Raw genomic sequence first — 72,089 nt, 5'->3', positions numbered from 1 at the left:
AAACAACAAACCAACCAACGTTTCTAGCCTTCCAACTGCACGCAACTGCTAATTTTAAGATAAACGTTGCATAACGTGTACGAGGTTTGGCCGTCAACAAAGTCGATTTCAAAGTTAAAACCTTCAACGGTTTACTCAGTGTTTGAATTGAATCGGCCCGAAGTGAACTTCGAATGTGTGACGAATTTCTTTCTCCAAGGATTTTTTGCATGCAATGATCACCATAAATTTGCATATGTGATTATTATTCATGATTCTTAAAAATCCATAGCAATTTTAGTTTGATGTGATGTAAATGGTGCAATGGATTTATTTTCCTCTGGTATATATGTATACTATTAGTACCAAGGTGATGTGACCTTGACCTTCACTAAAGACGGTTGTTACGTGAAGGTCGGAGCTAGCGACCCTGGCATCATCAAACCTACATCAGATCGTCAGTTACAATACTGGGACCATGTTTCTTTTCTCGAGATAAGAACATGAATTCCTCTCAGACAAGGACATTCCGAATGCGACCGTTAAGGCACAAACGCCACCTATGGCCAGTACTGCAATCAGTGTCACGTGATGATAAATTCTGTGTTTAAGTAGTTCTCTCCCAAAATTCATCTTCATCTTGTATCCCAAGAACACTCCAATAGACATTTCGCTTCTTCGGCATTAATAAAGTACTGATGCCAAATACAGATATGAACATCCAATATAAACGATGAGTGAGTTGGGTTTAAAGCCGCTTTTAACAGTATTCCAGTTATATCGAGGCGTGTCAGCGTAATGTGGGAGGAAAGCCCGAAGTGATGCAGGTCTGAGACGTTTACCACCCCGATGAAAACCACGAGAAAGGGTATGGTGCTGACAAACCTAGAAACATAATCAGGGCGAACCGGGATTCGAACCCGAAATCATAGGTTTCTGGCGTACCCAAGGGACACAACTCTGCACAGCGAATCGCGGCGCCTTAGACGACTAGGCCACCCGTGCCCCCATGCCCCCCAATATAAACGGAACTATGTGAAATTAAGTCTTTGATAGGCATTTAGAAGTTTGAAGAACATAAACAAATTGCACTTTTTATGGGTAACAACTTTACAATTTCCATGGGCTTCCAGAGCCCGACATTTGCAGATTTGTTTCAAAGAATAAAGAGGGGGTAAAAGGGTCATGTATCTATATGAGTGAGTGAGTGAGTGAGTATGGTTTTACGCCGCTTTTAGCAACATTCCAGCAATATCACGGCGGGGGACACCAGAAATGGGCTTCACACATTGTACCCATGTCGGTAATCGAACCCGGGTCTTCGGCGTGACGAGCGAACGCTTTAACCACTAGGCTACCCGACCGCCCCGTATTTATATGAAATTGAAGAACACGTGTACCAGATGTCTTCCAGTTACTAAAAGTTGCTGACATGAGCCAATGCAAAAACAGCATTTGTCAATTCGATCAGTTTTTGATACCCTTCCAACGCTCATTTTCGGTGTCAACAATATGTTTACTAGTACATGCATGTGACGTTAACAGGAATCTCCCGCCTCTGAATCGGAAATGTAAATGTCAAGGAGATGATGTATTCAAATCAGCCACACTTCATCACTGAGCAGGAGGAAGCCATGTGTTACCCCATTACCATCAGCTAAAATTGGGACGTCGACAACGGTGTTCACGTCAACAACATTTCTGTCGCTTCGTCAGGCTGGAATAGGCCACTCTTGCCACCGAAGCACTGGGGCAACCGGTAGCTGATGAACCAATCAGAAAATCGATACAGATCAATACTGGGGCACTAGGTCGACTGCTGCAATCATGTCCCTTCTGTACTGGAATCTCCGCCATCACACCTGTGGCCCCATCGCCCGCGGTCACTAATTAATGGCTGTTTCTCGTTAAGCCAGGCATCCATTACTACTCGCGTCATTTCTGGACCAAGTGGGTGACTAGGTGTCTTAGCGCAGGCATTGGTTGTAAAAGAGATAGTTAAGTCCATTCGTTTCGCGATATAACTGAAATACGGATCTGAGTGAGTGAGTGAATGAGTTGGGTTTAACGCCGCTTTTAACAGTATTCCAGTTATATCGCGGCGTGTCAGCTTAATATGGGAGGAAAGCCCGAAGTGACGCAGGTCTTAGACGTTTACCACTTCGGTGAAATCCACGAGCACGGATATGGTGCTGACAAACCTAGAAACATAATCGGGGCGAACCGGGATTCGAACCCACAATCATAGGTTTCTGGCGTGCCCAAGGGACGCAACTCTGCACAGCGAATCGCGGCGCCATAGACGACTGGGCCACCCGTGCCCCCAATACGGATCTGAAAGGCATTTTACATTTTCCCTTTTCAGAAATTCTGGGATATGACTTGAGTATTATTTGGACCAAACGCCAAACCATTGCCGCCAAGACCAGAGTGAGTGAGTGAGTGAGTGAGTTTGGTTTTACGCCGCTTTTAGCAATATTCCAGCAATATCAAGGCGGGGGACACCAGAAAGCCAAGACCAGAACAATATGTATAAATTAGGCGACAAAATCATTTCCATATCCTATAGAAACATCAGCACAAAACAGAGTCAATTGTACGATTCCGACTATATCATGAGCATGTGTTTATGAATCACTTTCAAATAGTGACGATACCAAGTGTTCGTGAAAATGTGAGCGTATCCTGCCCCACCTGTGGCACCCGTCACAAACACATGCAAAGTCAAGTCAATTGTTCACTTGAAAAAGCACGGGAACATATGGTAAAAGTGAAAATAGGGAATTGCATCGGAACACTCAAATGCTAGGAGTGCATGTCATAAGGTGGCAGATGAAGTGTAATAGCTTCAGGAAAGTCGGACATTTTGGGTCAGGTCTACAAATACATTGTAATATTAACAGGGGTCCCATGGGGGTGTATGCACACTAGAGAGTATCTCCCTGCTGTAGACGCAAGGCCCGGGGTTCTGGTAGCCTCTCAGGGTTTTCACAAACAAATTAATGTCCCTGCTTTGAGTGTGTTTGTTTGTTTGTTTGTTGTTTAACGCCACACTCGGCAATATTCCAGCTATATGACGGCGGTCTGTAAATAATCGAGTCTGGACAAAACAATCCAGTGATTGATATCATGAATATCGGTCCACGCAATTGGGATTGATGACATTCATCAACCAAGTCAGCGAGCCTGACCACCCGATCCCGTTAGTAGCCCCTTACGACATGCATAGTCGCCTTTTACGGCTAGCATGAGATGCTGAAGATCTATTCTACCCCGGATCTTCAAGGGTTCAGTGTTTAGTAATGCGGTGTCATTTAATGTCTTCTAAACTTCCTAACTTGAGCAAGGGTTGGCTTCCATGAATATCAGACGTCGATGCCTTCTCACTAAATAAAGTCTGCAGGGTGACAACAGAGGAGAATGATCTGTGTAATAACTCTGTATACTGTTTTCCAACGACTGTCAGACGACCACGGTTTGAAAACTAGCGGACAAATCGATAGTCAAACACAGGGATATGAAGCCGATTTACTCACAGACAGATATATCTTGGGTTGCATCCAAACGACCGACAACCGAATGTCTTTACAAGATACACAGAAGTCGAGGGTTTAATCTGACAACGCTGCCTTAGAGATGTGATTAGTGAGTGAGTGAGTGAGTGAGTGAGTGAGTGAGTGGAGAAGTCGAAGGTTTAATCTGACAAGGCTGCCTTAGAGATGTGATTACAGAGTGAGTGAGTGAGTGAGTGAGTGAGATAACCGGAATCCCCTAACCCTGGGTTGTCGCAGTAAGGGACGGACCATTTGATATTCTGGGAAGGGGGTAGGGGTCTGAGATTTTGTATTGAGACCAGATATCTTTCAGCTACAGCGTGTGGTTACGATGTGTGACCTGGCTGACTGTATCATTGAGCCACGACATCGACACACACCAGAATGCTTTTCTAAAAGTTAGACATAATCCTTACCGTCAATATTAACGCGAGAAAGAATAGTTTACACTGTGATCAGTCATGATAGTCATATTGTGACGTGCCACACTGTACCAATGAGGCTAGTCCCCCCCCCCCCCCCCCCCCCCCCCCCGCCCCCAGGACATCGAGCTTATTAAGCGAATTTTTTAATACATTTTAAACTGAGGCAGGCCATTTTTTCAAGTATTTTCTGGAAAAATGTTGTTTTCCAAAACAAATCCAAGCTTCCCCGTGAATCAAAATACAGTAAACTACGGTTATAACGAACTAAACTAAAAGGGACCATTAATTCTAGTTCGTTATAACCGTAGTTCGTCATAGGCACATATACAGCCTATATACAGGAAATGGACGGGACTCAAACAGTTCGTTATATCCGTCAGTTCGGTATAAGCGTGTTCGTTATAAACGTAGTTTACTGTATGTGAATCCCAATTGTATTGAGTCAAAGATGACAGTTACTAGATTTCATATTAAGCGTCAAATTCCGATATGAACAGTTTTACCCACAAGTCAAAATATATGACCGAACACATTGTCTAACATTGATATCTCGGTGACCCTGAACAGGGAATTTAGTATGCTTCACTGTGTGAAGGTGAGGCATTATTACTCGCAAAAAAACATACAATGTGGTGTAAAAAACTTGACAGCACGACATGGAGCAGCCTCTGTAACATTGAAGCACGCTACAGCCTCATCACTTTCCCCACTTGGGAGAATGCTGCGCAGATGAAACCCGTGGTATCAGCTTGTGTGTTTGGAATGTCGAATTTTTTACTTCTGAGGGCGAAACTAGCATCAGTATCAAACAAACAGAATGGGAAAGTTAACGAATGTCTATCGATCACAGCATGAAACACGGGGATGTTGGTCGGGACTAAAATGTGAGGTGATGGTTGAGTTAATAACCCGTATCGAGTGTACTGTAAAAGTCCATTATCACGAGACATTCTAGACATAGAGTTCAGAGAGTATAGGTAGCCGAGTGGTTAAAGTGTTCGCTCGTCACGCCGATGGCCTGGTCCATCCCCACATGGGTACACTGTGTGAAGCCCAATATCCAATATCGTTTCGGAAAACACTCAGTCGAACAGTACCATCCCAGGTTTGTGTTCCTGAAATTCCAGTTTTACACATTGTCCCAAGATCTCAAAATAGTCAGAATACAACACTGTCATCCATATTTCAGAATGTGTCAGCACCACGGAGGTTGGTGATAAGACTGGAGGATTAACGCCCTTTAATCTTCCTAATCCCATAGTCCTGTTGTAATCAAAATGCGCTGGATTTTCATCGAAGGTGACAATACCGCCGGCTACAACGTACTGCTAAGACCTACCCGCCAGCTTTTGCTGCTCGTTCGGTTCTAAATTCAGTTACGCAACGTCCAATCTACTGGCAACAAAGGTCTGCATTGAGAACACAGCAGGTTTATTTGATAATTTGGCTCGCCGGTGGTATAACAAATTTGATTAACAAAGACTCCGTACAAGATGTCCAATATTAAAACCGGTCCTTATGAATCTCCTGAAGTGTATCATTTACTCTCCACGGCCAGGTAGTGAATTCATTTGTTAGAAAAACTCCGAATTAATGATAATTTGTAGGATAAATAATGATTTATTATAATTAGACCTCGAACTTCTTGCCAAAGGAGAATCCACTCTAAAAAACAGATTCTCCTTGCCGGGTCCTTTTCTAATGGTCTTGGCATTGAGAGGATCAGTCAGTTTACTTGGAGGTGGTGTTATTGAGTATCTCGTGGAAGGTCAGGCCTTCACGTACTTAGGGATGCAGGTTGGGGACAAACTCCAGAATTCCCATATCAAGGGAAAACTTCGGGCTAAGTACAAATGCAGGCTTAAGAAAATCTGGAGTTCAGAGCTGAACTTTTGCAATAAAGTCAAAGCCACACATACTTATGTTGTACCCGCCCTTTCGCATTTTCAGAGTATTGGCAACATCACAAGTAGAATCATGTCATAAAATAGATCCCACCAACCTCGCTCTTCCCACAGTCGCTTATATTTACCAATTACAATGGAAGGGCGTGCTTTGATTAACGTGGAGGCTCTTAATGATAAAATTGTATTGTGCACCTTTGCACACATTTATTTGTCTGATGATCCCCTTGTGAAGTTGTCTAAACGAGCCAAGAATGTGGGACATAATCTCAATGTCAATGTTGATTTTGTTGATGGTTCTGTACTGCTGGACGGTACAGAAATGAGCGTCAACCAAGCGAAGTGCCATCAAATCAGTCCAGACTCAGTATTTCAAGGAGAGGCTATCTGAACAACCACTGCATCGAGTTTATGTGCAGTGTGTTGAGAACATCAGCAACCCTGCAGAGTCCTCGCTTGGAGGAGGTCGGCTGTACCAAGTACCAAGTACCAAGTTGTCCGACTCCTCATTGTAATAGATATGGTACCTCCCTATCTATTGCCTGACATAGTGAGAGTACACAGTTTCTGTCTGGATTATTCGGCATTCCCTTACACAATGACGAACTTGATACTTCCTGTTTATTTCTGTGCCGTTCAGTTTGCCGGGATAATGTTGTTCTTTTCAGACGATCGTAGTTGATGTTAAAAATGGGTAAAAATATAAAAAGAATTGGCTTTAGCACAAATCCCAGCTCACTGTTAGTGCTTTCACTATGAAGAACGAGATAGGGAATTTTTTAAATGCTTTAGAACTATCTGAGTGCGAAAATTTCTCATTCACATGTATTTTCAGTTTGTTTGGGAGACGTTTATATTAATCTCACCTTCCATTAAAATACTAGCTTCTTATTGGTTAAGGGGCCGACAATTATTTTCTTTGTACCCCGCTGACAAATCAATCGGAACACACCTTATGTAATTTGTTTATCTAGCATTAGTATCGTTGAGCTGAAATGAACCGATGTTTATTCGAATGCATTCGGTAAAGGGAAGTCACTCAGTTCGATTGCGTCATCTGGAGCTTTAAAATGGCTTGGTGAAACTTCGGACATATATTCTGGGTCTGTATGAATGAATGTCGGTGAGATAAGTTCGGTGATGGTTCGGGGTACATAGCCTCACACACAGGGTACATCACACCTGACGGCTCGGGGTACATAGGCTCACACACAAGGTACATCACATCTGACGGCTCGGGGTACATAGGCTCACACACAAGGTACATCACACCTGACGGCTCGGGCTACATAGGCTCACACACAGGGTACATCACACCTGACGGCTCGGGCTACATAGGCTCACACACAGGGTACATCACATCTGACGGCTCGGGGTACATAGGCTCACACACAGGGTACATCACACCTGACGGCTCGGGGTACATAGGCTCACACACAGGGTACATCACACCTGACGGCTCGGGGTACATAGGCTCACACACAAGGTACATCACATCTGACGGCTCGGGGTACATAGGCTCACACACAAGGTACATCACACCTGACGGCTCGGGGTACATAGGCTCACACACAAGGTACATCACACCTGACGGCTCGGGATACATAGGCTCACACACAGGGTACATCACACCTGACGGCTCGGGGTACATAGGCTCACACACAAGGTACATCACACCTGACGGCTCGGGATACATAGGCTCACACACAAGGTACATCACACCTGACGGCTCGGGGTACATAGGCTCACACACAAGGTACATCACATCTGACGGCTCGGGGTACATAGGCTCACACACAGGGTACATCACACCTGACGGCTCGGGGTACATAGGCTCACACACAGGGTACATCACACCTGACGGCTCGGGGTACATAGGCTCACACACAGGGTACATCACACCTGACGGCTCGGGGTACATAGGCTCACACACAAGGTACATCACACCTGACGGCTCGGGGTACATAGGGTCACACACAGGGTACGCCACATCATATACCCCTCGAGATCGGTTGACAACTTATAATGTTCTTGTCATCTTAAAATGAGTGGACGAGATGGGGTTTGTGCCACTTTGAGCACATCCTCGATTCTCCAGCCTGTCTCTGTTCTAATATTATACATCTCATGACTCATTCGCTACCATAGCCTCGTTTTGTGTGCGATGTCATGACACGAAAACAGTCGTCCAATCAAATTACACGTATGTGCGCGATTCTGTCTGCGGGAAGATCACCCTGATGGTCGGTCTCGGAGAGTAATTGAATGGGTGACCACGTTAAGCAGCTTGACTCCTGAGAGTTTCTAGGGCTTCGGTCCTGCCCCACACTGAAGCACATGTACCACATGTGGTGTCTCCTTAGGCAAGTGACTTTGTTCGAAATGTGCCTCTGTTCACCCAGCAGTGAGTGGGTACCCGGTAGGATGTGATGGTAATGTGGCTGTTAGCTTTCTAGCGCCTAACAGGTTGTTTGGGTTGTATACTCCTCAGGGAGATGAGAATGAAAATCGAGTGCTCACTGATCCATTGACTTGGGTAATAATGGTGTAGCGCTATGAGCATCCACTTGGTGAATGGAATCTGGCGCATTATAAATGCATTCATTATTATTTTTAAATCACATCCGGGATACCATAAATGAGCTTCGTACATTATACCCAGTATGGAATAGAACCCGTGCCGTTGACGAGACGAGTGAACGATTTAACCACAATGCTAGCTCTCCGCACAGCTAGGTTTGGAAGACCTTGCAGACCATGCTGTCAAACAACATTGACAATGAATTACACACTGCAGTCGGCCAAGTACGCCCACAGTATTCGAATCTAGAACAAATGAGGCGAGTCTTGTCGCCGAGCGTCTTGCAGAACGTGTTTACTTTCTGTTCAAAGAAAATGGGTTGTGGTCCCCCCATGTCGTCGTGTCGTGGTGACGGATTATCGCTTAGTATCGCCTGGTCATCAAAGAGGTCATTTGTGATATCGCCCACTATGAAGGTCGCACGTGACGGCAGACATTGTTTGATGACGGATGTGCGTACAGTTCTTAATGATGTTGTAAAGTTTGGAAGAAGAATTATAATCCTCGCTTGAAAGACAATAACGACATATGGCTATGATTAATTGAGGAAGATATTCCTGGATGCCTGCTAAGACTTATAAAGTGACAACAAGCCATACCGCCGATAAGGAATATGACTAAATTGCAAAGTGTGCTTTTCAAGAAATATCCATTTTCTTATTGATAAACATCCTTACTGAGGAATGGCAGTCGGGTGACTGCGAGCGACTATATTTAGTAGCGTCCGCAGGGTACGAACATTACAAGCACGAAATGAAAGAAAAGTACGTGCAGATGTAGTCTTTAAAGTTATTGACAAAGGTCACTGCCAAATATAACCGCTCGCAGTCACATGACTGTTGATTCTTACTGGATTGTAACTGCCAGAGCATATTGTTGGAACAAGTTGGCACTTACAACTATTACATTAAAACAATATCTCAGTACCTTTATATACTACTCAACTATTGATAGGGTATACTGAGTGTCAAGGTGAGGGGTACAGAGGCGGGTTGTTTGTCCTCAATCTCTCTCTCTCTCTCTCTCACTATCGCGGCACTATCGCGGCACTATCGCGGCACTATCACGGCACTGTCGCAGCACTATCGCGGCACTATCGCGGCACTATCACGGCACTATCACGGCACTATCGCGGCACTATCGCAGCACTATCACATCACTATCGCAGCACTATCACGGCACTCTCACGGCACTATCGCGGCACTATCGCGGCACTATCGCAGCACTATCGCAGCACTATCACGGCACTATCGCGGCACTATCGCAGCACTATCCCTGCACTATCACGGCACTATCACTGCACTATCACAGCACTATCGCGTTAAGTTCCGCTTAAGATGAGTCACTTTCGCGACTCAGGGGAAGGAATTGTTTTAATTTAGTGCAGGTGTCCATGCAGAGAGCTTTTAACTGTTGCTATACATGAATCTGGAGATTGGTTGTAACTCGGCCAAACCCACCTGCTTCTCACACCCACGTGGATTCAACATGAACGCCGCAGAAAGTCGATCAATACAAGTGTCTACGAGAAAGTTAATTCAATCGTCTTTCAGGCCACAAAGCACACGGCATAAAATCGTTCCCATGTCGATCGGGAGTTTAAATGCTGATAGGAAACCACAAACTGCAACTTCGCATATTTTTAAAGTGTAAAATCATATTGCAGTATTTATTGCATTGGGAAAAAATCCCCTTTGGGTGTTCATAACAACATTTTTAAGCGCTCGGAATTGACATTCCTAAAATATTATTTACGTGGAAAAGTCGTGGAATTTTGGCACCTTGCCAAGACAAAGGGAAACGAAAGAATACTGGGTATACAAGAAGCAACACAATTCGAGGTTATTAAAGTGTTTGAACAAATTCTGCTTGATCAACTGAAACCATAAATGGTACACTGAGACAAAACACCAAAAAATAAAAAAGACCAATTTGCTTTAAACTTTAAGTCTACAAGGGCTATTGAGAAATAAGGACGTGTTGAATGAGTGTCCACGGACGCCTGTATATATTTGGGTCTGTGCCAGGCAGACCACATCGCCTAGAATGGCCCACAAACGGTACATATATGGGGAATCGAACCCTGGTTTTCCTATCGAGCGAAAATGTTAACCTCCAGGCTACCCCATTACACCATCGTGAATTTAACGGGTGAGTGAGTGGGTGAGTCTCGGTTTGACATGAGGTGAGGTGAGGTGAGGTGAGGTGAGGTGAGGTGAGGTGAAATTGGCTTTAACGGCGCGTTCAGGATTATTGCCTAAAATAGCGATGAGCATGCATGTGTGTGTGTGTGTGTGTGCGTGTTTGTGTGCGTGATTGTGTGTGTGTGTGTTTGTGCGTGTGAGTGCGTGTGTGTGTGCGTGTGTATGTATGTGTGCGTGTGTGTATGTGTGCGTGCGTGTGTGTGTGTGTGCGCGCGCGTGTGTGTGTGTGTGCGTGTGTGTGCGTGTGTGTGTGTGTGGGGCTGCTTGTACTAGCCCAAACGTATGCCGATTTTCTAGTGCAAGCCGCAGATTAACATGAATCCCCCACTGACTCAGAGGCGACCAGGCTTTGAGATGGCCCTTCGTGATCATGAGGCACATTCGACCCACGTCCATGTTGGCCACTGCATTTCTCTTGTCTTGCTGGACCTCACAAGGATTGAGTTTCTATGTTTTACAATTATGTCATATCTTCATCGGACACCTGTAGTCCCCCAGTACGCTATGCTTGTTCTGAGTGTGTGAGTGAGTATGGTTTTACGCCGCTTTTAGCAATATTCCAGCAATATCACGGCGGGGGACACCAGGATTGGGTTTCACACATTGTACCCATGTCGGGAATCGAACCCGGGTCTTCGGCGTGACGAGCGAACGCTTGAACCAGTAGGCTACCCGACCGGCCCGACTACTGAGGTGGTTACAATCTATGTCATCGTGACCGGGACGGGTGAATCAATGCTCCTTCTATCAACCACTGGTTTGCCTGCCCTAGTTCTCGATTATTTAAATTGCGGTATGATATGGCTTCACTATTGCTGTCTGCCAAGTAAAACTACATTTATTCACTTTCACTTCCATCTGAGAATATTTAGCAGAAAAAATATCAACCAAATGAGTTTCTCGTGAAATTATGCGATTGTCTTTATCATGATGCAATGTAATTTTATTATTTGATCTATATCTTTGAAAAAAGGTATTTTCCCTTTGACTATTCAAAACCTGTCAGAATAAATCCCCTATATTTTACACCGCTTCCTTCTGTCAGTATGCCAATATCACAGCCTTGTGGAAAACGTGATCATTTTACGAGCGCTATGTTTAATGACACCACAATAAAATAGATACATTTCAATCGCGTTCCTACTTCATGGTGACCAACAAACACTTTAATAACTATATTACACCACAGTTTATTTTTTAATGACATATGTTTTCCATCTTCGTGTTGGAGTCCTTCCGGTATTGCTTTGGCGACCGGAAGTCAAACTCACCTCAGTGAGAGACCCGTGAAGATCCGGAGTAGAATAGGTCTTCAGCAACCCATGCTTGCCGTAAAAGGCAACTAACGGGATCGGGTGGTCAGGCTCGTTGGCTTGATTGATGCATGTCATCGATCCCAATTGTGTGGATCGATGCTCATGATGTCAATCACTGGAAAGTCTGGTCCAGACTCGATTATTTACAGACCGCCGCCTTACAGCTGGAATATTGCTGACTGCGGCGTTGAACAACAAACAAACAAACACACACCAAAGGAGCCGCAGCCGCTTTAGTGACCATATACAGTCTGATTTTAGGTCAGTAACAAAAATCTTGGATTTTTCCCGACGGGCTCATATTGGGTTAGTAGTTTTGCGCTCTGATTTGTCAATCTCACTTTGAGGCATAACATATCTCTATATTGTAGCAATTGTCTAAAATGTAGTGGCAGGTATATGGTGGGCACACAAGCACACTGACACTCTGAGATTATTGAGAACAGTTGTTGCAGTGGCTCATTTATTGACAACTTTGAAAACATATAATTGTATTACATTTTCCATTATGTGCCGTACCTTACTCCCACTTTAGGGGGCGGCTGTCAGACCTCATCACTTCAATGATGATCTTGAAAAAAGGACGATGTTACCGAAAATGCTGGGAAAATATCCTCAATGTTTTACATAGAAATAAATCCCCACTGGACATACTGGGTGTGCTGTGGGTCCACATTGTTTAATTCTTAAGTTTTTCTAAGACTGACTGAATAATATTTCCAGAATTCAATTCATTTTTGTTGAAAGGAACTTTTGAGTCTAGACTCAACTGGTAATTTCGAATGTATTAGGATTTACTTTCTACTTCCTATCTACATATCTGACCTTATAAATAGAAAATTGGGAAACAAAATATATTCAACTTTGATGTTTCTGACATCTGACATTAAAAATAGTTTTGATAATAATACAATCTAAACTAACAGATGCTTGGCATCGACTGAAATGCTAAATATCATGAGTGCGTTTATCAATATTTGAAAACATAAAAAACGGAAATATAAAGTTTCTTCAGAAAGGTTATTAGAAAGGACCAGAAACAGTGAGACAAGGTGCAGTTACTAGGGGATATCAACTATCATATGAGTGAGTGAGTATGGTTTTACGCCTTTTCTAGCAATATTCCAGCAGGACACCTGATATGGGCTTCACACATTGTACCTATGTCGGGAATAGAACCCGGGTCTTCAGCGTGACGAGCGACCGCTTTAACCACAAGGCTACCCGACCGCCCCTAACTATCATATGCGCTTTGCATATCTAGTTTGTCCTGCTTTCATGCGACATTGAAATTAATGTTTTAAGTTTCGAGCTTATTTTCCGTAATCACTCGTACTGAGTGGGTTATTCTATTTATAACCCATATTCATATTAAAGACATGTTTCAAGAAAAAAACAATCAACTGCCGCCGATCAAGAATCAGCTGTTTTGTATCAATCCGCGTGTAAAAAAACCACCGTCCACGCACTCCAACCGCATTACTCAATCAACGTCTTGCTACGCGTAAAAATATAGTTCTGTTAACAAAACTTTAAAGATCACATTATTTCAGTTATATTTCTGTCTGAGTTACACAGCGTACACTATCTAGCATTGATAAAAGAAGACAATTTTCAAAAAAGGTTCAACAGGCTTTTTAATCAAGGCTTGTTTTGACAAAACCTCTCATTGACAAGACAACAGCCGTCGTGCATCAGCATGGACATGAATTTCACATTGAGAAGAGGAAACACGGAAAACCTGTCAATTTTTTCATGTGTCATTCGATAAAAATGCCAAAAACTGTATCAACAACATAGAAGGAATGTACAGAAGTCATGTTTGATTGAGAAAAGTTACGAAAAGTAGGTAAACTTTGAAAAATACGATTACTGTCAGTGTCGGAAAGAATGACCCGACTTGACCCAGATTTGAGACAGCTGAAACCAAGTTCCAAGTTTATTCCGGACAAGAAGTTCTGTAGACTACTCAGAGTCAGAATCAATGAGTATTCTTCTCTTCGGGGCCGGTAGATGACTGTCGACAGTGGAGTGACCCGAGTCGTTGGAAGAAATGGTGAAATTAAAAAACCCTCCATATATGGGCCCCGAGAACAGGGTGTGCACCGTGTGCAGGGAATGGACGTCGTGTGTGATTTGTGACAAGTGTGACTGATGGGAAACTAGTGCATCTGGGATTCTGGGTGGATTTGACAAACACGCTTGTGGAGTGGATATAGAAGATGACAGGATTGTTGATATCTTGATGTTGTGATTCATTAATTGTCGAATAACTGTTGATGGACTGGACGTTCTTGTGGCCAGAAACTTGCATAATTTGATGCGCTGGGACACCATTGTCGGATAAAGTTTGGATCATTCGCTAGCGCTGTGGTTCGTCAACCTTTTGTCTGAGGACAGTCCAGCCCTGGATGCCATGGTCTTCATGAGAGAGCCTAACTTGTTTCTACCAACAGGTTGGCGTTTGAACCAGGTGTTTTCGGATTTTACACCGAACTGTGTGTTTGTTGCAAGATAAAATGGACTCGCATCATTGCTAAAGTCTCGCGGGCGAACATCCCGATACAACTTGTATACTGCTACCGGACAACATTCACCACCAGGTTGAGCCCACGCTTTGGGTGCCAAGTCACGGGATTGATCACCCTGTCGTGTTTTTGACTGGCGTTCCAAATACTGTAAATGTTCCTTATTATCGGAATCAGTTTTGAGTGTTACGTCGCCCCACTGCATGCGTCTGTGGGGCGTGGCCGACCTCAGTCCAAAGTAGACTGTATTGTTCCACCACAATGTGTTTAACACAGCATCTGGAGACTTAGTGCCAAGCTGTCCGGATTCACGGAGTTTATTCAGTTCCATGTCGGACACAGGATCAGCTCGCTGGGGTAAGTTTCCTTTTCCTTGCTTTTTTAATGATTTTTGTTTTGATTTCTCAGTTTAGCAAAGTGCATAGATTCCGCCAGCAGATGTTTGTAATCGTGTCGCTTGAGGTAACGCTCAATGCTAGCCTTGATTCCCTTCAGAGTAGACGGTTCGTATTCCGAATCATCTGATTTGCGTGCCGAAATGAAAAATTTACAAAGAATAATGTTAAGTTCACTGGGGCTAATTTCTTCCACCTTTCTTGTGTCATTTAAACTTTCCTGTATAAATTTGTGCACAAAATTCATATCAAGTTTAGTCTTTTTCATAGTGTTTTCGTTTTCATTGGCAGTTAAGAACTTTTCGATGTCATCATCGTTCACAAAGGCAAACCTGTCTGCATTCAGTCCGGTGTTTGGATTCGGGGGGTCGAGAAAGTCGTCAAACAGCAAGTCCTCTAGCACAGACGCTGGCAGACGCAAAACTCGCAATCTGAATCTTGGAACTTCTATCAGGCCATATGCAGTTTTGACAACAAATACATTAAATGTGTTCAGAGGTTGAATTATGCGAATAACTCTTCCTGTCAGATCTCCGTCCACTTTAACGAGGTCATTTACTTTGACAGGTGTCAAATGGTCAGCCATGTTTGTTTACAAACAACGCAGACGTAGTTTTCTTTTTTGTAATTACGCTTATTGCAAACTAAAACTCGTGCGAAATAATTGCTTTATTCATTATAATGTGAAATCATGTGGTTTATATAAAACTATGTTCTAGCCTTATAAATCTCGATAAAGTGAGATTGTAGCACGTAAAACATGTGAATGAATGCCCTGGATTTGTGAATGAACTCATTGAGAGAAAAATATTCCCGTCGACCAATGAAAATTGACATTTGTTTAACTGACCAATCAGCTTCGAGAACCACTAATTGCACACTGTGCAAATATCAAAAAGTTATTACACTGCATATTTGAGCCCATATGGGTAATAAATATTAATACTCACCTGTGTTTTACAAGTTGACCTTTATTCTAATTGAGGACAGTTGCAGTTTTGGCCTTTGTTTCGGCATTGCTTCTGAGCGCGAAGGCCGTATTATAGGCATTCGAAAAAGGATTTATTGTGCCAGGACAACCTGGAGATTATTGCTGAGGCTCAGATTCCCGTCATAGGGTTGTGTAATTAGGGTAAGTGGGAAGCGAGCGTTAGTTCAACCTGGTCTCTGTTACACAGAGTGACCGTAGCGCTACAACGATCCCTACTTGAACATTGCCTTCCACGGTCGTTGCTCTACAACGATCCATACTTGAACATTGACTTCCACGGTCGTAGCGCTACAACGATCCATACTTGAACATTGACTTCCACGGTCGTAATGCTACAACGATCCATACTTGACCATTGACTTCCACGGTCATAGCGCTACAACGAACCATACTTGAACATTGACTTCCACGGCCGTAGCGCTACAACGATCCATACTTGAACATTGACTTCCACGGCCGTAGCGCTACAACGAACCATACTTGAACATTGACTTCCACGGCCGTAGCGTCACAACGATCCATACTTGAAACATTGACTTCCACGGCCGTAGCGCTACAACGATCCATACTTGAACATTGACTTCCACGGCCGTAGCGCTACAACGATCCATACTTGAACATTGACTTCCACGGCCGTAGCGTCACAACGATCCAAACTTGAACATTGACTTCCACGGCCGTAGCGCTACAACGATCCATACTTGAACATTGACTTCCACGGTCGTAGTGCTACAACGATCCCTACTTGAACATTGACTTCCACGGCCGTAGCGCTACAACGATCCATACTTGAACATTGACTTCCACGGTCGTAGCGCTACAACGATCCCTACTTGAACATTGACTTCCACAGTCGTAGTGCTACAACGATCCATACTTGAACACTGACTTCCACGGTCGTAGTGCTACAACGATCCCTACTTGAACATTGACTTCCACGGTCGTAGCGCTACAACGATCCCTACTTGAACACTGACTTCCACGGTCGTAGCGCTACAACGATCCATACTTGACCATTGACTTCCACGGTCGTAGCGCTACAACGATCCATACTTGAACATTGACTTCCACGGCCGTAGCGCCACAACGATCCCTACTTGAACATTGACTTCCATGTAGTGCTGCGATCACTTTGTGGAACGAGGCCCTGCTACAATTTCAGGGGGATTCAACAGAAGTGGGATAAGATCTGAGGGGTCTGTGAAAATAAGTGGAGCCTGAACTGACAAACCAGTGGATGACAGCATGAACAAACACACGAACGAACAATTAGGAGCTTCAGTCGTCGAACCCAAGGTTTCTGGACTTTGTTTAAAGCCGCACTCAGCAATATTCCAGCTATATGAGGGCGTAAATAATCGAATCTGGACTAGACAATCCAGTGATTGACATCATTAGCATCAGTCTACGCAATTTGAATACGGTGACATGCATCATCCAAGTCAGCTATTTTGCCTTTTACACCCAATCAAATCTGTTTGGGCGGATAACCACTGGTTATTCTCTGGCGTTGACGTCTGATATGTACCTCACATGCGAGTATATAATCGATAAACTGTTCGAGGTGGCGTTGAACCCTAACTCTATACCTAGCAGCCATTCTGATCAGCCAGCAGTCCGCCTCTTCAACAAGAAGCATGGGGTCTGTCCTGTTCCAGGTGTGTGGTTGAATTGGTTGCAGTGAACAGTTTCAACGGACAGAGTCAAACAAATAAACAGCAAAAGGTATAAGGCTTTGAACATATTTTATTAAAATACAAAGTTTCTTCTCTAGTAGATAAAATGTTACTATAAACAGTCCTGAAGATCCATAGTTCCACGTGGACTATGCTCGAAGATGATGTAAAAAATAAAGTTGAACAATTTCACGTTTCTTGCATGATCCTCGCCACTGAATGTCCGTTCATAATTCTCAAACGTGTCTAGACTGCCAAAAACGGTCAACATGGACAATACGGTATAAGAATCATTCCTATAGCTTCTACATGTTTTATAAGATTCTTACCCCAAGTTTGTCACGTTTTGTTGAACCAAGTGACCACTCCCTCGATCCTACAAATCTAAATATATATGTAACTTGTACGAAAATATTATACAGTTGTAATAATTTAAATACAATTTTATATGAATAGGCAATAATGTATTTTACACCAATCTTTTATACATGTGAATCTGATATACATGTGTGACGTTGCTTATTGTAAGAGGCGACTAACAGGATCGAGTGGTCAGGCTCGCTGACTTGGTTGATGCATGTCATCGATCCCAATTGCGGGGATCGATGCTCATGACATCAATCACTGGATTCTCTGGTCCAGACTCGATTATTTACAGACCGCCGTCATACAGCTGTAATATTGCTGGGTGCGGTGTAAAACAACCAACCAACCAAACCAACAAGAACACAAACTCCTTCCCAGAAACCTTGTGAATGGATCCAGGGCTTGTAGAGTAGCTTTAGCAAATACGTGCCGGAGATAAAGACGATGCCAAGAGCGGTAAGTTTGGAATGCTATATTAATCCCTGAAAAACATCATTATCATCCCTTCCTTTGGTCTGACAAAATGTCATCATCTATTTGTAGCTGTCAAACAAATGAGGAACGCATAGGAGTTACCTCCCTTTCCTATGTTCTAGGCAAGCTCCACACAGCAATGGCCGATTGCAGAGCTACCGTGATGTTAACGGGGATGTAATGTCAGTGTCACATCCTGGGAAGGAGCTAGTGTTCTGGTGTCTGTCGCTGAAGTTCTCGCTGCCGCAAAACAAAGATCTGAGGACATCCCATTGCTGGTCATGTCAGAAAGACCTTTCGCGAACTTTGACTTACCACTGAAATGACTAGCCTAACAAGAAGTCGACATCAATCAATTAGAAAGCAGCTTTCTCGAGCTTTACGGCACTCGTTTCAACCGGGCGACTTCCATTTCAGACTACGCTTGAAAAATATGTTGACCCAGTCCTCGATTTAAATTTTGAAAACTGAACAAACGAACATTCCTGTATGTCTAATATATGTTTGAGATTGTATGGCAGTGTTTCCCATATACTGTGCAACGCCTCCTCCGTTGGAACGTTTACCCCACGGAAGACTATAATTTTGACGGAATCAGTCGTACGGGCGTTCGGAATACCCGTTATCAACGTTTTCGGGGTTTCATGATTAGAAAACACATTCCGACTGTCACTTTCATGATCTGGTAAGCGACGCTTTGATTGGTCGGAAGAAAGGTAGTTCTGACGTGACCCGTAATGGGATGTCCACAGATCTTTGTTTAGCGATGGCGAGAACTAAGATCTGATTTTAATGAGATTGCCATTAGCACTGTAAAAACTCATTGTCTTATCCAAGGAAAGGTGGAAGGAGAGTAGCAGCTCATATCTGAACAATTTGATTGGCATTTTTACAAGTTGAAAAGTAACAGAAAAGGCAAGATCTTTTATGGATTCCTTATTCTATTATGATGCAATGTTTCAGTAAAGATCCTTATGCTGTTGTCAAGTAGGCCTCTGTCCTCTGTGGTCTGGTGGTAGAGCGTCTCTCCGGAGAGCAGAAGGTACGGGGTTGATCCCCGGGCCTTGTCATACCAAAAGACGTCAAAAGATGGTACTTGTTGTTACCCTGTCTAGTGCTTGGCATTAAGGGGCTAAAACAAGGACTGGTCGGCTCTGAGTCAGTAAACAGTATACTGAGTGGGGTATTCATGTTAAACTGCGGCATGGTATCTCAGTGGGCTCACTATAAAATTGCAATTAGTCCGGAGTGGTACAAGCAGCCACACACACAAACATCGTTATAAATGTGCAGTAATCTTGGACATGATGTTAAACCCCATTTCACCTTGCCTCACCTCTTGCTTGACAACAGCATAAAGATCTTTTCCGAAAGGTATCATCATAGAATAAAGAAGTTGTCATCCATATAAAATCTTGCTTTTACCAAACATATCTGAGTCCCAAGGACAAGTAGCACCAACATGCATAAGTTTCATTTCAAAGACATCTGGTTTATAGACATACCATGTATACCAGAACAGGTCATTCTTTTCAATTTAAAAACCTCAAACAACATAAATGAAATAAAAACAAAAGAAATATGTACAGTAAATATACAAAAATATAAGGATCTGGAATGAAAATATGTGACAATCCTGAACTTTCATGGTCATTGCTACAAAAGAAAAACATGTTAAAAATAATATCTTTCAGGGTTAGGGTTCACTGTGCAAAGGTACTTTTTCCTTCGCAATGAGGTACATAGATCATGCAAATAAACCAGACTGATGCTGGCACGACAAGAACTGTAACTCTGCACAGAAAGTTGCAAGACAACTCAAACAAGATCAACTGGAGGACAAACTAACATTCTCAAATGTTTTTCATTGAGACTTAACTTAATAAATATACATGCACTAATCTAAATTCCAATTAATCAAGGATTTTAAAATGCAGATGGGTGATGTCAGTGGCAACACTAGTTGCCTCCCCGTGTCTGCCACTGACCACCCTCCCCCTGTGTCTGCCGCTGACCACCCTCCCCCTGTGTCTGCCACTGACCACCCTCCCCCTGTGTCTGCCACTGATCAACCTCCCCCTGTGTCTGCCACTGACCACCCTCCCCCCGTGTCTGCCAATGATCACCCTCCCCCCCGTGTCTGCCAATGATCACCCGCCCCCTGTGTCTGCCACTGACCACCCTCCCCCTGTGTCTGCCACTGACCACCCTCCCCCTGTGTCTGCCACTGACCACCCTCCCCCTGTGTCTGCCACTGATCACCCTCCCCTTGTGTCTGCCACTGATCACCCTCCCCCTGTGTCTGCCACTTACCACCCTCCCCCCGTGTCTGCCACTGACCACCCTCCCCCTGTGTCTGCCACTAACCACCCTCCCCGTGTCTGCCACTGATCACCCTCCCCCTGTGTCTGCCACTTACCACCCTCCCCCCGTGTCTGCCACTGACCACCCTCCCCCTGTGTCTGCCACTGACCACCCTCCCCCTGTGTCTGCCACTGACCACCCTCCCCCTGTGTCTGCCACTGACCACCCTCCCCCTGTGTCTGCCACTGATCACCCTCCCCCTGTGTCTGCCACTGATCACCCTCCCCCTGTGTCTGCCACTGACCACCCTCCCCCTGTGTCTGCCACTAACCACCATCACCCTCCCCCTGTGTCTGCCACTGATCACCCTCCCCCTGTGTCTGCCACTGATCACCCTCCCCCTGTGTCTGCCACTGACCACCCTACCCCTGTGTCTGCCACTGACCACCCTCCCCCTGTGTCTGCCACTGACCACCCTCCCCCTGTGTCTGCCGCTGACCACCCTCCCCCTGTGTCTGCCACTGATCACCCTCCCCCTGTGTCTGCCAATGATCACCCTCCCCCTGTGTCTGCCACTGACCACCCTCCCCCTGTGTCTGCCACTGACCACCCTCCCCCTGTGTCTGCCACTAACCACCATCACCCTCCCCCTGTGTCTGCCACTGATCACCCCCCCCCCTGTGTCTGCCACTGATCACCCTCCCCCTGTGTCTGCCACTAACCACCATCACCCTCCCCCTGTGTCTGCCACTGACCACCCTCCCCCTGTGTCTGCCACTGATCACCCTCCCCCTGTGTCTGCCACTGACCACCCTCCCTGTGTCTGCCACTGACCACCCTCCCAATGTCGACCATTGACCACCATCACCCTCCCCGTGTCTGCCACTGACCACCATCACATAATAAAAAGATTCTTTTGAGTAAGAATTGGAGATCTAGAAAGATCTAGGAATGAAGAAACAAGCACACAATCAACCTGTGCTACGCGCTAAATACCGTATTTGTCATTAAACGCTCTGCTCAAATACACACCCACTGACCTATTTCTAAACCAGTCTGTTAGTCATTTGAATACTATTACATTACATGACAGTATGTATTTTCATGCGTACATTACAGATCTCCTGTCACAGTGAGTATAAACCCTGCAACAGCCACAACAAATATAGTTTCAGATTTTCATACAAGTTCTGAGAATTACAGTCTTCAGCATTGTTGGGACAAATTGTTCACCACATTTGTCCACAGATCTGATTTCCGTGTCGCATGCATGCTTTATATGTATACGTAGTCCCATCTTCCCAAGGCAAGGGAATTAACTGACTACAAAAGTCCAGTTTCCACCCTTGCCGAACTAGGCTTGTATTATGGAATTACATTTTGGCTGGACTGACGAATTTGTGCATAGTCCAATCAAAATTGCGTAACAAAATCAAAATCTGGTTTGTAAACTGTCATGCAGAGTTCGGTCCATTGCAGGATTTGCAAAGCATGTGACCGCAAACTCGTCAACAGTTATTTCTGAATCTTTTCATGTTTTTAATCAAGATGCACATGTGATTTGATGCACTTCGCGATGTAAGACTTGTTTTATCACAATATAGATTTTGATTGTCACTCAGATCGTCTTGACATGGCGGAGCCATTTTGTTTGAAGCAAATGCAAGTGATACGAGTGGTGGAATTTGATTGGTCCATGGGAGAGGCATAGAAGGGACATAACTCGTGAGACCAGGAATTCCAGCCTAGTTCGGCAAGGGTGGAAACTCGACTTTTAAAGTCAGTTAATTCCCTTGACTCAGGAAGATGATGTAGTCCAGGCAAACTAGGAACAAACTGCAAACAGAATTAAGTTAATAGAGTTAAATGATTCAACAGTCCAAACGCATTCAGGAAATTTGTCGGCCATTTTGAATTTTTGTAGATTTGTCAATAGTCAAAAAGGTTCAATCGTTGTGAAAATCATTTTAGAAACACAATATGGCTATTTTGCAATACAACACATCCTTTTTTTTTATCAAAACATTGAACCTCATCTGAAACATCGAAGATATATTGATAATTGGTGGCCATATTGGATTATGCAAATTAGACATATTTCCCAAACTGGGCTTGCTTGGGACTTTAGTATGTTGTTTTGGGGACCTTTCAGAAAAGCACTGTGGTGAAATAAACAATTTGTTCCAAGTAAAAATCTATTTTGCCTGGACTTATGGGTATTATCAAACATGGAAAGAAGTGAAAATACCATTTTCTTCATCAGTAAATATGTAAACATTGGGACAGGTCATGAAGTGGGAAGAGACAAAAATTTAGTATTCAACTTATCCTGGCCTTAGCCTGATTCTGAGGTTCATGGTCCACCCTGTAAATCCCCATTCCTGTGTACACAGCCATTGTACAGCCACCAGCAGCAGACCCTGAGATAAGAATTACGTCTGTCTGACGCACAAGTACAGAAACCATCACCAGTCCAGCAAGCTGCTTCACCTCTCACAGCAGACAAATGAATAAAACTATTTCTGAATAAAATAATTAAAAAAATTATTTACATTTTAATAATAATAGCCATTGGCCTCACGCCAACTTCAACAGTTTTCCAGAATATCATGGTGTGTAGAAGACTGAAGGGTGGGTGTCACTTCGGTGCAGCCCAGCAGGTGGCACTGGCATGTGGATGGTGCGAACAAACCTAGAACCATAGTAGGGCCGATCTGGATTCGGACCCACCATCATAGGTTTCTGGTAGGCCTAGTGATGCGACTCTGCACAGCAATTGCAGCTAGACACACCAGAGACCCCAGCCTAGAACTGAAAACTGCTGATGGCATTACGACTAAGTTTGAGCTGTGTTCAATAGTGCCTGAACAGATTGTCAAGTATTGTACTACTATTAGGGTAATGCTATTTTTCAGGGCATTATCATTACAGAAACCTGAGGTCTTCCATTATCTGCCCGACTATTAAACGTGACGTCCCCTTCTCCATCCCTATGACGTCACCTCACAATCGGCGTGATAATGGCCTGTTGTCAAGCAATATGAGGGAATTATCAAGTTACAGTGGCCTGCTTATTTCTGATAACATGCGGTTTAATGATGATTCTATCCATTTTAGCTATAATATCTTGGAGTGTCATCTGGAAGCTGAAGTGTCAATGAAATTAAGGTTGACTTCTGAATTTCAACTTGTTTTTGTACAGATGCTAATACCTTCATCACGCAAGTGCCTGCATCTGTACCGAAACATTGCATATAAAAGACAAAAGAAGTCAACCCTCTGCCCTCCAGGCCTATCAATGCCCTCAGTCTCCCTCAACACCTGTAACCCTCTGCCCTCCCGGCCTATCAATGCCCTTTGAGTGGACAGGACTCAATGCTGTTGACAGCCAGGTTAAAGTTTGTCCACACTTTGGAGTTCTGGAAGCACACTGTCCCTCCTGCCCGCTTCTCCTGGCTGAGCTGAAAACAGAATCACGGGCTCAGCTGTAGATCCCAGATAGGCTTCTAGTCAAGGGTGTTACAATTCATTCTGCCTCGCACTGATGGTCATGTGGATATTTAACACGTTTGTTTACAACTTCGATCAAAGCCATGATGAGACAAAGGACAGTGATCATGAACAAGCAGAACCCTTATCCAACCTCAAACACACTGTTGCCATGTCAGCCATTTTGAAAATTTCTAAAGGTGAGGTGAAATTGGGTTTAACGTCGCATCCAAGATTATTGCACTTATATAGAAACGTGCATGCACGTGTCTGTGTGTGGCTGCTTGTATTAGTTTGGTCTAATGCCGATTTTATAGTGCTAGTCCACTGACTGCCGCAGTTTAACAAGAATACCCCACTCAGACACTGAATACTGACTCTGAACCGATCTTTGTTTTAGCCCCTTAATGCCAATTGCCAGGCAGGGTAACAACAAGTCCCATCCATGAACGTCTTTTGGTATGACACGGCCGGGGACTGAATGAACCACAAGATCACAGGCTGAATATTTCTAAACATCTGATCATTTTGACCAGGCCATCTTCCCGAGGCAAGGGCGTTTACTGACTATAAAAGTCCAGTTTCCACCTCTGCTGAACTAGGCTGGTAACACGGAGTTACATTTTGGCTGGACTAACGAGTCTATGCATTGTCCAATGAAAATAATGTGAACAAATTGGATTTCAATGTGCAGATTTCAGTCGACTGTTTGCAAAGCAAAAATACCGCAAACTGATATTTTGTCTTTCATGTTTTTAATCAAGGTGCTCCCATGATTTGATGCACTTCGCGGGGTAAGACCCATTTTATTACAGTATAGATCTTGATTATCGAGCAGATTGTCTTGACTAGGTGCCACCATTTTGTTTGATGCAAATGCAAGTGATACAAGAGATTGGTCAAAAGGAGGAACTTAGAACGGATATAATTCTTAACAGTCACTGGTGGCGCTACAATCGAGCCTGGGAATTCCAGTCTGGTTTGGCAAGGGTGGAAACTGGACTTTAATAGTCAGTTATCTCCCTTGCCTCTGGAAGCAACATATCAGCGTGTTGCCATGGTTACTTACATCTCTGTTGATGTCCCCAATACAGACCCAGTTGGTCCCGTTCTGACTGATGGCCCACTTGGAGTGGTCCTTGGTCTCCTTGAACACGATCCCCTCCGGCAGCACGATGGACTTCACGTTATACACCTGCAACGTAACATCAGATCACATGTACACAGACAGAAAACATCACATCGTCTCCTTGAACACGATTCCCCCCCGGCAACATGTCGGACTTCGCGTTATACACCTGCAACGTAACATCAGATCACATGTACACACACAGAAAACATCACATCGTCTCCTTGAACACAATCCCCCCCGGCAACACGATGGACTTCGCGTTATGCACCTGCAACGTAACATCAGATCACATGTACACACACAGAAAACATCACATCGTCTCCTTGAACACGATTCCCCCCCGGCAACATGTCGGACTTCACGTTATACACCGGAAACGTAACATCAGATAACATGTACACAGACAGAAAACATCACATTGTCTCCTTGAACACGATTCCCCCCGGCAACATGTCGGACTTCGCGTTATACACCTGCAACGTAACATCAGATCACATGTACACAGACAGAAAACATCACATTGTCTTCTACAACACACTCAGTGACAGTATACTGACTCCGAGCTGAGCAGTCCTTGTTCAGCCCATTAATGGTGAGTGTCAGGCAGGGTAACAAGTAGTACCATCTTTTAACGTCTTTTGGTATGCTGCGGCCAGGGATTGAACCCCGACCTTCCGCTCTCCAGGCAGACACTCCACCACTAGACCATTGAGGGGCTCTACAGCAGTAGTTTTTTCTAAGTCTTGCAAAACCTCTTTGGACCTAATCCTAGAGTTGAGGCCCAGACTACCTGGTACTCTACCTTAAACTTGCCGGCACAGCTGGAGTTCATCCTGCTGCCACTGTTCTGCCATGTCTCCGTCATCAAGTCACTCTGCAGGCTGGGAGCCACAAGGTCTTCATACAGATCTGACAACACAAACACACGTACATGTCTCTGTCACAAGGTCTTCATACAGATCTGACAACACACACACACGTACATGTCTCTGTCACAAGGTCTTCATACAGATCTGACAATACACACACACGTACATGTCTCTGTCACAAGGTCTTCATACAGATCTGACAACACACACACACGTACATGTCTCTGTCACAAGGTCTTCATACAGATCTGACAATACACACACACACGTACATGTCTCTGTCACAAGGTCTTCATACAGATCTGACAACACACACACAGCCACACGTACATGTCTCCGTCATCAAGTCACTCTGCAGGCTGGGAGCCACAAGGTCTTCATACAGATCTGACAACACACACACAGCCACACGTACATGTCTCTGTCACAAGGTCTTCATACAGATCTGACAACACACACACACGTACATGTCTCCATCATCAAGTCACTCTGCAGGCTGGGAGCCACAAGGTCTTCATACAGATCTGACAACACACACACAGCCACACGTACATGTCTCTGTCACAAGGTCTTCATACAGATCTGACAACACACACACACGTACATGTCTCCATCATCAAGTCACTCTGCAGGCTGGGAGCCACAAGGTCAGAGCCCAGTCAAGATAATCCAATCAATAATCAAAATCTATATTGTGATAAAACGGTTCTAACTTCGTGAAGTGCATCAAATCATGTGAGACATGAAAAGATTAGTAAAATATCTGCTGACGCCTAGTTGGCGGTACACATGCTTTGCAAATCCTGCAATCAACCAAATTCTGCACCGCAGTTTACAAACTGGTTGTCAATTTCGTTATGTGATTTTGATTGGACTATGCATAGGCTCATTAGTCCAGCCAAAATACAACTCCATAATACCAGCCTAGTTCAGCATGGGTGGAAACTGGACTTTCATAGTCAGTTATCTCCCTTGCCTCAGGAAGATGCCAATTATGGTAATGCATAGAAATATGCTGTATATTATTATCAATATACAACAGGATTTCGGATTGGGTCAGGTTCTTAGCACATGACAGACTATCTCACCTTACATTAATATACAAGCTTCTGATTTGTTAAGGAACGGGCAATTATTTTCAATATAGCCTGCTCATATACCCCGCTGAGAAATCAATCAGAACATATCTTGGGAAACTTGCTTATCTCACATTAGTATTGAACAGGTGAAATTAACCGATGTTTATCCGAATGCATTGTGTGAAGGGAAGTAATTCGGTTTGCATCGTCTGCTAGCTGTCAAAACATCTGAATCAAAAGTGTTTTACTCGGCGAACCCTATATTCCAGGTCCTATAAATGAATGTTGGTGAGATAAACTCGCTGTGTGCCAATCTCAAAGGGTATATGGTGTGATGTACCCTGTGTGTGATCCTTATGGCTCGGGGTACATAAGCTCACACACAAGGTACATCACACCTGACGGCTCAGGGGAACATAGGCTCACACACAGGGTACATCACATCTGATGGCTCAGGGTACATAGGCTCACACACAGGGTACATCACACCTGACGGCTCGGGATACATAGGCTCACACACAGGGTACATCACACCTGACGGCTCGGGATACATAGGCTCACACACAGGGTACATCACACCTGACGGCTCGGGATACAAAGGCTCACACACAGGGTACATCACACCTGACGGCTCGGGGTACATAGGCTCACACACAAGGTACATCACACCTGACGGCTCGGGGTACATAGGCTCACACACAGGGTACATCACACCTGACGGCTCGGGGTACATAGGCTCACACACAGGGTACATCACACCTGACGGCTCGGGATACATAGGCTCACACACAGGGTACATCACACCTGACGGCTCGGGGTACATAGGCTCACACACAGGGTACATCACACCTGACGGCTCGGGATACATAGGCTCACACACAGGGTACATCACACCTGACGGCTCGGGGTACAAAGGCTCACACACAGGGTACATCACACCTGACGGCTCGGGATACATAGGCTCACACACAGGGTACATCACACCTGACGGCTCGGGGTACATATGTTCTCACACAGGGTACATCACACCTGACGGCTCGGGGTACATAGGCTCACACACAGGGTACAGCACACCTGACGGCTCGGGGTACATATGTTCTCACACAGGGTACATCACACCTGACGGCTCGGGGTACATAGGCTCACACACAGGGTACAGCACACCTGACGGCTCGGGGTACATAGGCTCACACACAGGGTACATCACACCTGACGGCTCGGGATACAAAGGCTCACACACAGGGTACATCACACCTGACGGCTCGGGATACATAGGCTCACACACAGTGTACATCACACCTGACGACTCAGGGTACATAGGCTCACACACAGGGTACATCACACCTGACGGCTCGGGGTACATAGGCTCACACACAGGGTCCATCACACCTGACGGCTCGGGGTCCATAGGCTCACACACAGGGTACATCACACCTGACGGCTCGGGGTACATAGGCTCACACACAGGGTCCATCACACCTGACGGCTCGGGGTACATAGGGTCACACACAGGGTACATCACACCTGATGGCTCGGGATACATAGGCTCACACACAGGGTACATCACACCTGACGGCTCGGGGTACATAGGCTCACACACAGGGTCCATCACACCTGACGGCTCGGGATACATAGGCTCACACACAGGGTACATCACACCTGACGGCTCGGGATACATAGGCTCACACACAGGGTACATCACACCTGACGGCTCGGGATACATAGGCTCACACACAGGGTACATCACACCTGACGGCTCGGGGTACAAAGGCTCACACACAGGGTACATCACACCTGACGGCTCGGGATACAAAGGCTCACACACAGGGTACATCACACCTGACGGCTCGGGGTACATAGGCTCACACACAGGGTACATCACACCTGACGGCTCGGGGTACATAGGCTCACACACAGGGTACATCACACCTGACGGCTCGGGGTACAAAGGCTCACACACAGGGTACATCACACCTGACGGCTCGGGATACATAGGCTCACACACAGGGTACATCACACCTGACGGCTCGGGATACATAGGCTCACACACAGGGTACATCACACCTGACGGCTCGGGATACATAGGCTCACACACAGGGTACATCACACCTGACGGCTCGGGATACATAGGCTCACACACAGGGTACATCACACCTGACGGCTCGGGGTACAAAGGCTCACACACAGGGTACATCACACCTGACGGCTCGGGATACAAAGGCTCACACACAGGGTACATCACACCTGACGGCTCGGGGTACATAGGCTCACACACAGGGTACATCACACCTGACGGCTCGGGGTACATAGGCTCACACACAGGGTACATCACACCTGACGGCTCGGGGTACAAAGGCTCACACACAGGGTACATCACACCTGACGGCTCGGGATACATAGGCTCACACACAGGGTACATCACACCTGACGGCTCGGGATACATAGGCTCACACACAGGGTACATCACACCTGACGGCTCGGGATACATAGGCTCACACACAGGGTACATCACACCTGACGGCTCGGGATACATAGGCTCACACACAGGGTACATCACACCTGACGGCTCGGGATACATAGGCTCACACACAGGGTACATCACACCTGACGGCTCGGGATACATAGGCTCACACACAGGGTACATCACACCTGACGGCTCGGGATACATAGGCTCACACACAGGGTACATCACACCTGACGGCTCGGGGTACAAAGGCTCACACACAGGGTACATCACACCTGACGGCTCGGGATACATAGGCTCACACACAGGGTACATCACACCTGACGGCTCGGGGTACATAGGCTCACACACAAGGTACATCACACCTGACGGCTCGGGGTACATAGGCTCACACACAGGGTACATCACACCTGACGGCTCGGGGTACATAGGCTCACACACAAGGTACATCACACCTGACGGCTCGGGGTACATAGGCTCACACACAGGGTACATCACACCTGACGGCTCGGGGTACATAGGCTCACACACAAGGTACATCACACCTGACGGCTCGGGATACATAGGCTCACACACAGGAAACATCACACCATATACCCCTCGAGATCGGTTGACAACTTAGGTCTTTGAAGTTTTGTTTCAAATGTGGTATTGATGCAGAAGAACGTCCTATCAAAACTTGACAAAATCGTGTAAATGTTCCAATGATCGATGGATAAGCTATGTAACGCTCCTATCGAGTTCTTACCTGCATGGAAGTTTGAGAACTTGGCAAAGCTGGTGAACTTTGTTCCTGCCAAGGATGATAGGGTGACCTTGTTTGACCACGGAGGCGTCTCCAGCCGCGTGTTCTTGACGACCGACATCAGGTCCGGGTTGTTGTTCAGGAAGGAGTCAGGGGTGAAGTGGTCATACAGCCGGATGTAGTTGAAGAACAGCTGCTTGGCTGTGGGCAGAGACGGCACACAAACAACTTGACCACATGAAGGAAAAACGTACCAGTGCGACAGGGAGAGTGTTTTACACGGCTTTTGGCAATCACAAACATCATGGCAGGCGACACCAGAAATGGGCTTCACATTGGACCCATTGGAATCAAACCTTGGCCTTTGGGTTGACGAGGGAACCTAGATCACTAGACTATCACACGGTCCAAAAACAATTGTAGGTGACATCATAATAGTGATGTCATAATAATACTGCACATGCTGTTGATGTTTAACGCCGCACTCCGCAATATTCCAGCCATATGACGGCGGTCTGTAAATAATCAAGTCTGGACCAGTCAATCCAGTGATTGACATCATGAGCATCGATCCACACAATTGGGATACGATGACATGCATCAACCAAGTCAGCAAATCTGACCACCAAATCCCAATAGTCGCCTCTTACGACAAGCATGGGTTATTGAAGACCTATTCTAACCTGGATCTTTACGGGTGTGACCATGTTGAGTGAGTGAGTGAGTGAGTTTTTGTTTTACGCCGCTTTTAGCAATATTCCAGCAATATCATGGCGGGGGACACCAGAAATGGGCTTCACACATTGTACCCATGTCGGGATTCGAACCCGGGTCTTCGGCGTGACGAGCTAACGCTTTAACCACTAGGCTACCCGACCGCCCCGTGACCATGTTGAGTAATATTTACTTTAGTACGTAGAACATAGGATCTGCATGTACAATCAGTGTCAATCACTGTCAAACACTTCAGCTCCCAATATATAGCAAAACAAATTCTTGTCCAATACATGGCCCTATTAACAATACAGTCTTTGCCTCATGAAGCATATCACTTCAGATGGTTCCTCAAGAATAACTCTAAAAGGTCATAAATGTCTCACCGATAGCGTTGAGCTGGGAGTAACTGTAGGACACGCACAGGAAGCTCTGTCCAAAGCTCAGGGCATTGTGGGGCCACGTGTAGCTCTCGTTCTTGTAGCGTGGGAACTGCGGGGTGCTGTGAACCAACCAGTAGCCAGTCTTGTTATCAAACGCCACGACACCTGGAAGGAAAAACACATCAACAATCAAACATACATATTCCTTTTAGGATCGAGTGAGTGAATAGTGTTAGAGGACACTTTGAGCAATATTCCAGCCACACACAAGGGACACAAGAAATGGGCGTTACTCATTGTAGCATGTAGGGATTCAAACTCGGGCAGTCAGGGTGAAGAACAAACACTTTAACCAGGAGGCTACCCAATCACTCCAAATAAAATAAGCAGAGCAAGTATGTTCAGAAACTTGAACCTGGTCCAAAAATAGATGCCTAATCTCTTGACAGTTGGTTTTCACTTGCTTTGTATTTCAGTTACATCACATCGTGTCTGCTTGATGTGGGATGAAAGCCCTGAATGAAACAGAGGTGTATTCAGGTTTATTCAAACCAATGACACATGGATCCTGGCATGGCTAAGGTATGTAACTCTGTGGCACTGTAAACTACTGGGCCATTCCTACCTCCCACTCCCACTCTGATGAGACGGATTGAGAGACATCACATACTAGTAATGGTAGAAAAATATTGTTCCTACATCAACAGTGTCTATAATGTTAGTGACAGTAGAAACTATTGTTCCTATATCAACAGTGTCTATAATGTTAGTGACAGTAGAAACTATTGTTCCTATATCAACAGTGTCTATAATGTTAGTAATGGTAGAAACTATTGTTCCTACATCAACAGTGTCTATAATGTTAGTGACAGTAGAAACTATTGTTCCTATATCAACAGTGTCTATAATGTTAGTAATGGTAGAAACTATTGTTCCTACATCAACAGTGTCTATAATGTTAGTAACGGTAGAAACTATTGTTCCTCTATCAACAGTGTCTATAATGTTAGTAATGGTAGAAACTATTGTTCCTACATCAACAGTGTCTATAATGTTAGTGACAGTAGAAACTATTGTTCCTACATCAACAGTGTCTATAATGTTAGTAATGGTAGAAACTATTGTTCCTATAGCAACAGTGTCTATAATGTTAGTAATGGTAGAAACTATTGTTCCTATATCAACAGTGTCTATAATGTTAGTAATGGTAGAAACTATTGTTCCTATATCAACAGTGTCTATAATGTTAGTAACGGTAGAAACTATTGTTCCTATATCAACAGTGTCTATAATGTTAGTAACGGTAGAAACTATTGTTCCTATATCAACAGTGTCTATAATTTTAGTAACAGTAGAAACTATTGTTCCTCTATCAACAGTGTCTATAATGTTAGTAATGGTAGAAACTATTGTTCCTATATCAACAGTGTCTATAATGTTAGTGACGGTAGAAACTATTGTTCCTACATCAACAGTGTCTATAATGTTAGTGACAGTAGAAACTATTGTTCCTTTATGAACAGTGTCTATAATGTTAGTAATGGTAGAAACTATTGTTCCTACATCAACAGTGTCTATAATGTTAGTGACAGTAGAAACTATTGTTCCTATATCAACAGTGTCTATAATGTTAGTAATGGTAGAAACTATTGTTCCTATATCAACAGTGTCTATAATGTTAGTAACGGTAGAAACTATTGTTCCTATATCAACAGTGTCTATAATGTTAGTAATGTTAGAAACTATTGTTCCTATATCAACAGTGTCTATAATGTTAGTAACAGTAGAAACTATTGTTCCTCTATCAACAGTGTCAATAATGTTAGTAATGGTAGAAACTATTGTTCCTATATCAACAGTGTCTATAATGTTAGTGACGGTAGAAACTATTGTTCCTACATCAACAGTGTCTATAATGTTAGTGACAGTAGAAACTATTGTTCCTTTATCAACAGTGTCTATAATGTTAGTAATGGTAGAAAATATTGTTCCTACATCAACAGTGTCTATAATGTTAGTGACAGTAGAAACTATTGTTCCTACATCAACAGTGTCTATAATGTTAGTGACAGTAGAAACTATTGTTCCTATATCAACAGTGTCTATAATGTTAGTAATGGTAGAAACTATTGTTCCTATATCAACAGTGTCTATAATGTTAGTAACGGTAGAAACTATTGTTCCTATATCAACAGTGTCTATAATGTTAGTAATGGTAGAAACTATTGTTCCTATATCAACAGTGTCTATAATGTTAGTAACAGTAGAAACTATTGTTCCTCTATCAACAGTGTCTATAATGTTAGTAGTGGTAGAAACTATTGTTCCTCTATCAACAGTGTCTATAATGTTAGTAACAGTAGAAACTATTGTTCCTATATCAACAGTGTCTATAATGTTAGTGACAGTAGAAACTATTGTTCCTATATCAACAGTGTCTATAATGTTAGTGACAGTAGAAACTATTGTTCCTATATCAACAGTGTCTATAATGTTAGTAAGGGTAGAAACTATTGTTCCTATATCAACAGTGTCTATAATGTTAGTGACAGTAGAAACTATTGTTCCTATATCAACAGTGTCTGTAATGTTAGTAATGGAAGAAACTATTGTTCCTATATCAACATTGTCTATAATGTTAGTAATGGTAGAAACTATTGTTCCTATATCAACCGTGTCTATAATGTTAGAAACTATTGTTCCTATATCAACATTGTCTATAATGTTAGTAATGGTAGAAACTATTGTTCCTATATCAACAGTGTCTATAATGTTAGTAACAGTAGAAACTATTGTTCCTCTATCAACAGTGTCTATAATGTTAGTAACAGTAGAAACTATTGTTCCTCTATCAACAGTGTCTATAATGTTAGTGACAGTAGAAACTATTGTTCCTCTATCAACAGTGTCTATAATGTTAGTGACAGTAGAAACTATTGTTCCTATATCAACAGTGTCTATATTGTTAGTAACAGTAGAAACTATTGTTCCTCTATCAACAGTGTCTATAATGTTAGTGACAGTAGAAACTATTGTTCCTATATCAACAGTGTCTATAATGTTAGTAACAGTAGAATCTATTGTTCCTCTATCAACAGTGTCTATAATGTTAGTAACAGTAGAAACTATTGTTCCTATATCAACAGTGTCTATAATGTTAGTAATGGTAGAAACTATTGTTCCTATATCAACAGTGTCTATAATGTTAGTGACAGTAGAAACTATTGTTCCTCTATCAACAGTGTCTATAATGTTAGTAATGGTAGGAACTATTGTTCCTATATCAACAGTGTCTATAATGTTAGTGACAGTAGAAACTATTGTTCCTCTATCAACAGTGTCTATAATGTTAGTAATGGTAGAAACTATTGTTCCTCTATCAACAGTGTCTATAATGTTAGTAACGGTAGAAACTATTGTTCCTATAGCAACAGTGTCTATAATGTTAGTCACGTAGAAACTATTGTTCCTATAGCAACAGTGTCTATAATGTTAGTAATGGTAGAAACTATTGTTCCTATATCAACAGTGTCTATAATGTTAGTAATGGTAGAAACTATTGTTCCTATAGCAACAGTGTCTATAATGTTAGTAACGGTAGAAACTATTGTTCCTATAGCAACAGTGTCTATAATGTTAGTAATGGTCGAAACTATTGTTCCTATATCAACAGTGTCTATAATTCTATAATGTTAGTAACGGTAGAAACTATTGTTCCTATAGCAACAGTGTCTATAATGTTAGTAATGGTTGAAACTATTGTTCCTATAGCAACAGTGTCTATAATGTTAGTAATGGTAGAAACTATTGTTCCTATATCAACAGTGTCTATAATGTTAGAAACTATTGTTCCTATAGCAACAGTGTCTATAATGTTAGTAATGGTAGAAACTATTGTTCCTATATCAACAGTGTCTATAATGTTAGTAACGGTAGAAACTATTGTTCCTATATCAACAGTGTCTATAATGTTAGTAATGGTAGAAATTATTGTTCCTATATCAACAGTGTCTATAATGTTAGAAACTATTGTTCCTCTATCAACAGTGTCTATAATGTTAGTAATGGTAGAAATTATTGTTCCTATATCAACAGTGTCTATAATGTTAGAAACTATTGTTCCTATAGCAACAGTGTCTATAATGTTAGTAATGGTAGAAACTATTGTTCCTATATCAACAGTGTCTATAATGTTAGTAACGGTAGAAACTATTGTTCCTATATCAACAGTGTCTATAATGTTAGTAATGGTAGAAACTATTGTTCCTATATCAACAGTGTCTATAATGTTACTAACGGTAGAAACTATTGTTCCTATAGCAACAGTGTTTATAATGTTAGTGACAGTAGAAACTATTGTTCCTATATCAACAGTGTCTATAATGTTACTAACGGTAGAAACTATTGTTCCTATAGCAACAGTGTTTATAATGTTAGTAACGGTAGAAACTATTGTTCCTATAGCAACAGTGTCTGTAATGTTAGTAACGGTAGAAACTATTGTTCCTATATAAACAGTGTCTATAATGTTAGTAATGGTAGAAACTATTGTTCCTATAGCAACAGTGTCCATGATGTTCGTGTGGCCATGGAGAGACATGTGACGGCTACCTACCCTTCGTGTGGCCGTGGTTGAGGGACTCCTGGTCGTTGGGGTCATCGTCGTTGTACATCAGGTACATGAAGTCATCAGTCTACAACAGACCAACAACCATGTCTATGTAAAAAATGTGTCTAAGTATAAACCATGTCTACGTTTTAACATCTTGGGGTGAAATCCTATTGTTTTAATGAGGCCTTTTTTTCATAGACTAACCCATTATCAGGGACAGTCAACATAATATCCGTCAGTCCCAGGGATATTCTACAGAATGTACACCTTGTCTCTGGGATATTCCATAGAAAGTAGACCTTGAGCCCCTGCACTGCAAATATATACGCTAACAACAGTCAACATTATTTCAGCTTAAGGCCACATTTTTCTCATTTTATGCCACGCAGATTTTTAACAAAGTCAAAATAAAATTTGTGAAGCTAAATATCTTGCATATTATTTGTCAAGAATATGTTTGGATTGGTTGGTTTATTTGGCAAAATAACTGCTTACACTGTTGATAATTTAGAAATGTAGTACTCTTACAGTGAAATGTATGTATATGTACTTCTGAGAAGCCCTAAATTATTCTCCTAATAAGAGGATAGAAGTGGCCAGAGGCTGAACACCATGCACTAAAACACTCTTAACATTGTTAATTAAGAACCCCCACAGGTCTAAAATGACGAGATTTATTTGGCCGAAGTAGGTAAAATATGCAGACCAGGTACAATGAAAAGCACAAAAGTAACACAATAAGAAAGTGTATACTGGAATGGCTTAGATCTAAATTAGCTCAGTCATAAAATTTAAACTTAAAGAGAAAATACTAAGTTGCTCGTAGAATGTAACTTGTACTTAGCCTTCTACCCACCGGGACATACAACTAGAATATATTGAACAGAAAACACTGCTAGTGGGCAGAAAACAAAAACAAATGTGTTCGAAGTAGCGTTTAGCTAGCCAATGACACCGAAAGGCGGGCAGTTAAACCATCCCTCTTGGGAGGATCGGAGTGAGTGAGTATTGTTTTACACCGCTTTTAGCAATATTCTAACAATATCACGGCGGGGGACACCAGAAATGGACTTCACACATTGTACCCATGTCGGGAATCGAACCCGGATCTTCTGCGTGACGAGTGAATGCTTTAACCACTAGGCTACCCCACCGCCTCTGGCATGATGGGAAAAGAATATTAGGTCTCGTTAGCCCGAGACAAGAACATAGAAACAGGCATTATGGGTAGAAATTTGACCCGGAAAAGGCCTAGCAGACCGAAAACTATATAAACAAAGCTCTATCCCAAATGGAACCTAGCAGACCGAAAACTATATAAACAAAGCTATACCCCAAGTGGATCCTAGCAGACTGAAAACTATATAAACAATGCTATACCCCAAGTGGAACCTAGCAGCCGAAAACTGTATTAAACAAAGCTATACCCCAAGTGGATCCTAGCAGACTGAAAACTGTATTAAACAAAGCTATACCCCAAGTGGAACCTAGCAGCCGAAAACTGTATTAAACAAAGCTATACCAAAAGTGGATCCTAGCAGACTGAAAACTATATAAACAAAGCTATACCCCAAGTGGATCCTAGCAGACTGAAAACTATATAAACAAAGCTATACCCCAAGTGGAACCTAGCAGCCGAAAACTGTATTAAACAAAGCTATACCCCAAGTGGAACCTAGCAGCCGAAAACTGTATTAAACAAAGCTATACCCCAAGTGGAACCTAGCAGACTGAAAACTGTATTAAACAAAGCTATACCCCAAGTGGAACCTAGCAGCCGAAAACTGTATTAAACAAAGCTATACCCCAAGTGGATCCTAGCAGACTGAAAACTGTATTAAACAAAGCTATACCCCAAGTGGATCCTAGCAGACTGAAAACTGTATTAAACAAAGCTAAACCCCAAGTGGATCCTAGCTGGCTGAAAACTATATAAACAAAGCTATACCCCAAGTGGATCCTTGCAGGCTGAAAACTATATAAACAAAGCTATACCCCAAGTGGATCCTAGCAGACCGAAAACTATATAAACAAAGCTATACCCCAAGTGGATCCTAGCAGGCTGAAAACTATATAAACAAAGCTATACCCCAAGTGGATCCTAGCAGACCGAAAACTATATAAACAAAGCTATACCCCAAGTGGATCCTAGCAGACTGAAAACTATATAAACAAAGCTATACCCCAAGTGGATCCTAGCAGACCGAAAACTATATAAACAAAGCTATACCCCAAGTGGATCCTAGCAGACCGAAAACTATATAAACAAAGCTATACCCCAAGTGGATCCTAGCAGACTGAAAACTGTATTAAACAAAGCTAAACCCCAAGTGGATCCTAGCTGGCTGAAAACTATATAAACAAAGCTATACCCCAAGTGGATCCTAGCTGGCTGAAAACTATATAAACAAAGCTATACCCCAAGTGGATCCTAGCAGGCTGAAAACTATATAAACAAAGCTATACCCCAAGTGGAACCTAGCAGCCGAAAACTGTATTAAACAAAGCCATACCCCAAGTGGATCCTAGCAGGCTGAAAACTGTATTAAACAATGCTAAATGTGAATGCCTGTACAAAAACAAGAAAGCCTCACATGAACATACAAAATAAACAGACTCTACTACAAACGGTATGCGGCAAAATAAATGTTCTTGGGAATCTTAATTAATCATTTTCAATCTACCGACAGAAAATGTGAAAATGATAGACAGAGGAAGGAGGAAGGAAGGAGGGAGTGAATCTCACCGGCTTGGACTCGTAGATGGCCTGTAGTGTGTAGTAGACAGCGTGGTTGGTAGAATTCATCGACATTTTGGACAGCTGCCATGACGGATTGAGCACATCCATGTAGAAGTGGCCGTAGCCATCTCGGAGCATCGGGTTCGACTTGTTGGACCTCAGCTCCGGCAACTTGTAAATGATGAACCTGGAATACATGGTTCATTTATCAGGTCTGCTGAAACATGTGGTAAAAATCACTGAAACATGTGGTGAAAATCACTGAAACATGTGGTGAAAATCACTGAAACAGGTGGTGAAAATCACTGAAACATATGGTGACAGTTACTGAAACATATTGTGAAAATCACTGAAACAGGTGGTGAAAATCACTGAAACATATGGTGACAGTTACTGAAACATATTGTGAAAATCACTGAAACATGTGGTGACAGTTACTGAAACGTATTGTGAAAATCACCGAAACATATTGTGAAAATCACTGAAACATATTGTGAAAATCACTGAAACATATTGTGAAAATCACTGAAACATATGGTGACAGTTACTGAAACATATTGTGAAAATCACTGAAACATATTGTGAAAATCACTGAAACATATGGTGAAAAACACTGAAACATACAGTGACAGTTACTGAAACATATTGTGAAAATCACTGAAACATATGGTGACTTTTTCACAGTTCTATATCACCAAACATGGCGGACAGAAAAAATTCTTCTTTACTTGCTACAACTAGCAAATATTGCTCTCTTATTATTTCCGTCCCACAGATCCTGTGGGTACAGCCACGGCAAGTGTCACATACCAAAGCATGCTGGATTTTTCTACCTGTTTTCTCTCACTTAATACACTTCACAGGCGCTGTAACAGTCTTGATTGCAAGTGATGTTGTTGCTTTAAGTGTTTAAGAGGTCGCCTTCTGCCTTAGCAACTTCGGCTGACCTGTCCCTCTTTGGGACTTATGTGTGTGAGTAGTGTACACATATTTATGGCGATTTTTAGAATTCATAAAATTTCTGTTTTTGTATTGGTAAAATTTCTATTTTCGTATATTGACATGATTTCATTTTTTATCTTTGGCTGCTTTGTTCGTATACATTCAAGTAGCTTCCATCTCTGAGAATTAGATTTAGTTTGGCCTTCGCTATAGCATAATTATAGTAAACTAGGGAGCTGTTATTTGCAGGGGAATCAGGTTAAAACTGACCTGTGCCAAAACGACCCACACGTTTGGTGAAAAGGCCAATAAAAATCGCAACACATGTTTTAACTGCTTCACAACTTTTCACCCTTTCTAAATGGCATTGTGTATTCATAGCTTTTGGCTATGGGAGCCATGCCAATTTACACTTGTTAGAGGAGTCCCAAAGTACGTGATCTAAACTACCAATTACCAGACTTCTGTGTCTGTGGAAGCCTCGGTGGCTGAGTGGGTTAGATCGCTGACTTTGTGTGCTGGCGATTAGGTGCCTCACTTGAGAGTGGTGGTTCGAATCCCGGATAGGACTCGATCCTTAAAGGGGCACTGATCTAAAGCAATTCCCCAGGACTGGTTGTTGCCTATGTTATTGTTTTTTCCCTGTGAGTACCCGGATGATACGCAATGCAACTGAGTGTGACAAGAGACTGGGCTACCGTCTGCAAGGACAGCAAAATAAACTTGGAGGCAATATTTGTTTTACCCATTTTTGAACACTGATTGGTTAACCGTGATCTATAAATGTTAATTAATTTCTTCAGCCTAAACAAACAAACAAAAAGAACGGCGATTCCATCAGTTGTCGTCATTTGGAAACACCCCTGATCGTTATAGTTTAAAAAAAGTATCAATGCAGTGAAAGCAGGTACAGGTATAATTAGTGGTAGCACCACTCAGAATACCTGACGAAAGGTTCCCATCTGGCATGTACTGTGTCTGCGGTAATTATTCAATCTAAATCCAGGTTGGAAGTGAGGTGAAATGTGTGTTATGTAATATGCACGCGGCAGCCCAGCAAGAGATGAATGATCAGTTGATTTACTTTTTTTGTAAATCAGCAGATCGTTTCTTAGTCATCAAAGGATTAACAGAAAATACATTGATTGATTAAATTTCCAGTTACTGGTACTTCCATTTTCTGGCCGCTGCACATGGCAAACACGTACGCCAGTTGATATTCTCACGATCTTACCAAACTGAGAAAGACATGTTTTATTGACTGCACTGTATTTTTAAACTCCCGGACGTTTCCGGACGTCTGATGAAACCTCCCGGACGTTTCCGGACGCCCCCAGACGTTAAATAGCAGGACACCATAAATTGGTAGGTTGTAATTATGATATTTGCATTTTGTTTTCCTTCATTTGCTGTAGCATTGGACAGATTCATTCCTGTTCCTCTACGTCTTGGTTGGGAAATTCTTCGATGCGTGATAGTCGTTGCTTTCACAAGTCTTTTTCTTTATAAGCGTGTATATATTACAGTCAATTTGTAAAATGTGATTCTCTCAGGCAATTTATAAAATGTGTAAATATTTCAGTCATTTTGACTGAAAAATCTGTCCATTTCTTTAACAGATTGACTAAAACTGATTAAGACGATCAAAAGGGCCTATAAACATCACAATAGATTATTATGTAGGATTAGAAGCCAAACAATATAGAATATACTTTTCATCGTTACATTTTCAGTCTCTTGGTGATGATATTAAACATAAAAATGTTTGGAATTCGTTATCATAATAATACAAATAGACATATTTTCCAGTCAATTTGTAAAATAACTGAATATTCAGGCTTTTAATGAATTTCCTAAGTGAAAATTTTGCACATTTTGACTGTAAATAATATAAACACGATAAAATAAGCAATGCTCAGGAGAAATATTTATTTTGTGTTGCAAGTCAAAATAGTGTAAACGAAAATCACACAATTACAAGGCAAGTGACTTATCAAAAGTTCATCACCATTACCGATGCTACCCACAATGATTCATACATTTCCTTATTATTACCAAAACTGTATTTCATTTTGTTGATAGATGTGACCATACGCCCTTATACTATCAATAAAAGTGACAAATGCGCTTACGAATTGCGCAGCACAGGTCGCGAACTAGTCTAGGTTTCTGCAATATCATCTGGGTGCTCACGGGAAAAAACAATAACAAAGGCAACAACCAGTCCCGGGGTGCTTTAGGTCAGTGCCCCTTTAAAGTACTAGTTGTACTTAAATAAGAAAGTGTTATCCCAAATATAACATTTGTTACATTGGTGACTATAGCTGTTTGTCACTTGATTGAAACTCGACTTTTGACTTACCAATCTACTGGTTTTCCCGTTGAAGACATACATTGCACACTGTACGCACCGGAAACACAACACAAGAAGACGACTACTGCTAACATGTTGGCACGAAACATTGGTCGAGTAATTTAAGCTGTGTTTTCGTCTGCAATCACGAGTTCTGGTTTGTCAAGCTTGTTTTTTTGTCTTCAATCTGGATCTAGTTTCCATTGATTTTAGCATAAGGAACTGAATCCGGTTTGACGGGCACCTGCTGGGACCATTCGTTGAATGTATATTTGTAGAACAAATATTCTTAACTATCCGGACACAAACTGAGATTCTGTCAAAAACAATAGCTGTACCATTCTATGAAATATAGATAAACACGGGAGACAGGTCCTCATATATTTAAATGAGTGTCACCTATGAATGTTTATCTTACTTTAAAAATGATTACCCGACAAAGGCGAGGAACTTTTGAAACTCAGCGCAGCGTCTAAAACTACGATGGAAGATAAAAAAGAGCCTGGTATATCCCTGAGAGGAGCTTTCCTAGAGAAAGCATGGCGGCCACGAGAAAGTTGGACTGCAAAGATCTGCACGCTTACTTGAAAACCTTACACACGTCCATCCTAGACAGACTCTACAGCCACCCCGCGACATGCTTAGCGGTGTTTAGGTACCTGCTAGGAATTAACATTCAGTTCCTTACTCCATTCGAGTAATCAGATAGCCATTGATGTATCAAAATGCCGTGCCTTGACATTTCTTGGAATTTTGGAAATGTTTGTTTACGATGTTTATCTTCAATCTTAATTCTAAATATATCTTCTATACATTCTAATATCTGCCTTACTTTGGTTAACGCTATCCCATTAGCCGCTAGGTTCAAGCGAAATAGTTACAATATGATTAAACCTGCTGAAATGTTAAACAAACTCTCATCTTGCCCGAAAACAAATCGCCAAAGGGAAATGTCATGTGACATAAGATAAGAGTGTGTTAGATTTAATATAAGTATTGGGTGTCCAAAATTAGTACATTTAATCATTGTACATAAACGGTATCCTCCCAAAACGTAGACCTGCCAAAACGCAGACCCGTTAAAACAACACTTATTATGGCTGGTTGCATCAGTATTTAGTACCCTGTATACCCTTAAGTAAAATGGTATCACCCATGTAACAAACGGTATCCTCCCAAAACGCAGACCCGTTAAAACAACACTCGTTATGGTTGGTTGCATCAGTATTTAGTACCCTGTATACCCTTAAGTAAAATGGTATCACCCATGTAACAAACGGTATCCTCCCAAAACGCAGACCCGTTAAAACAACACTCGTTATGGTTGGTTGCATCAGTATTTAGTACCCTGTACCCTTAGTAAAACCTTTCTGGGACAAGACATACTCAACTTTCGTAAGTCCGGCCATAGCTTAATTGTACGAGGTTGAAGCTCATGTTCAAATATATTTATATGTTATACCATACACAAGAGAAGGAAGTATTAGTGATTGAGAACATTTGGTATATTCTTACACAAATCCCACAACTTGTTTAAAGGTAATGTTTGAATAAGATTTGTGATGTACCGGGAGCAGATTAAAGAAAGGAGGAGTTTTTTAAGACACTGTTGTTGTCCACTACTGCTCATTGTCTCAACATATTGATAATCCCTCATAGCAGGGGAGTAGACCAGTCCATTCATTAATTAGGTGTGACTAGCATGGCCCAATTAATTAGTGAGCTAATTTTAACTGCTTTTTGGGAGGTCTGCATTTTTTTTTTTTTTAAATACCGAAAAAAAGGTCACGATGAATAATAGACTATATTTCTCTGATTGGTTGATTATAGAATGGGTGGGACTTGTGTGGCATCCTTGTGCTGAACGATGTCGCTGATTTCCTATTGCATCTAATATTGTTTTTGATGATTAAATAATTAAGCAGTGAATTTATTGTTGATGTACCATATTTATTTTTAAGAATTTTCTTTAATGTTTTTGCATTTATGGAGTTATGCACATATTGACACAGTGTGCAAAATTTATTTTACACCTCCATAAATGCAAAATATATTGAAGTCAGTTAACTAAACTGTACTGTCCAGCTGAAATGATCCATTTTATTAAACCATGTTGAATCGTATATCAACAGGAATTGTATAACAAAATGCAATAAAAAGAAATAATATAAATTAAAAAGTATCATGTACCCGGGTCTGGCTATGCAATCAATAAATTTGCAAAGCGTTAGTTTAGTTTAGAATTAAATGTGACTTTTAGCAATTAGTTCCTTTAACCTGTCGTTCATGAATTTTAGTTTTTGCCGTCTAAGGCACAATTTGCTTCCCATGGGCACTCCAGAAACCTATCCAATTACACTCACTCACTCACGTAAACTTCATAATGTTAACATGGATGGGTTTTTTCCTCTTGATTTGGTTGTTTATTTCCAATGGTGCATCCTAGTGCTGGGCAGGTTATTGCTGACTACGGCATGTTCAATGTCTGTTCCTTGTTTTCCTCAGAGAACTGCCGGAGCTGGGTCGCCACTATGTGATGAGAATTTTGTTTGTGGAGCAGCCAGTTTCCCAGACGGTTGTGGGTCAGTGGATCTCAAACAAGCACCAGGAGTGAGTAGCTTCCAGTACAAGGCATAACCAACTTAGTCTCTATTACTTGTTTGATAGGCATTACTTAGAAGTTGACGGATGACAAGATAGACACAATATTTTTATGGATAACAACTTCTTTAATACTGTGAAAAGCGACGTTTCGGTATAGATCCTGATACGGTTGTCAAGCAAGACTGAATGAGGGACATAGTGCAGAATATATATAGTAGGTGGAGGATTAACCGTAGAGGATTAACAGTAACAAAAGCATACATGAGTGGGATAACATTGGTAGGTGTGACAACAAAGGGATGATGCTATCAGAACACGATGGACAGAAAACACATAGCTAGAAGCCAATAGGGGCATGAAGCCAATAAACAGGTGATTATTGTTTGATGAGTTCATAGTAGGCGGATGGGATGAAATAGCCTTGATCTCTGTTGATTGATGGCTTGTGGCGGCGAATGTGGAATGCTTCTGTTAGTTTTCTTTTTGTGAAATCATGGAGGTTGTTGGAGAGGATTTGGACGTTGTCCCTGTTGATGTTGTGATTGGGACAGTTGCTGATATGGTCCGAGATGGCTGATTTGCTGTCGGATTTGCTGGTGGAGGTTCTCTGTCCATCGTGTTGTGACAGCATCATCCCTTTGTTGCCAACACCTACCTATGTTATCCCACTCATGTATGCCCTTGTTGTTACTGTTAATCCTCTACTGTTAATCCTCCACCTACTATATATATTCTGCACTATGTCCCTCATTCAGTCTTGCTTGACAACGATATAAGGATCTATACCGAAACGTCGCTTTTCACAGTATTAAAGAAGTTGTTATCCATAAAAATATTGTGTCTATCTTGTTAGTTTCTATTGTCAAAGGTATTCTTTGTCAATCTGGCCAAAGACAGGAGGCAAAATATAAAAATGAAGAAATATTCTGATTGTCAGGCTTTATTATTTGTTCATCATGCTCATCCAAAAAATAAGAAAATAACTTGGCAATCGCCCACAAAGAGATCTTAGCGCTAAGATGATCACAACTCCCACACTTAAACATAGACTTACGATAGTTGTAGCGTCAAGATCGCAAAGTGTGGAATACGGTTCTGGTGTTACAATGGAGATTCTATGCAATAATGGTAATGCCTCAAGATTTAAGAGACAAATTAACTGTAGGTGACTTTCAAGGAAAAACATGACAAATTAATATTAGCAGAAACATATGTAAAAATAAGAATGGCAATAATTAATGTTATTTTAACAAATATTGAACCAAATCATTGTCAGAGGACACCTTTTTTGAGGCACCTCAATTTGCTGTGTAGAGTTGCCTCCCTTAGGTGTACCTGAACGATATGATGAGGGGTTTAATCCTAGGTTTGCCTTGAATATGATTCTGTGCTACTGGGTTTCACCAAAATGGTAATTTTGGTAATGGCATTCATTGATAGGACTGTTCAAACTGGTATATACCCATGCCAATCAGTCACTGTGGAGATACCACCTGTGTTGATGATGCTTATTAGAAGATGAGCAGAGTTGCATCAAAAGCGATGTTGATGTAGCTTGATGAAAGGGTAGCGGGGATGTTTGGGGATTGGTTGTCAGGGAAGGGGTACTAATTGAGTTGTACTTGAAATGACGTTACCCAAATTCAGTGTTTGTACCTTTTGGATTCTTTCACCATCTTTGATAACATATATAAAACATTCTAATATTGTGAATGATTTCCTCAAGCACTAGTTGGAAGTGAAAGCAAAGTTTAGTTGGCTGGACATAAATATGTGTCAGCTGTTTTTGAATATTTGTGCTCATCAAATAATCAGGAGTGCCTTTATTTCTTGTTAATTGGTTTACAAAACTTTTGGCCTACAATTTATTGTAAGTGTTCAAATTCTTTTTTTAAATTCAACTTTCAGATTAGTACTGCTACAATGACAGAAAGACAAAAAAGTTTAAACATGGCCAGATACTAAAAGATAATTGATTGATTCTTTTTTGTTAAAATACAGCAGACATAAGAACAGCAAAACTTTTATTTTTGGAACATCAGCAATCTAGTGGGGGGGTGTCTAGAAAATTTTAAAAACAAGGATTAAGTTTATTTTACATCATTCTGAGGAAAAATTCCGAGAATCCAAGGAAAATTCTCATGTTTGCTACAGATTTTTATATATTGTCTGATCATGTGTTTCTGGACATCATAAGTATATTGCGAATTTAGTTGTTCTCACTTTTAGTGACAAGACTACGAATGTTTCTTAGGCTAAAAAAGAATAATAGTCTTGGTTCTCAGGCACCACCGCACATTTCGTTTTTTATTCCATTTTAAAAAAAATCAAAAAATCTGCAAACCTGAAAACATAACATCTTTACTCACCTTGCAAATACAAAAAGCGACTAGCATACTTAGTCTTTTCCATAGAACTCAAACAGCTGTAGGACATTGATGACATCACTGTGGTATACGATAACATCATCACACAAAGGTTGACATACTGCACTTCTGTGACAAGGAAACAACCTCACTGACAGAGTGCTGAGAAAACAGATGAATATTAATCAAAGCTATATGTCACTGTGTCAAATGCATTTTTTTCCAAGTTTGGCAAATGATGCTCACCAAGAAAAGCCTTCATACCCAGTGAAAATCCAGAAATTTCTGGGCTTGAAATTCCATTAATGTTTTTCAAACAATCAGATCAAGTGTGGATACAGCATTTTTGAAAAGGAGGGTGCACAAGGTTTGGGAAAGCCAGTGTGTTTAAAATAAGAAAAATTCTTGATAAACTAATAATTAATTCAAGATAAATTCTGTGTTTGTAAGCCAAAGTTTAGGAATATTATTTTTGTTGAAACATTTCTCCTAAGGGTTCAGTGATCCCCTCTGGATCTGTTTCAACACATTCAGTTTACATGTTGCCTTTGCTACTTTCAGGGAGCATCGGTTTGCAGTCAAGTCTCTGTCGGATCTGAGGGTGTGGCATGACCAGCCCCTCCCCGGGGGGATGCCTGGCTGGCTCCTTAATCACACATTCCGAAAAAACCTGAAGATTGCCTTGCTGGGAGGGTCAGTTTTGTCTTGCATTAGTGATGGGTACCACAAAAAATACAGTACCATGGTATACCCCGGTGTCTGCTCAAATACCACGGTACATACCATGGTACCTGACTAGCAGTTTTGAGAATTTCTGTCACTTCCAACTTCACTACGTAGTACATTTTTGGCACAATGACTTCTGCAAACTGTTTCCTGGATGGCACTGAATATCTTGGATCAAGAGTGTTTATGACCTCTTTAAATTCAGAACTTTCAACAATGCGATATGGTCTTAAATCTTTCACAATGAACTTCGCTATTTTGTTGGTAATATCAGTCACTCTCAGTGAACTCGATTGGTATTTTTTGGAAGTCAATCTCACAAACATGTTGGTTATTGTTTGTTGGGCTGATATCAAAGGATTTACCACATGCTTACTGTCAGTACTCGTCATAACTTGCGACTTATCAGTCGTGGGACGACATGTCATGACCGGTACGTACCACAGCTAACAGATACATGGTATACCAGTAATACAGCGCACCTCTATCTTGCATGATCGGGATCGCTCCTTGTGCTGGAACCGCCGTGGTCTTGTGGTAGAGCGTTCGCCCGGAGAGCGGAAGGCCAGGGGTTCGATCCCCGTCCGCGTCATACCAAAAGACGTCAAAAGATGGTACTTGTTGTTACCCTGTCTGGCGCTCGGCATTAAGGGGCTAAAACAAGGACTGGTCGGCTCGGAGTCAGTATACTGTGTCTGAGTGGGGTATTCATGTTAAACTGCGGCATGGTTTCTCAGTGAGCTAGCACTATAAACCGGCATCAGTCCGGACAGGTACAAGCAGCCACACACACACGTGCATGCACGTCGCTATATAATTGCAATAATCTTGGAAGCGACGTTTAACCCAATTTCACCTCACCTTCACCTCACCTTCACCTCACCTTCACCTCACCTTGTGCTGTAATAGGGGGGTGGCAGCCTGTGGCATGCTTCACTTGATTTCCAATAAAGTAAACTGCGGTTATAGTGAACTCCAAGGGGTCACTAATTCTAGTTTGTTATAACTGAAGTTCGTTGTAATCATATACACAGCACATATACAGCAAATGGGCTGGACCATAGAAACTCAGTTTGTTATATCCGTCAGTTCATTATAAGCGTGTTCGTTATAAACATGTTTTAATGTACATGTCTTTATGTTATATCATTACACATGCTCTGAAATGTATTTCTTGTGATGGTGTTAATATATGGCTTTGTCTAGTGGTGACCCCTGGACCGGTGGAGGTCCACTGCCGCAGGACAAACATGCCAAGGATGTCTCGTTCCTGGACAAATACGCCCTGGAGAGATGGGAGGTAGGTGTCCTGTAAGATGTTGTTTGTTGTTGTTGTTTGTTGTTGTTTGTTGTTTGTTGTTTAACACCACACTCAGCAATATTCCAGCTATATGACAGCGGTCTGTAAATAATTGAGTCTGGACCAGAAAACCAGTGATTGACATCATGAACATCGATCTACGCAATTGGAATACAATGACATGCATGAATCAAGTCAGCGAGCCTGACCACCCGATCCCGTTAGTCATCTCTTACAACAAGCATAGTCGCCTTTTACAGCAAGCATGGGTTGATCAAGACATATTCTAGCCCAGATCTTCACGGGGTCCTGTAAGATGAGGTAGGGATCTGTAAGATGACGTAGGATGTCTTGGTGAGATTAGGTAGGGTGTTTCGTGAGGTGTGAGATAGGGTGTCTTTCGCAGAAGTAAGTTTATCAATTTTAGTCTGTATACTCCATATACTCAGAAAGGATATTTTCTTTCAAATGAGCCAGGTAGTACTGGTCAAGCTTGCAATAGGTGGGCAGTCCTCAGGTTCAGATTTACATATGATAATGTTGCTTTTCTTGGTTCCAGTGTGTGCTTCACTTCATGGTGGGGTCGTCCGAGGGGACAGACGGTGTCAGCAAAGACATCATTGACGTGCTGCTACACAGTGGACTTATGAAGGAGTGAGTGGAGACCTAGACGACAATATACAGGGCTGACAACGATATACCACAGGGCTCACAACGATATACCACATGGTTGACAACTATGTACCACAGGGGTTGGCAACTATATTCCACAGGGGTTGACAACTATATACCACAGGGCTGACAACGATATACCACAGGGCTAACAACTATGTACCACAGGGGTTGGCAACTATATTCCACAGGGGTTGGCAACTATGTACCACAGGGCTGACAACGATATACCACAGGGCTGGCAACTATATACCACAGGGGCTGACAACGATATACCACAGGGCTGACAACTATATACCACAGGGGCTGACAACGATATACCACAGGGCTGGCAACTATATACCACAGGGCTAACAACTATGTACCACAGGGGTTGGCAACTATATTCCACAGGGGTTGACAACTATATACCACAGGGCTGACAACTATATACAACAGGGGTTGGCAACTATATTCAACAGGGGTTGACAACTATATACCACAGGGCTGACAACTATATACAACAGGGGTTGGCAACTATATTCCACAGGGCTGACAACTATATACCACAGGGTTGACAACTATATACCACAGGGGTTGGCAACTATATTCCACAGGGAATGGCCACTATATACCACAGGGGTTGGCAACTATATACCACAGGGGTTGACAACTATATACCACAGGGCTGATAACTATATACCACAGGGTTGACAACTATATTCCACAGGGGTTGACAACTATATACCACAGGGCTGATAACTATATACCACAGGGGTTGGCAATTATATACCACAGGGCTGATAACTATATACCACAGGGGTTGACAACTATATACCACAGGGGCTAGCAACTATTTACCACAGGGCTGATAACTATATACCACAGGGCTGACAACTATATACCACAGGGCTGACAACTATATACCACAGGGCTGACAACTATTTACCACAGGGTTGACAACTATATACCACAGGGCTGACAACTATATACCACAGGGCTGACAACTATATACCACAGGGCTGACAACTATATACCACAGGGTTGACAACTATATACCACAGGGCTGACAACTATTTACCACAGGGTTGACAACTATATACCACAGGGCTGACAACTATATACCACAGGGCTGACAACTATATACCACAGGGCTGACAACTATATACCACAGGGCTGACAACTATATACGACAGGGTTGACAATTATATACCACAGGGCTGACAACTATATACCACAGGGCTGACAACTATATACCACAGGGCTGACAACTATTTACCACAGGGCTGACAACTATATACCACAGGGCTGACAACTATATACCACAGGGCTGACAATTCTATACCACAGGGCTGACAATTATATACCACAGGGCTGACAACTATATACCACAGGGCTGACAACTATATACCACAGGGCTGACAACTATATACCACAGGGCTGACAACATTAATCTGCTTGTTGCAGGGAGACGTCCGAGCCGCTGCCATCCATCTCCCCAGCGGGCTTCCAGTTCCTGCTGCTTGATACAGGCTCCCAGGTGTGGTTCTTCATGCTGCAGTACCTCGAGTCAGTGGAGGTACGTCACCTTACTTCCTGTAGTCAGTGAAGGTACGTCAACTTACTTCCTGTTGTCAGTGGAGGTACGTCACCTTACTTCCTGTAGTCAGTGGAGGTACGTGTCACCTTACTTCCTAGAGTCAGTGGAGGTACGTCAACTTACTTCCTGTAGTCAGTGAAGGTACGTCAACTTACTTCCTGTTGTCAGTGGAGGTACGTCACCTTACTTCCTGTAGTCAGTGGAGGTACGTCACCTTACTTCCTGTAGTCAGTGGAGGTACGTCAACTTACTTCCTGTTGTCAGTGGAGGTACGTCACCTTACTTCCTGTAGTCAGTGGAGGTACGTCAACTTACTTCCTGTTGTCAGTGGAGGTACGTCACCTTACTTCCTGTAGTCAGTGGAGGTACATCACCTTACTTCCTGTCGTCAGTTGAGGTACGTGTCACCTTACTTCCTGTAGTCAGTGGAGGTACGTGTCACCTTACTTCCTGTAGTCAGTGGAGGTACGTGTCACCATACTTCCTGTTGTCAGTGGAGGTACGTGTCACCTTACTTCCTGTAGTCAGTGGAGGTACGTGTCACCATACTTCCTGTTGTCAGTGGAGGTACGTGTCACCATACTTCCTGTTGTCAGTGGAGGTACGTGTCACCTTACTTCCTGTTGTCAGTGGAGGTACGTGTCACCTTACTTCCTGTTGTCAGTGGAGGTACGTGTCACCTTACTTCCTGTAGTCAGTGGAGGTACGTCAACTTACTTCCTGTAGTCAGTGGAGGTACGTCAACTTACTTCCTGTTGTCAGTGGAGGTATGTCACCTTACTTCCTGTTGTCAGTGGAGGTACATCACCTTACTTCCTGTCGTCAGTTGAGGTACGTGTCACCTTACTTCCTGTAGTCAGTGGAGGTACGTGTCACCTTACTTCCTGTAGTCAGTGGAGGTACGTCAACTTACTTCCTGTAGTCAGTGGAGGTACGTCACCTTACTTCCTGTAGTCAGTGGAGGTACGTCAACTTACTTCCTGTTGTCAGTGGAGGTACGTCACCTTACTTCCTGTAGTCAGTGAAGGTACATCACCTTACTTCCTGTCGTCAGTTGAGGTACGTGTCACCTTACTTCCTGTAGTCAGTGGAGGTACGTGTCACCTTACTTCCTGTAGTCAGTGGAGGTACGTGTCACCATACTTCCTGTTGTCAGTGGAGGTACGTGTCACCTTACTTCCTGTAGTCAGTGGAGGTACGTTTCACCATACTTCCTGTTGTCAGTGGAGGTACGTGTCACCATACTTCCTGTTGTCAGTGGAGGTACGTGTCACCTTACTTCCTGTTGTCAGTGGAGGTACGTCACCTTACTTCCTGTAGTCAGTGGAGGTACGTGTCACCATACTTCCTGTTGTCAGTGGAGGTACGTGTCACCATACTTCCTGTTGTCAGTGGAGGTACGTGTCACCTTACTTCCTGTTGTCAGTGGAGGTATGTCACCTTACTTCCTGTTGTCAGTGGAGGTACGTGTCACCATACTTCCTGTTTTCAGTGGAGGTACGTGTCACCTTACTTCCTGTAGTCAGTGGAGGTACGTCACCTTACTTCCTGTAGTCAGTGGAGGTACGTGTCACCATGCTTCCTGTAGTCAGTGGAGGTACGTCACAATACTTCCTGAAGTCAGTGGAGGTACGTCACCTTACTTCCTGTTGTCAGTGGAGGTACGTGTCACCATACTTCCTGTTGTCAGTGGAGGTACGTCACCTAACTTCCTGTTGTCAGTGGAGGTAAGTCACCCTACTTCCTGTTGTCAGTGGAGGTACGTGTCACCATACTTCCTGTTGTCAGTGGAGGTTCGTGTCACCTTACTTCCTGTTGTCAGTGGAGGTACGTCACCTTACTTCCTGTTGTCAGTGGAGGTACGTCACCATACTTCCTGTTGTCAGTGGAGGTACGTGTCACCTTACTTCCTGTTGTCAGTGGAGGTACGTCACCGTACTTCCTGTAGTCAGTGGAGGTACGTCACCTTACTTCCTGTTGTCAGTGGAGGTACGTCACCATACTTCCTGTTGTCAGTGGAGGTACGTGACCATACTTCCTGTTGTCAGTGGAGGTATGTGTCACCATACTTCCTGTTGTCAGTGGAGGTACATCACCTTACTTCCTGTTGTCAGTGGAGGTACGTCACCATGCTTCCTGTTGTCAGTGGAGGTACGTGACCATACTTCCTGTTGTCAGTGGAGGTACGTGTCACCATACTTCCTGTTGTCAGTGGAGGTACGTCACCCTACTTCCTGTTGTCAGTGAGTGGAGGTACGTCACCTTACTTCCTGTTGTCAGTGGAGGTACGTCACCTTACTTCCTGTTGTCAGTGTAGGTACGTCACCATACTTCCTGTACTCAGTGGAGGTACGTGTCACCTTACTTCCTGTTGTCAGTGGAGGTACGTGTCACCATACTTCCTGTAGTCAGTGGAGGTACGTGTCACCGTACTTCCTGTAGTCAGTGGAGGTACGTGTCACCATACTTCCTGTTGTCAGTGGAGGTACGTCACCTAACTTCCTGTTGTCAGTGGAGGTTCGTGTCACCATACTTCCTGTTGTCAGTGGAGGTACGTGTCACCATACTTCCTGTTGTCAGTGGAGGTACGTGTCACCTTACTTCCTGTAGTCAGTGGAGGTACGTGTCACCGTACTTCCTGTTGTCAGTGGAGGTACGTGTCACCATACTTCCTGTTGTCATTTTTGAAATGCTTATCCTTGGGTTGGTTATCTTAAGATGATATCAACAGACAACAGACAAGCAGCATGGCTGAATAATGCATTTTCCTTGGATCAGTCTGACAAAATACACCAGATTTAAAATATAGCTTCATCATTTTTCATGCTGTTGGAGGCCACAGTGACCGAGTGACTGAATGTTGTTGTATGCCCCTGTATGCAGTTCCAGAAGCCTGTAAATATTGTAGGCGTGGCTGTTCCAGAAGCCTGTAAATATTGTAGGCGTGGCAGTTCCAGAAGCCTGTAAATATTGTAGGCGTGGCAGTTCCAGAAGCCTGTAAATATTGTAGACGTGGCAGTTCCAGAAGCCTGTAAATATTGTAGACGTGGCTGTTCCAGAAGCCTGTAAATATTGTAGGCGTGGCAGTTCCAGAAGCCTGTAAATATTGTAGGCGTGGCTGTTCCAGAAGCCTGTAAATATTGTAGGCGTGGCAGTTCCAGAAGCCTGTAAATATTGTAGGCATGGCAGTTCCAGAAGCCTGTAAATATTGTAGGCGTGGCAGTTCCAGAAGCCTGTAAATATTGTAGACGTGGCTGTTCCAGAAGCCTGTAAATATTGTAGGCGTGGCAGTTCCAGAAGCCTGTAAATATTGTAGGCATGGCAGTTCCAGAAGCCTGTAAATATTGTAGACGTGGCTGTTCCAGAAGCCTGTAAATATTGTAGACGTGGCTGTTCCAGAAGCCTGTAAATATTGTAGACGTGGCTGTTCCAGAAGCCTGTAAATATTGTAGGTGTGGCAGTTCCAGAAGCCTGTAAATATTGTAGGCGTGGCTGTTCCAGAAGCCTGTAAATATTGTAGGCGTGTCAGTTCCAGAAGCCTGTAAATATTGTAGACGTGGCTGTTCCAGAAGCCTGTAATTATTGTAGGCGTGGCAGTTCCAGAAGCCATTAAATATTGTAGGCATGGCTGTTCCAGAAGCCTGTAAATATTGTAGACGTGGCTGTTCCAGAAGCCTGTAAATATTGTAGACGTGGCTGTTCCAGAAGCCTGTAAATATTGTAGGCGTGGCTGTTCCAGAAGCCTGTAAATATTGTAGGCGTGGCTGTTCCAGAAGCCTGTAAATATTGTAGGCGTGGCTGTTCCAGAAGCCTGTAAATATTGTAGGCGTGGCAGTTCCAGAAGCCTGTAAATATTGTAGGCGTGGCTGTTCCAGAAGCCTGTAAATATTGTAGGCGTGGCAGTTCCAGAAGCCTGTAAATATTGTAGGCGTGGCAGTTCCAGAAGCCTGTAAATATTGTAGGCGTGGCTGTTCCAGAAGCCTGTAAATATTGTAGGCGTGGCTGTTCCAGAAGCCTGTAAATATTGTAGGCGTGGCAGTTCCAGAAGCCTGTAAATATTGTAGGCGTGGCAGTTCCAGAAGCCTGTAAATATTGTAGGCGTGGCAGTTCCAGAAGCCTGTAAATATTGTAGGCGTGGCTGTTCCAGAAGCCTGTAAATATTGTAGGCGTGGCTGTTCCAGAAGCCTGTAAATATTGTAGGCGTGGCTGGCTTGGCAGTGATCTCAGGATAGTCATGTAGATGTGTTAAACTTTCTGTTTGTGCCATCAACAATAAAATCTAGTTCCACGAGTCATCATTCGTTAATCATGATTGATGTGCATCACAACTTTATTTGCTGAGTATATTCTCATGTTCTGATTGTTTTTCAAGGCTCATTATATTTTTCAGGCTCGAGGGATGGATCTCGTGGAGTGTTTATCATTTTTGTTCCAGTTAAGTTTTTCCACACTAGGAAAGGTAAGCTGCTTTCATTTAACCTCAGCTCAATCAAACAGCTGTTTTCTATTAATTTTCACTTTGTTGTTATTCTTTTAGAATGTCATACTGAAACATGTCGGTAAAATAAATTTGTCTGTAGTAGTATAACTCAGGGTACATGAGGTTTTGTGCATCCCTCGCTTGGTTTTATACCACTTGATCTACTACTGTTACTTCTACTACTACTACCACTACCACTACCACTACTACTACTACTGTTACTACTACTACTACTACTACTACTACCACTACCACTACCACTACCACTACCACCTCCACTACTACTACTACTGTTACTACTACTACTACTACTACTACCACCACTACCACTACCACCACCTCCACTACTACTACTACTACTGTTACTACTACTACTACTACTACTAGAAATAGTAAAATTCTCAGATTAGCTTTACCAAGAACGTTATTTATCTCATTATCGATTTTTAGAAAAACACAGAAATACCCTTTTTACATATTTCTGCAACATACCAACCCATGTACATCTTATTGCAATACGTCGTGTTGAATGTCTGGATCACAGTTTGCCGGTAATACAGGCAGTATTGTGTGGAGGTTTCCCATGTACATCTTATTGCAATACGTCGTGTTGAATGTCTGGATCACAGTTTGCCGGTAATACAGGCAGTATTGTGTGGAGGTTTCCCATGTACATCTTATTGCAATACGTCGTGTTGAATGTCTGGATCACAGTTTGCCGGTAATACAGGCAGTATTGTGTGGAGGTTTCCCATGTACATCTTATTGCAATACGTCGTGTTGAATGTCTGGATCACAGTTTGCCGGTAATACAGGCAGTATTGTGTGGAGGTTTTCCATGTACATCTTATTGCAATACGTCGTGTTGAATGTCTGGATCACAGTTTGCCGGTAATACAGGCAGTATTGTGTGGAGGTTTCCCATGTACATCTTATTGCAATACGTCGTGTTGAATGTCTGGATCACAGTTTGCCGGTAATACAGGCAGTATTGTGTGGAGGTTTCCCATGTACATCTTATTGCAATACGTCGTGTTGAATGTCTGGATCACAGTTTGCCGGTAATACAGGCAGTATTGTGTGGAGGTTTCCCATGTACATCTTATTGCAATACGTCGTGTTGAATGTCTGGATCACAGTTTGCCGGTAATACAGGCAGTATTGTGTGGAGGTTTCCCATGTACATCTTATTGCAATACGTCGTGTTGAATGTCTGGATCACAGTTTGCCGGTAATACAGGCAGTATTGTGTGGAGGTTTCCCATGTACATCTTATTGCAATACGTCGTGTTGAATGTCTGGATCACAGTTTGCCGGTAATACAGGCAGTATTGTGTGGAGGTTTCCCATGTACATCTTATTGCAATACGTCGTGTTGAATGTCTGGATCACAGTTTGCCGGTAATACAGGCAGTATTGTGTGGAGGTTTCCCATGTACATCTTATTGCAATACGTCGTGTTGAATGTCTGGATCACAGTTTGCCGGTAATACAGGCAGTATTGTGTGGAGGTTTCCCATGTACATCTTTTTGCAATACGTCGTGTTGAATGTCTGGATCACAGTTTGCCGGTAATACAGGCGGTATTGTGTGGAGCTTTCCCATTTTCAGGAAAACAATCTTTGCATTTGGAACTCTTGTCTAGGAGTGAAGAATCGTTATGAAATACGTTTGTTGTGCCACTTTGCAGGATTATTGCACTGAGGGGATGAGTGAATCTCAGCTGAAATTCTTGCAGCACCTCAGAGAGTTTGGACTGGTCTATCAGCGTAAGGTGAGAAGGATATGTATTTCGTTTCTATTTTTCACAACATCATGGGCAGGCTTATCATAATAGCAGAATTGTCTTACCTTGATATGCCAAAAGCATAGAATACAGACGTGTCCTGTGGTTTTATTGCTGTGGGGATGATGATGTTTTATTTCTGGGGATCCTGTGGTTTTATTACTGTGTGGATCCTGTGGTTTTATTACTGTGTGGATCCTGTGGTTTTATTACTGTGTGGATCCTGTGGTTTTATTACTGTGTGGATCCTGTGGTTTTATCGCTGTGTGGATCCTGTGGTTTTATTGCTGTGTGGATCCTGTGGTTTTATCACTGTGGGATCCTGTGGTTTTATTACTGTGTGGATCCTGTGGTTTTATTACTGTGTGGATCCTGTGGTTTTATTACTGTGGATCCTGTGGTTTCATTACTGTGTGGACCCTGTGTTTTTTTTACTGTGGGGATTTTGACTGAAATGGGGATAACTGAAATGGGGATCATGTTGTCATGATACGTGACCTGACTGTGTATCATTGTGCCCAGATGGCATTGATTGTTGCTCATGCTGTCAACCATTGATTTGCCTGGCCAGAACCCGATTACATACATTCTGCCCTGATATTCTGGGATGTTTCAGACTCATTCTTCACTTGTTGTTTTTCAGAGAAAATCTCAAAGATATTACCCCACCCGTCTGGCAATCAATATAGCATCGGGACTGACGACTTTCAACACTGACAGCCATTCATCAGGGTACCTGGTCGTCGAGACAAACTACAGAGTGTACGCTTATACAGGTACAAACATACTGCAGGGTTTCTGGGTTTGAAACCTGGTTTGTCTGCACCATAGCTGTGCACACGAGTTTTACCAAGACCTGCATCACTTTGGGCTTTCCTCCCACATCAAGCTGATGTGACAGGATATTATTGTTAAACTGTTCAAAGCACCAATGAAGTAAACCCACTCACTCCACAGGCACAGGGGGCACGGGTGGCCCAGTCGTCTAAGGCGCCGTGATTTGCTGTGCAGATTTGTTTATTTTAGGCACACCAGAATCCTATGATTGTGGGTTCGAATCCCGGTTCGCCACAATTATATTTTCTAGGCTTGTCAGCAACATACCCGTGCTCGTGGGTTTCATCGAAGTGGTAAATGTCTTAGACCTGCATCACTTGGGGCTTTCCTCCCACATTAAGCTGACACGCGTGATATAACTGGAATAATGTTAAAAGCAGCGTTAAACCCAACTCACTCACTCACTCACTCACTCCACAGGTACAAACATACCAGTCTAGTCTTCATCATTTTGTCATTTTAGATTCTCCACTACAGACGGCACTGTTGGCTTTATTCTGTCAAATGTTATACAGGTAAGTTCTGTCAATTCTCATACAGGTATGTCCTGTCAAATTTCATAGACGTAAGTTGCCAACTCTATACTGGTAAGTTGTCAAATGTTATACAGGTAAGTTGTCATATGTTATACAGGTAAGTTGTCAAACATTATACAGGTAAGTTGTCAAATGTTATACAGGTAAGTTGTCATATGTTATACAGGTAAGTTGTCATATGTTATACAGGTAAGTTGTCAAACGTACAGGTAATTTATCAAATGTTATGCAGGTAAGTTGTCAAACATACAGGTAAGTTATCAAATGTTATACAGGTAAGTTGTCAAACGACAGGTAAGTTATCAAATGTTATACAGGTAAGATGTCAAACATACAGGTAAGTTATCAAATGTTATACAGGTAAGTTGTCAAACGTACAGGTAATTTATCAAATGTTATGCAGGTAAGATGTCAAACATACAGGTAAGTTGTATAACAAGGTATGTTCTGGCAAATGCATTTCAGGTTGTACAGTACCGTTCACAGAATTATTCCTCTTTAAGCTGATCTTTAAGTTCTCTCTATGTCACACGCTCTGTTGTCAGATTCCCTAATATGGCTGTTGCCAACTTGTCCCGAGACAGTGTCAGGGCGGCCCTTACGAGGGGAATAACAGCCGAGCAGGTAAATACCTCGTGACGACAGGCTCACACACGACGAGTCACACTCAACAAATACTGTAAGCAATATCTCATGATGGTCACAAAGATGTTCTGTTATGTCCTCTAAATACTATCATGTCACAGATTTCCTTACTCTCACCTATGACCAACATGGGGTGATGGGTAGTGCATGGTTGAAGCATTCACTTGTCATGCCACATGTCCCGTGAAGATTCCGGGTTAGAATAGGTCTTCAGTAACCCATGCTTGTCGTAAGAGGCGACTAACGGGATCGAGTGGTCAGGCTCGCTGACTTGGTTGATGCATGTCATCGTATCCCAATTGCGTGGATCGATGCTCATGATGTCAATCACTGGATTGTCTGGTCCAGACTTGATTATTTGCAGTGTTAAACAACAAGCAAACAAAAAACAAACAAAACCTCAATACCTTTGCTGTATTTGAGTCAATAAATAGTACAGCTTATGGACATGAAGTCCATAACTCCCCTCCCCCCCCACCTTCCCCCCTCCAGTAGATGCGTAGAACAACACTCTCTCACTTACCCCGGACCGCCCTGTTGTCTAGTGGTAGAGCGTCCGCCCGGAGAGCGGAAGGTCCAGGGTTCGATCCCCGACCGCTTCATACCAAAAGACGTAAAAAGATGGTACTTGTTGTTACCCTGTTTGGCGCTCGGCATAAAGGGGTTAAAACAAGGACTGGTCGGCTCGGAGTCAGTATACTGTGTCTGAGTGAGGTATTCATGTTAAACTGTGGCATGGTATCTCTGTGAGCTAGCACTATAAATCGGCATCAGTCCGGACTAGTACAAGCAGCCACACAAACACACACACGTACATGCACGTCGCTATATAAGTGCAATAATCTTGGACGCGACGTTAAACCCCATTTCACCTCACCTCACCTCACCTCACCTCACCTCACCTCACCTCACCTCACCTCACCTCACCTCGTATCCAGTCTGTGTGAATAGGAACACTACGTAACAGCATGTATGTGTCTTCATTCACAGATAATCAACTTCCTGCGCAGCCATGCTCACCCTGAGATGATGAAGACAGTAAGTATATTCCAGCAAGAGCCTTCCAGGTCAGCACTGGTCATTTCAGTGTCTCCTCATTGACTCTACCACTGCCTCGTGTCCGAGTACAAGAGATGGTCAGCACTGGTCACTTCAGTGTCTCCTCATTGACTCTACCACTGCCCCGTGTCCAAGTACAAGAGATGGTCAGCACTGGTCACTTCAGTGTCTCCTCATTGACTCTACCACTGCCTCGTGTCCAAGTATGGTAGATGGTCAGCACTGGTCACTTCAGTGTCTCCTCCTTGGCTCTACCACTGCCTCGTGTCCGTGTACGGTAGATGGTCAGCACTGGTCACTTCAGTGTCTCCTCACTGACTCTACCATTGCCTCGTGTCCGAGTACGGTAGACGGACAGCACTGGTCACATCAGTGTCTCCTCACTTACTCTACCACTGCCTCGTGTCCGAGTACGGTAGACGGACAGCACTGGTCACTTCAGTGTCTCCTCCTTGACTCTACCACTGCCTCGTGTCCGTGTACGGTAGATGGTCAGCACTGGTCACTTCAGTGTCTCCTCACTGACTCTACCATTGCCTCGTGTCCGAGTACGGTAGACGGACAGCACTGGTCACATCAGTGTCTCCTCACTTACTCTACCACTGCCTCGTGTCCGAGTACGGTAGACGGACAGCACTGGTCACTTCAGTGTCTCCTCCTTGACTCTACCACTGCCTCGTGTCCGTGTACGGTAGATGGTCAGCACTGGTCACTTCAGTGTCTCCTCCTTGACTCTACCACTGCCTCGTGTCCGTGTACAGTAGACGGACAGCACTGGTCACTTCAGTGTCTCCTCATTGACTCTACCACTGCCTCGTGTCCGTGTACGGTAGACGGACAGCACTGGTCACTTCAGTGTCTCCTCCTTGACTCTACCACTGCCTCGTGTCCGAGTACGGTAGATGGTCAGCACTGGTCACTTCAGTGTCTCCTCATTGACTCTACCATTGCCTCGTGTCCATGTACGGTAGATGGTAAGCACTGGTCACTTCAGTGTCTCCTCATTGACTCTACCATTGCCTCGTGTCCATGTACGGTAGATGGTCAGCACTGGTCACTTCAGTGTCTCCTCCTTGACTCTACCACTGCCTCGTGTCCAAGTACGGTAGATGGTCAGCACTGGTCACTTCAGTGTCTCCTCACTGACTCTACCACTGCCTCGTGTCCGTGTACGGTAGACGGACATCACTGGTCACTTCAGTGTCTCCTCCTTGACTCTACCACTGCCTCGTGTCTGTGTACGGTAGATGGTCAGCACTGGTCACTTCAGTGTCTCCTCATTGACTCTACCACTGCCTCGTGTCCGAGTACGGTAGACAGACAGCACTGGTCACTTCAGTGTCTCCTCATTGACTCTAACACTGCCTCGTGTCCGACTACGGTAGACAGACAGCACTGATCACTTCAGTGTCTCCTCCCTGACTTTACCAGATACAGATATCTTTACAGATATGAAACACTAAAAATTAAGACCTGTTCGAGGCTTTCAGCCGTCACTTTGAAGGCTTTCTGGCTTTGTTATTGACCTCTGCCTGTCAACATTTTCTTAAATCAAGCATACTATATAGTAGTCGTAAAACCTAAAAAGCAGTATAAACATCACAAATCTTCTGACAGGATTTATTTTCACAACCAACAAGTGAAATAGATCACGTCGCCTGTTATGAATTTTAATAATTGTAGCAAGTTTTTGTCAAGGCTTTCCAAGCTATTCTGGGGATTTTCAAGGTTGACACTAAAAATCAAGGCTTTTTAAGCATGACTTTAAAATTCGCGGCCTTGTCAAGCCTGTACAAACATTGGTGACTGTACAAAGCTGGGTGACTGTTCGAACCTGGGTGACTGTACGAACCTGGGTGACTGTACTAACCTGGGTGACTGTACGAACCTGGGTGACTGTACCAACCTGGGTGACTGTACCAACCTGGGTGACTGTACCAACCTGGGTGACTGTACCAACCTGGGTGACTGTATGAACCTGGTTGACTGTACGAACCTCGGTGACTGTACGAACCTCGGTGACTGTACGAACCTGGGTGACTGTACTAACCTGGGTGACTGTACGAACCTCGGTGACTGTACGAACCTCGGTGACTGTACTAACCTGGGTGACTGTACGAACCTCGGTGACTGTACCAACCTGGGTGACTGTACCAACCTGGGTGACTGTACCAACCTGGGTGACTGTACCAACCTGGGTGACTGTACGAACCTGGGTGACTGTACTAACCTGGGTGACTGTACGAACCTGGGTGACTGTACCAACCTGGGTGACTGTACCAACCTCGGTGACTGTACGAACCTGGGTGACTGTACGAACCTGGGTGACTGTACGAACCTGGGTGACTGTACGAACCTGGGTGACTGTAGGAACCTCGGTGACTGTACAATGTATACAAGTATAATTCCTTTGAATACCTTACCTCCATTACACCATAGCCATAAATTCCTATTTGGCTGTCAATCACATAACCAAACAAGAGAGTCCATCTTCCACAATACATTTACTAACTAATTACTAGACCGATCTTGCTTCTTATACCCATAAGGTCGTGAATCTGCTACAGCTTGTCCTGCAGTAGTCTTTTATAAGAAGATCTAGCAGAGACAGTGTGAAGATTGTTTTCAAACACTTTTAGATGTGAAGAGCAAAATGTTTGGAAGGTTAACATCTGGACAAACGGGGTCGAGGGTGGCCCAGTCGTCTAAGGCGCCGTGATTCGCTGTGCAGAGTTGCGTCCCTTGGGCACGACAGAAACCTATGATTGCGGGTTCGAATCCCGGATTGCCCCAATTATGTTTCTAGGTTTGTCAGCACCATACCCGTGCTCGTGGGTTTCACCGAAGTGGTAAACGTCTGAGACCTGCATCACTTTGGGCTTTCCTCCCACATCAAGCTGACAGCCGTGATATAACTTTGAATACTGATAAAAGCGGCGTTAAACTCAACTCACTCACTCACTCTGGACACACAGGAAAGACGTGATGTTTTATCATCTTGTGCATGTGCAGTTGCGTTTCCTGCTAGGGATAGGATTACCCTTACAACTATTTGGCAGTGAGGAGGATGTCTGTTGAAAATTTAAATGCAATTTTATATTGAGCATGACAGCCAAACAGGAACTTATGGCTGTGATGTTACTAGGTAGTATTCTTAGAATTATACACGAGGATTTCTGCCCCCAGACCCCTGTGATACCCCTGACGGTGTGTGACCAGGTACGCCTCTGGGAGCTTGAGAGAGACCGTTTCAAGTTCACTGATGGTGTCATGTACAACCAGTTCCTGTCTCAAAATGACTTTGAGTTGCTCAGGGACTATGCACAAGTGAGTTCCTTTTATTTATTTGCAGTAAAAATACTTTCTATTTGCCCCGACAAGTATCATTAAATTTTTTTACTTATCCTGCATTACTCCTTAATGCATTCACTGCTTACTTATGACAACTAGAAGGACAGCCTGCGAAGGTCCTGGGTGAAGAAATAAAGTTGTTGTTCTCAAGTCCCAATCAGTGGCCTTCCGTCGCTGTCCTGTGACCTTGATGACACCTAAGGTCATCTTCACATCACTGCTTGTCGCAGCACAGCTAGGACGTGTCCAAGCGGAGCTCTCCTTTTGGATTAATTTTAGACCTTCAGTTTGTCTACAATCTTAAAAATTGATCTGCGATGGGTGATGTATTCTTTTCATATTACTTTCACCATGTTGTGTAGTTTTATGTGAATTAATTAGGCGTGAAAAGACTCTTGTCTTTTTTCCCGCCAAAATATTGTTGTTCGCCGCCATTTTGAATTGTGTTACAATCGTTTGCCTGCCAAGGTAGTCATATTGTTTACAATTCTCAGCTACGTATGTATAACATATTCTTATGTTTTTAAATACTACTAGCTTTGGCGTAACAGTGAGTTGCGTATACTAAAATATTGTATACTTTTTCAACTCGTTAAAAATATGGTTGCCGATAGATTAATATCAAATCTACGGCTCAACAATTCTTTTATTGCGTACCTATGTTTATGCGATTAAATAGTCTTTTGTTGGTATTTTTGATTTAACATTGAGTTGCGTATATGAACTTTGTATACTCTTGCAACTCGTAGTTTTTGCCGATAGATTATTGTTCATTTCTATGGCATTCTTCCAGTACCGCCTCATCAACAATGGCGTAATTGTGTAACTTATGATTGAGCGTGGTACTAATTGTCGTGGGAAAAATCTTACAAAGATTATCATCCACGTTGTTTGGTTTGCGCGCAGATGTGCTCTCCAAACCCTAAATGAAAATATAAATACCCTTGGTTTACATTGAGTTGCCCATACAAAAATATTGTATACCCTTGCAACTCATAAATTTGCCGATAGATTAGTGTTCAAATTCTTCGGCACTCTTCCAGTATTGTCTCAACAAGGGTTTAATTGCGTAACATACCTTTGAGCATTGTACTAATTGTCGTGGAAAAAACCTTACAAAGATTATCATCCACTTTGGTTGGTTTGCGCGCGGATGTGCTCTCCAATCTCTAAATGTAAATAGCCTTGGTTTACATTGAATTGCGTATATAAAAATATTGTATACCCTTGCAATTCGTATTTTTGCCGATAGATTACTGTTCAATTCTACGGCATTCTTTCAGTACCATTTCTTCAATGGGTTAATTGCGTAACTTATGTTTGCGTGGTGTACATATTGTCGTGGAATAATCGCCCAAAGCTCTTTATCCACGGTCATAGGCATGCACGTAGATGTGCTCGCCAAAATTCAAAATGTAATTTTTGTGTAAATCTCTAATCCAACGAGTTTACTATATAAAAGCACATTACTCACAATCATATTTTGCAGTTTTTCCGTCGTGAGACGAGAGGAATGTCACTATCGCAGAATAGCGAATGACATATGGTTCTGTCATTACCACCCAACCGTTATTATCGGCAGGTATTATGACGCCTGTGATTGCAGAAGTACACCATCCACCGAAATCAACAATACCGGAGGATTTTGTGAGTATCGTAACTGCTCCTATTTTTCAGCCGCCGGACACTTCCAGATACATGTATGATAATCTGTGACGTCGGCGACAGCACCAGCGTATCGAGATGCTATGATGGGGGTAGATTAGACGCAAGCCTTGATCCAGTCAATACTTTTGAGCTTTGTGTCTGATTTATCTGCGCCGAGCGCAGCACTTGACTACAACCCAAGCACTTCTATTACGCGAGCGGCGCACGATCAGCTTAGCGCTGTTCCAACATATCCAGCATAGACCTGCGCCGAGCGCAGCGTCTGACTGCTACCCAAAGCGCTCCTATTACGCAAACGTCGCACGATCAGCTTAGCGCTGTTCCAACATTCCAGACCTGCGCTGAGCGCAGCGTCTGCGTACCATTCAAGGTCTCTACAATGACGTTAGCCCAAGGCTTACAGTGTACTCGGTTACGTAACCGGCACATGATCAGCTTAGCACATGTACCCGATTGGGAAGCAGACCATCTCGTGTCAGTAACGCCTTCCCCTGATAACAGGGTTAATAAGAGGGACACCACGAGGTCATTAGAGGAAGACTTCTCCAAAACTCACATTTGCTCCCTGATTTAAGCGACCAATATCGTCAATGTTTGCAGTGGATCAGAATCTATTAGAGGATAACCATATCTGATTAGATCACTTCCAAACTATGGTGTTTTTCCTACAGCGTCAGTTTGACCACAGGAAAATTCATCTTGAGACCGTTCTGACGGAGATTACCGTTACACCCAAGACTTTATAGCCATTTCCAACTGAGATGCTGGTTTCAAGGGCAGTCTATTACTTCAACCTTGGTCATCTACTCCCCTGTTCAACGAACAGATCGCAGACACGCACGTCAAGTTCCCAAAAAGCTTGGAAAGTCCAAGCGGGCTGGCAAGTCAGGGAATTATAAGCCTAGACGCGCGTTTCTCAGGGAAGACCAGCATTCCCTTACTGAGAAAGGGAGTGGCAGAGACAAGTCTCAAGGACGATTTCGTACTTATCGCACTATATCATGGTGTCCGTATAAGGGTAGAGATAACCCCACCGTTGACCACAGTTTGATTGGGAAAATCCAACATAGACATACTGTTGGTAAGAAGAGCTGTAGAGTGGGTTCACAACCCAGTCTTTACTCCGGGGTTTTATCCTCACACCTACCTGGTACTCATGAAGGACCCAGACAAGATGAGAATGATCCACAATCTCTGTGTTCAACGAACGTTTGATTCTTCATCAGTCTCGACTATCCATCCCAACCGTAGACTTTTCAGGTCCAGTTCATTGGGGTTCTCTACCAATGGTAGTATTTCCCATTTGACATGTCAGTGACACTTATGGCTATTTACAGGAGTAATGAAGCCAATGACGAACACTTGGTTCGAGTCGTAGATGGAGGGCGATCTACTGTATCATCAACACATGTCAATAACTGGGATAGACAATCAACGAGGCGAAGTCGGGAGTATTCTCCTTCCCATTGACTTCAGTTCATAGGAGACCTGTTTAAGACAGACCAGGATATCCTATCTGTACCGAGGGACAGATGGCACAAGTTTCTACTTCTTTTGTCATCTACTCTACACCAACCACACACACTTCGCCAGTGGCAAGTGTTGCTAGGGTTAATCACCTCGGCACAGGAGTTAACTAGCATGGACCGCTTACAACTGCGACCAATTCATTTTTTTCCTGAACCCTTACATCAGGAGTCAGGATCCACTCAAGGCCATCACTCTACCGACTAAGCTAGAGCCTTGCCTCAATTTGTGGCGCTGAATGTCTGCGGAGTCTGTTTATTCGGGTTTTCCCCGAATACACACCTGTTTGTGGACGTCCCCTTTCAGGGGTGGAGTCTTCACTTACAAGACCAGATAAGCTCAGGGCTATGGCCCGGCGCACAATGGAAGTGGCACATAAACAACTTGGAGTTGGAAGCTTTAATTCTGGCTATATGACATTGGCAGAATCAACTACAGTTAGCCCGACTCGCTATATCCACAGACAACAGCACTGCGGTGTGGTGCCTGTGCAATCGGGGAACAACACACTCCCACTCTCCACTTCTAAGGACATTCAGATTTCTTCCATCTAGTGGATCGGCTGTGACTAAGGTTCATAGTTCAGCACATCCCCGGATGTAGAAACATACTGGCCGATACTTTATCACGTCCAGACAGGGTGGCTCCCACCGAGTGGAAATTTCTCACAGAAGCATTCCAGTTACTGCTTCAGGAATTCAGGCAACCAAACATTGACTTGTTTATTACTTGCCTAGGCCACCAACTCATGACGTATATCTCCCCGTTGCCGGATCCGCAGACTTGGGCGGTGGACGAGTTCAGTATCACTTGGGAAGGGCAAAGAACTAAAACTCTTCTGCCACCACTTTTACTTCCCAAGGTGCTACAGGGGATCAAGGAGACAAGGTATCTCGATCTCTCCTTTGGTCGCACCCTGGTAACCGGCGAGAAGGTAGTTCGTCAAGCTCGGAAAAATCTAAAACGATTCACTTCCCCTCACAGTGGTCCAACCTACTCATCCACCCTTAACAGAAAATTGCCTCACCCAACGTCTGCACGCATGGTTCGTCTTTAAAAGGCGTTTAAGTGCGAAGGGTTATTTCGACACGGGCAGCAAAGCTATAGCTTTAGTTCATCGTTACTCTCCCAGAGACGACGATGACAAGTGGGGATCACTTGAGACTTTTTACAGGGAAGTTCCTAGAGGAATACCTCCTACATTGCGTCACAATTCCTAGAGGAATACCTCCTACATTGCGTACCCCAAAACACTTGGAAGGTAGCACCATTACTACGTAATTGGCTGCAATTATCTTAGTGTTGGCCGTTTCCGGAAAATCACAGTGTGATTAAGGTCACGGAACTACAGGCCATATTATGCTCATTCAGGTTTGAGGATCAGAAGGCCAAGTTCCAGCCACCTGATTGGGACTTGAACGTGGTACTTCGAGGTTTGCGAGGGCCCCCTTCGAGCCCCTCATTGCGTCCTCATTTTCAAGCTCCTTCCCAGCACGTGACACCTTCGTTACACTCTCGGTATAGTATAGAGAGCTCCGCGAACGTGCTATCGCTGTGAAGAGCTTGGACATCACCAAGGAAACAATGGTTTCTCTTGGCATTAGCAATGGCGGTACGGGTGAGCGAACTACATGTGATCGACTCAACCCGGATCCGTTTTGAGCATGGGACGCACGGAACGGGACATCTAGGATTATGCTGGGATTTTATTGCTAAAATCTACTACCAGGCCAACCCGACCGTTCCTTCACCATCCCACCGATATCGACTATTGTGGGAATCGTACATGGTGAAGTTCTCCTGGGCTCGGTGCGAGCAGTTCGAGTTTTCATTCGACGCTCCAAGACTAGGCGTGGTTCGTCCACGACAGAAGTTAGTCGCATAATCGCAAACACCATATCTCTATGGTTACGCGCAGTAATCCTTCAGGCCTACGAGATCATCAAACGGAACTCGCCGAGAGCGAATTACCCTCAAGATCTCAAGGTGTCAGCCTTACCAGGGCTCAACACGGCAATTGTGGTTTTGGAATAATCACGGAAGGATATTTCTGGAGATTCGACACATATTTTCGTTAGTCATAACCTTCGCGTTGTGACTCTCGAGGATGTCGAAGACGTTCGAAGTTTGGCCCTCTGGTTGTTATCCTGCAGATTGCCAACCACTGACGCAAATAATGAACTCGCCCTATACAGAGCCAGTCAACTTCCATGTGCAGTCACTCAGTCGCCAATAGTGGAAGAATATTAGACAATCTTGTTTGTCAGCGACGGCTCTATGACGCAGTAAGTAAAGAATTAGCTGAATAGCTATTATTTTCTTTATTACTAAGCGTGTATAGGGAATTTCTCTTTTTGATTTTTGAACAACCCTACCGTAATGGCGTTTTTGTCTGAACTTTTCCGCTTCACGGTTTATCGACCAACTGGTGTCGTATTGCAGGGTGTGAATTATTGAGGTTTCTGTATTCTGAAGGTTTACCCACCTCCAAACCGTCCGATACAGATGCATTAAGGAGTAATGCAGGATAAGTAAAAAATTTAGTAAAATCTAAATATTTTTTACATTTGTATACTTATCCTGCATTACTACGCTTAAGGCCCACCCGTCGTTAGACTTGCCTCCCCACTTTGGCTTCAGAAACCTCAAAAGTATGTTTTTCTAAGAGCTTGGGCGACAGGCAGTGATGTGAAGATGACCTTAGGTGTCATCAAGGTCACAGGACAGCGACGGAAGGCCACTGATTGGGACTTGAGAACAACAACTTTATTTCTTCACCCAGGACCTTCGCAGCGCTGTCCTTCTGGTTGTCGTAAGTAAGCAGTGAATGCATTAAGGAGTAATGCAGGATAAGTATACAAATGTACAAAATATTTAGATTTTACTAATTCTGTACTCATTATTAATGCACAAAATATTCAACGTGGGTCAGTAGAGGAAGGTCATGGGTTCGATCCCCGATCGCATCATACAAAGATGGCACTGTGCAGTGTGGGGGCACGGGTGGCCCAGTCATCCAAGACGCTGCGATTCGGTGTGCAGAGTTGCGTCCCTTGGGCATGCCAGAAACCTATGATTGTGGGTTCGAATCCCGGTTCGCCCGATTATGTTTCTAGGTTTGTCAGCACCATACCCGTGCTCGTGGGTTTCACCGAAGTGGTAAACGTCTGAGACCTGCATCACTTCGGGCTTTCCTCCCACATTAAGCTGACACGCCGTGATATAACTGGAATACTGTTAAAAGCGACGTTAAACCCAACTCACTCACTCTCTACCCTGCCTTGCCCATGTTAAGCTGTGGCGTCATGAGAATCTCAGTGGGCTAGCACCCTTACGCTCTTGTCGTTACATAAGTACAATAACCTCCCCCACGCATTAAGTCAGTGCTGTAAGAGATGTATATTTATTTCAGGATCTGAACGTCCTCGTCTGGGACAATCCAAGTAAAAGAGTGATGATTGTCTCACGAGGGGGACATGACGATGTCAAACGATTCTGGAAGAGACAGAAGCAATCGTGACACTGGTCCAAGTCAAAACATAGCCTTTATACAGCCTTTGAAAGAGAGAATGTTGGATGGAAACTCAGCAGTGCTGACACTGGCCCCGTTAGGTGTACACCCAGGTTACAATATGTCCCAACGCAAGAGCTCACCAAATTCGATCGGGTGGTCAGACTCGATGATTTTGTTGATATCTTTGAAATACTGTTCAAAGTGGTGATAAAACCTACTGCAGGCCGAACTTCCTCTTGGATGCCAGGGTTGAGTCAATTCTTTGTCCTCCGGTGACTGTTGGAACTGTGACCAGTTTGTTATCAATAAGAATGTGAGCCCGGTGACTCCTCCAGAACGACTTGGCTCCCGTCGCCCAGTGGTCTAAGGCGCCGAGGTTCTCTGTGCAGAGTTGCGTCCCTTGGGCACGCCAGAAACCTATGATTGTGGGTTCGAATCCCGGTTCGCCCCGATTATGTTTCTAGGTTTGTCAGCACCATACCCGTGGGTTTCACCGAAGTGGTAAACGTCTGAGACCTGCATCACTTCGGGCTTTTCTCCCACATTAAGCTGACACACCGCGATTTAACTGGAATATTGTTAAAAGCGGCGTTAAACCCAACTCACTCACTCACGTCCTGCCAGGCAGGTTCCATGCACAGTCAGACCATGTTGTTTTGGTGTTGAATGCAGTCAGAGCAGTGTACATATTGTAATAAATGTAAACTATGGACTTGTTGCTTGTCATTCTAACAATTGCTGAGAAATGGGATTTGGTTCATCCAGTTTAGAAAATATAACATCACTCATTTTTTGACTCGTTATTTGCCTCCCTCACTCAATTTCATCAATATTCCAGCTATATGACGAGTTCTGTAAATAATCGAGTCTGAATGAATGCGGAAAGTTATACTTTCCTGCTACTGGGAACATTCTGACCACATTCTTCACAGGGAAAGTCCAGCATAGCATTCTCAGAATTGAGCCACTGACAGTTTGTAGTGTGTAACCCATGCCATGGTACTATGGTCATTTGGGTATTTCATTAAATCGATGCCCCTGTGACTATCGAATATATTTAAGAAATAAACAACAGGTTGAAGTTGTTTATCGTACAATAAAACACTACAGGGAGAATAACCCATGAGGGGCGTAGTGACAAGGTGTGCTTTTCAGAACTGTCTGTTTAGCCATAAACATCATCATTGAGTTTTCAATCCGGTTCCACCCGACTAATGATC

The 72,089-nt window shown here is 43.3% G+C and overlaps 3 protein-coding genes and 1 long non-coding RNA gene across 6 annotated transcripts; 3 read left to right on the top strand and 1 right to left on the bottom strand.

The window, feature by feature from the left end:
* The first annotated feature begins 13,393 nt into the window (after nucleotides 1–13,393).
* LOC124121290 lies at nucleotides 13,394–17,953 on the top strand. The gene is made up of 2 exons (XR_006858989.2): nucleotides 13,394–14,848; nucleotides 15,178–17,953. It is a non-coding gene; the product is annotated as an uncharacterized LOC124121290 (long non-coding RNA).
* A 2,586-nt stretch (nucleotides 17,954–20,539) lies between these two features.
* On the top strand, nucleotides 20,540–21,391 carry LOC125376868 (pollen-specific leucine-rich repeat extensin-like protein 3). The gene has a single exon (XM_048389236.1). It carries the CDS (start codon nucleotides 20,540–20,542, stop codon nucleotides 21,389–21,391), a length of 852 nt encoding a protein of 283 aa, XP_048245193.1.
* Nucleotides 21,392–22,369: 978 nt separating this feature from the next.
* Nucleotides 22,370–42,408, bottom strand: LOC124121284 (plancitoxin-1-like). 3 transcript variants are annotated; one of them, XM_048389884.1, is made up of 9 exons: nucleotides 42,229–42,408; nucleotides 38,931–39,111; nucleotides 36,188–36,266; nucleotides 31,576–31,737; nucleotides 30,479–30,676; nucleotides 26,520–26,574; nucleotides 26,121–26,172; nucleotides 25,256–25,381; nucleotides 22,370–24,158 (listed from the first exon to the last, which is right to left on the bottom strand). In XM_048389884.1, exons 1-9 carry the CDS (start codon nucleotides 42,327–42,329, stop codon nucleotides 24,045–24,047), a joined length of 1,068 nt encoding a protein of 355 aa, XP_048245841.1. In that variant the 5' UTR covers nucleotides 42,330–42,408; the 3' UTR covers nucleotides 22,370–24,044. The 3 variants fall into 3 exon arrangements, with proteins under 3 accessions (XP_048245841.1, XP_048245840.1, XP_046340216.2); XM_048389883.1 differs by lacking the exon at nucleotides 26,520–26,574 and having other exon boundaries at nucleotides 22,370–23,973; nucleotides 24,017–24,158; nucleotides 26,121–26,227; XM_046484260.2 differs by lacking the exon at nucleotides 26,520–26,574 and having other exon boundaries at nucleotides 26,121–26,227; nucleotides 42,229–42,407.
* Nucleotides 42,409–42,660: 252 nt separating this feature from the next.
* On the top strand, nucleotides 42,661–71,244 carry LOC124121283 (general transcription factor IIH subunit 4-like). Its single transcript, XM_048389882.1, has 14 exons — nucleotides 42,661–42,874; nucleotides 44,725–44,829; nucleotides 47,751–47,882; nucleotides 49,122–49,215; nucleotides 49,775–49,869; nucleotides 51,334–51,445; nucleotides 55,857–55,925; nucleotides 57,637–57,720; nucleotides 58,376–58,508; nucleotides 59,033–59,084; nucleotides 59,651–59,729; nucleotides 60,741–60,788; nucleotides 63,996–64,136; nucleotides 70,768–71,244. Exons 1-14 carry the CDS (start codon nucleotides 42,759–42,761, stop codon nucleotides 70,873–70,875), a joined length of 1,368 nt encoding a protein of 455 aa, XP_048245839.1. The 5' UTR covers nucleotides 42,661–42,758; the 3' UTR covers nucleotides 70,876–71,244.
* The last annotated feature ends 845 nt before the right edge of the window (nucleotides 71,245–72,089 follow it).

Source organism: Haliotis rufescens, unplaced genomic scaffold (assembly GCF_023055435.1).
Source record: "Haliotis rufescens isolate VD_foot unplaced genomic scaffold, xgHalRufe1.0.p SCAF_8, whole genome shotgun sequence".
In the NCBI taxonomy this organism is placed as follows: Eukaryota; Metazoa; Mollusca; class Gastropoda; order Lepetellida; family Haliotidae; genus Haliotis; species Haliotis rufescens.
Note: the sequence above shows the minus strand (reverse complement) of the source record. Positions and strands in the feature narration are given on the sequence as shown.

Excerpts from the sequence above, each read along its gene's own strand:
- LOC125376868 (XM_048389236.1), top strand. The coding sequence starts at position 20,540 with ATGATCACCCGCCCCCTGTGTCTGCCACTGACCACCCTCCCCCTGTGT.
- LOC124121284 (XM_048389884.1), bottom strand. The coding sequence starts at position 42,329 with ATGTTTCGTGCCAACATGTTAGCAGTAGTCGTCTTCTTGTGTTGTGTT. Across the intron at positions 36,267-38,930 it reads CCATCTACGAGTCCAAGCCG|ACTGATGACTTCATGTACCT; the intron begins GTGAGATTCACT and ends GGTCTGTTGTAG. Across the intron at positions 24,159-25,255 it reads TTGGGGACATCAACAGAGAT|CTCAGCCAGGAGAAGCGGGC; the intron begins GTAAGTAACCAT and ends TTCTGTTTTCAG.
- LOC124121283 (XM_048389882.1), top strand. The coding sequence starts at position 42,759 with ATGGCGGCCACGAGAAAGTTGGACTGCAAAGATCTGCACGCTTACTTG. Across the intron at positions 47,883-49,121 it reads AAGATTGCCTTGCTGGGAGG|TGGTGACCCCTGGACCGGTG; the intron begins GTCAGTTTTGTC and ends GGCTTTGTCTAG. Across the intron at positions 57,721-58,375 it reads GACTGGTCTATCAGCGTAAG|AGAAAATCTCAAAGATATTA; the intron begins GTGAGAAGGATA and ends GTTGTTTTTCAG.